We start from the raw sequence: 72089 nt of genomic DNA on the forward strand, positions 1-72089 counted from the left end.
ATCCCTCCTTGGACATTATGAACCTCAACGCAGGCTAAAAACTTAAGTTAAGGGTGGCTACTTCAGAAGTTTGCCTTGATTTTGATCCTGGTCCTCCCTAGGAGATCGTGCACCTTAACCCATACAGAGGGTGGTTACTATAAAGAAAAACAAGAAAGATAGGTTATGAAAAGAGTCATATGTAGAGAAAATAATGAGCTAAAATGTAGAAAGTGGTGTGACTAACCAAAAAGAAACAAAAGAATGAGAAATCTTGAATAAAGAGATGAAAAAAAGATTAAACATGCAAGAATATCAAGTCAAAGTCACAGTCGCGCTTAAATAAATCACAAGGAGAAGAGCAAAAAGTAAGATGGTGCCAGAATTGATTGTAAAAGAGGTAAAATAGCCAATGTAATGTCAAGGTGGACAGAAAAGTCACTTAATATCCAAATATACCACGTCTGAGCCTATGTTACTAGCTAAAAAAGTATTATAGTGATCCTAAGTAACCAGTTTGGAAAGTCAAAGCATAGAAAATAAGGTCAAGCATGTGGTATTGATCACAAACTGTATTTGAACTCACTTCTGAGTATGAGTGTATACTGAGTCCCTAACTAAAAAGTCAAACTTTGTGTGAAAAAATGATTTCCTTGTAGTAAGGGCACAAGTTACATTGTTGAAGAGTTGGTATCTTGGTGATTGTTGTCTATGTATGTGAATGTGTCTATTGATATGTCTATGTCATGTTGATCGACATTAATTAACTTGTTGAGTCTGATAAAAGATTTGCACTGTGTTGAAAATAGATTAAGAGGGTGATTGTTTAGAAAATTAAATTTTATGTAATTGGAAAATTAAATTCTATGTAATTGCTTGAGTTTGTGGATTGGTTCTACATAAGTGTCATTTAGAGTATATTGCGTCACTTGAGGACAAGCAACAATTCTAAGCTGACGGTGTTGATGTACTGTAGCTTTACGGTATTTTTGATGCATTAAATTTAAAGTTTTGCATGAGTCTTAGGCATTTTGTTATTAGATGTGATAGTATGTTGGTCTTATTTTTAAGGAAATAGGTTTTAGAGTAGTTGATGATTAAAATATGAAACAACAGGAATTTGGTGACAAACGAGCTCGCCTACGAGCCATCGTTCCTTTGACGAGCCGTAGGTAGAAGTCCTGGGTGCAGTCATGAGAAAAATGAACGAAGTGTTGAACGATGAAGGCTAGTGACGAGCCGTGTGTTAACAAGCCGTATATAATTTGTCGATAACTTCAGAGAAGATGAATTCCAGTCCATGAACGATGATTTAACAGGATGGGTCGTCGATTCACTTATAGACCATAATTCAGCTTGCCAATGACACCCACTAGATATTGACCAACTACTAAACGGCGAAGGCACCTATGAGTCGTCGTTTCTTCGACGAGCAGTAGGTGACCTTCTGTTGGTGACACTGCCCAGAACTAGATTTTGTTAGGTTTCCTTTTCCTACTTGGTTTAGGACTTGTTTTCGATAAATATTAGTTGTAAATTTCGTTTTTGGATTCCTAGACTTTTTGTGATACTTTGTTTTAGCTTTGACAAGTATAGTGCAAACATTTTGAGCATTTAATTCTTAAAGTTTGGTTTATGAAATTTTCATTTGTTCTTAAATTCAAGATTCCAGATTTCCTCTATAATAAATGTAAGTTCATGATTTATATTATTAACCATATTATGAATTATGATAAGCATGAATAATAAAAATCCACAACTAGGGTTGTGGGAACCATGAGTAATTAACAACGTGAAACTAATAATTAAGTAATTCTGAAATTGTGTTTATCTCTTCAGTCTGTATGTATTGTTAATCTCTTCATTCTGTATGCTTTTTAATGGTGCGCAGTGTTAGAACTCACCTAATTTCTACATGCCCAATCAAGGAAGTAATGAATGATAACGAGATTGAACAATGGAGTTTTAGCGTGATAATCCAATATCTAATAGCCTACCCACCTACCACAAGGGATTATTTGGGGTTAAGGGTAAGGATTAGTAAAGCATACACCTGTAGACTGACCAAGTTATGTGGTGAAATTCCGTACTTGAATGACAAATAACTTAGGAGATACCTAACTTATTGCATGTTATCACAAGGAAAGAGTTACTATTATTAGGATTACAATGTTAACAACTTATGGGAAAAATATTTGCCCAAGTTTCATCTCATATTGATATTATAGATTGTGAATAATGCTTACTTCTTACTATAAATCAATCAGCTATTACTTTATCTACAAATCCCCCATTTTTACAGAAGTAAGTTTGACTAATAGTACAAGTAAATATAAATTATCCTAATTGTAGACCATATTCCTCGTGGGATCGATCCTAACCTCATTTAGGTTCTTTATTTGAAAATTTCCGCTTATACTTCTTTAGGGAGGTGTAATTTGGGCGTATCAAGAGCATATCCACGATGTCTCACCATGTTAAATCAAGCACTTATTAGGAGGAAACCAAAGTTTTAGTTGTTTTCAATAATATGTGTCACTTGTGAAGGATGAGCTGTAACACTCCGGAAAATGATAGGTTTAACAAGTCATATACTGTGGAAATGGGGACTATTGAGTTTACACCATGGGGCTAGTGCCAAGGCAAAGGGGCCAAGCCAAGGCCAAAGGCCAAGCCAACCCTTATTTAGGAGCACACTGCCCAACCCTCACGAGAGGGACCATGAGTCGTGATCCACACCATGGCTCGTGAAGAGGGGTGTGGGCTTGCCTTGGCCATGAAAATGTTGCCACCCGTTTCCCTAGCCACTTCCTCAACTTTACGGAAGGGACCACGGCTCGTGGAGCCCTCCGTGAAGGAGACTTGGGCATGAGGGCTTGAGGGAATGGTGAGAGGTAGCTACTGCCTCACCCTTTCATGGGCAAGACCAAGAGTCGTGGTCCACTTCATGGCCCGTGAAGGTGCCTTGGACAAAGGAGCCTTGTGCTCCAAATTGATGGTCACTGCCCCAACTCAACGAGAGGGGCCACGGGTGGTGTTCCACACCACGACTTGTGGATGTCGTCGTGAGACCTAGATATGGACCATTAAATAAGGACTTTTCAAGTCTATTCCTTTGTGATCCAATTAAAGTGGGGGTGTTTTAGGAATTTTAGGGGTAAAATATATATTAGTTTTAATTGAAAATTCACAAGACTTACTCATTAATTCACAGCACCCAGATATTTCCCCAAAACCCTCTCCTCTCAATATATATCTCTCTAGAGTTCCTCCATTGAAGAACACCAAGAACATGAATATTAGGGCTCACAAATCAATTTTCTCAACTCCAATTTGTGGGCAAAGCATCAATTAAGGCATGGGAACCTTGATTCATGGAACACTTTCCTCCATGAAGCCCTTCCAACTCTAATTTTGAAAATTGGGTATTGTTCAAAAACTAGGGTTTTCATTCTAGCCATGGGTTCTTCATAAAAATGATTTCATTATGTTATTTGATTTATATTATGGATGATTTGACATTTAATGGTTATTTTTATAGTGAAAGTCCCAATGAACCCATGTACTCCCCCATAACCCCAATATCATGAACTGTGATGGGTGTATTGATGAAAAATAATTACAATGAATTATGTCTATGTTAATCTAGTTATTGAATCTTGTTTTTTATTCATGCTTAAAGTAGTATTTTTAAGCGTGATTGAGAGACTTGGTTCATGACCCTTGAAGAGGGTAAATTGTGAAGGGTTGTTCATGATTGATGAAAGTTGTATGTGAACTTATGATTCACTTGAAAGGTAATGATCCTATGACTACTGTGTGAATTGAGGTATTGTTGAAAGGTAAATTCTCCTCTTACCCTTTACACATGTTTATATATGACTTGTCTAGGATGATGTTGATGTTATTGTGTTGATTGAAAGGCTATTTCTCATGAAAACACTAGGAACAAATATGTGAAAGGTTTACTCACATGTTAATGATGATTCTAAGGTTGAAAGTTAGTTCTCAACTAAATGAGTCTATGAGCTATTTTATAAGTTGTATTGGATGAAGGGTAGAGCACTCCTTCACACATGTAAATACAATTCAATGACTAATTTTGTATAATTTGGGAAATAATGCTTAGTACCGAGTGAATATGGAAAATCAGGTAAGGCCCTTCCGTCAATGCAATAGGTTGGGTCATCTAAGTGAACTCATGAGATGGAAGCTCCTCCGCCAATGCAAGAGGTCGGGTTTCTAGAAGCAATCTCCCTATCATATAACTATGTGCCAATATAGGACTTAGCTAATGGATCCACCTAAAAGTTAAACATGTTACTTCTACCTTAGGCAAGTAAGACACCTTCTTTCTGTGTGGGGTTACAGGACACCGGATTCCATGTAGCTCACATGGTGTATGTCGGTTATGGCTACTCTTCCCTAAATGATAAGATAATGAATGTGACATGAACTATACTATGATTTCTTGGTGAGTATTACTTAGTAGGAGTGGGGGTGTGCGACTTCACTTTTGCATTGCACAAGTAGGCTTAGTAGGATGTTATGGAATTATTCTTTTATGTTATGATGAGATATGGATGTATGCATGTATGTTGAATGGATAGTTTCTATGAATTACTTTCCTTATGTTCAAGTAATGTACACGACTAGTTCTTTATTAATGTCTAATGTTTTTGATGAGGTCTAATGATGATATGTATGACTAACGCAGCTTCAAGTGTTCCTTAGGGGTTGTTAAGGTATTGATGTTACTATGTTATGAGTACAAATGTGATTTTATCTTGTCTTTGATATTGAAAATGCATGTTGGTCTACAAACTTGATAAATGCTTTCTTTTCAACTAAAATGTCATTTTTATCATTTTTCAAGGATTTTATGCATGTTTCCATACATGGTACATATTTGTGCTAACCCCTTCTTCTCCTACATTTTGATAAGTGTAGGTTACGGCTAGGTGGCTTACATTCTCTTTTCTTGAAGACGACTTGGATTGCTTATCTCCAAATTGTGGTGAGCCCTCAAGTTTGAGGACAGATTATCCATTTCTTAGTTTATATTGTACTTCTCATGTTGAGACTTTTATTGATGTGAAGGGATAAGTCCCAAACTTTGTATTCCTATGATTTAGATGGTGTATGAGACAAAGTATAGATTTCTATGATTTTCCTTTATGAAAAATGAAGTTTGACTTCTATTGTAAAAGTTTTAAATTTTTTGCATATTTCTATGTCTTATGTTATGATGATGCTAGAGGCTTGTGTGAGACCCCTTCCGGGTCAAGTACGCCGTGTTACGTCGGTACTCCTGGGTCATGACAAACATGGTATCAGAGCATAAGGTTTTGGGAATAATATTTAAGCTGATGTCTCATGCACCACGTCAAGTAGAATCTTGTTCATGAGTGTGAAGCGCACCACACTTATGAATGAGAGGCTATAAGATGTTTAAGAACTTACACTTCTTCCATTACTCTTTACTCGTGATCCAGAGTCCTAACTCTATGAAGTCCTTCTTCGTAACCTCTCTCGCGTGATTATATTCAATAAATACAAGAAAAGGGAATGCAAGGAGGATGCAAGAGGAGAACGTCAATGAGGGAGTTTCTCCCCAAGCTCCTCAAGATCCTCAAGCTCCTAATGATGAAGGGTTCATGACTAATTTGGAAATAAGGGCAGCTTTCCAAACTTTGACTCAACTCATGACGGTTCAAACTCAAGTCGTCACCACTCAAGCCCAAGCTATAACAGCTCAAGCAAATAGGGTAGTTGGGCCCCGAGGGAATCCTAATGTGAGCACCATGGGTTCAAGGTTAAGAGACTTTACTCGAATGAACCCTCCTATGTTCTTTGGTTCTAATGTGAATGAAGACCCACAAGAGTTTTTAGAAGTGGTCTACAAGATAGTGGATGCTATGGGTGTAACTTCTATTGAGAAAGTCGAACTAGCCGGGTATCAATTGAAAGATGTGTCCCAAGTATGGTACACTCAATGGAAGTATAATAGGACAATCATAGCGGGTCCCATTAGTTGGAAAGTGTTCAAAAGGCATTCCTTGGTAGGTTCTTTCCATGGGAAAAAAGAGAAGCAAAGGTGGATGAATTTATCAACCTTTGACAAGCAAATATAAGTGTCCAAGAATACTCCTTGAAATTTACTATGTTGTCCAAATATGCCCCAGCTTTGGTGTCTAATCCTAGAGATGAGATGAGCCAATTTGTGATGGGTGTGTCTGATTCAATTGAGGAAAAATGTCGTGCGGCTATGCTTCATGACAATATGGACATTTCACGTCTAATGTTCTATGCTCAACAAGTTGAGGAATCAAGGCTAAGGAAGAAGAATAGAGAGATAAAGAGGGCAAGGTCTGATGATGGTAATTCTTCTAAGGGTAAGTTTGAGGGTCAAAGTGGACCAAGGTTCAAGAAGAGGTTTTCCAACCAAGGTTCCTCCTATGCTCCAAGACCCAACAAAGATAGGGTGTCTAATCCTAAGACTCAAGGAGGCATTAGGGGTGACTCTTCCATGAAGAGGTGTACATGTGCCAAATGTGGTAAAAAGCATGAGGGGGAGTGTCTTGCCGGTATGGGTGTGTTATGGATGTGGGGAAAGTGCACATCAATTGAAAGATTGTCCAACTCGTGCGTCCAAGGGAAGGGAGAATATTTAAGCCCCTCTAAGTGGCACAAATTTGGATGTTCCACTTTATATTTTGTTACACCCCTTTTTGCTATGAAATTTGATGTACTCCCCGACACCCTAATAGAGCCTTTTTCGGTTTCTACCCCGATTGGTTACTCAGTTGTAGCTAAAAGAGTATATAGGAGTTGTCCTATTTCTTTGTATCATAAAGTCACTTTGGTAGATTTGGTTGAATTAGACATGCTTGATTTTGATGTAATCTTGGGGAAGGATTGGTTACATGCTTGTTTTGATTCCATTGATTGTAGAACTCGGGTAATAAAAATTCATTTTCCAAGTGAGCCCATTTTGGAATGGAAGGGGGGAAATTCAATCCCTATAGATCGATTCATTTCATGTCTAAAATCTTGTAAAATGATTTCAAAGGGTTTTATCTATCATATTGTAGGAGTTAAGGACATTGAGTCTGAGGCTCCTCCTTTATAGTCGGTCCCTGTAGTAAGGGAATTTTCAAAATTCTTTGCCGATGACTTACGCGGTATTCCTCCCAAACGGGAAATAGACTTCAGCATTGATCTTTTGCCAGATACTCAACCCATATCCATTCCCCCTTATCGGATGGCTTCGGCCTAATTAAAGGAGTTAAAGGAAAAACTCAATGATTTGTTAGACAAGGGTTTTATTCAACCTAGCATATCTCCATGGGGTGCTCCAGTGTTATTTGTGCAGAAAAAAGATGGGTCCCTTAGGATGTGTATTGATTATCGGCAATTGAACAAGGTCACTATTGAGAATAAGTATCCACTTCCTAGAATTGATGATTTATTTGACCAACTCCAAGGGGCGAGTTACTTTTTGAAGATTGACCTAAGGTCGGGCTATCACCAACTTAGGGTGAGAGAGGTTGACATTTCTAAAACGGCCTTCTGAACAAGATATGGTCACTATGAGTTTCTAGTAATGTCTTTTGGTTTGACCAACCCCCCGGCGGCTTTCATGGACCTTATGAATAGGGTGTTTAGGCAAAACCTTGATTCGTTTGTGATCATTTTTATTGATGATATTTTGATCTACTTTAAGAGTGAGGGTGATCACATGAAGCATTTGAGGATAGTATTGCAAGTCCCTAAAGACCAACAATTGTTTGCTAAGTTTAGCAAGTGTGAGTTTTGGGTAAGGTCGATTGCTTTCCTTGGTCATATAGTGTGAAGCAGGGGCATAGAGGTTGATCCTAAGAAAATCGATGAGGTTAAGAGTTGGACTAGACCCCTAAGTCCCACCGACATTCAAAGTTTTTTGGGTTTATCCATGTATTATAGAACATTTGTTGAGGGCTTCTCATCTATCGCTTCTCCGTTAACAACCTCGACAATCCAAATTTGAGTGGTCGGAAGCATTTGAGAAGAGCATCCAAGTGTTGATGAATAAACTTACCAACTCTCCGGTGCTGACCTTACCGGAGGGTACCGATGGGCTTGTAGTATATTGTGATGCTTCTTGAGTGGGTTTGGGATGTGTCCTTATGCAACATGGTAAGGTGATTGCCTATGCTTCAAGGCAACTCAAAGTACTGAAAAGAATTATCCAACTCATGATCTCGAACTAGCAGCGGTGGTGTTTGCCTTGAAAATATGGAGACACTATCTTTATGGAGTGCATTTAGATGTGTTTACCGACCACAAGAGCCTTCAATATGTGTTTAGCAAAAAAGATTTGAATCTCCAACAAAGAAGGTGGTTAGAGCTTTTGAAAGATTATAACATGAGTGTCTTCTACCACCCCAGCAAAGTTATTGTAGTTACGGATGCCTTAAGTAAATTGTCCATGGGTAGTGTGGTTCATGTAGAAGATGAGAAGAAGGAATAGGTTCGTGATGTGCATAGGTTGGCCCGGTTATGTGTCCAACTGGTGGATTCCACCAAGGGTGGATTCATGGTCCATCATAGTTTCGAATCATCTTTTGTTGTTGATGTAAATTCCAAGCAACATCTTGATCCTATCTTAATGGAATTGAAAGAATCAGTTCTTAACAAGTCCGTTGACGCTATCTCCCAAGGCGGAGGTGGGGTGCTTAGGTACCAAGGTAAATTATCTGTTCCGGAAGTCGATGGCTTAAGAGAGCATATTTTAGAAGAGGCTCATGTTTAACGGTATTCTATTCATCCTGGAGCCACCAAGATGTACTTGTGACCTACGGGAAGTCTATTGGTGGAATGGCATGAGGAAGGATATAGCGGGTTTCGTAGCCAAGTGTTCGAATTGTCAACAAGTTAAGGCCAAACACTTGAGATCGGGAGGTTTGCTCCAAGATATAAATATTCCCACTAGGAAGTAGGAGGAGGCGAACATGGACTTTGAGGTGTGTTTGCCTCGTACTCGAAGGAAACATGATTCTATTTGTGTCATTGTTGATAGGATGACTAAATCAGCCCACTTCATTCCCATTAAGGTTTCCTTTTCGGCGGAAGACTATGGCAAATTGTACATCAAGGATATAGTGAAGTTGCATGGGGTTCCTCTATCTGTCATATCGCATCGGGGTACTCAATTTACTTCACATTTTTGGAAGGCGTTCCAACAAGGCTTGGTACCAATGTTAAACTTAGTATCATTTTCCACCCTCAAACTGATGGTCAAGCGGAAAGGACCATTCAAACCTTAGAGGACATGTTGAGGGCGTGTGATTGATTTCAAGGGTAATTGGGATGACCATCTACCGTTGATAGAATTTGCCTACAACAATAGTTACAACTCAAGTATTGCTCTGGCTCCATCTGAAGCACTTTATGGTAGGAGGTGTAGATCTCCGGTTGGGTGGTTAGAAGTAGGTGAGTTTTCCCAAATTAGTCCCGAACTAGTCTATGAGTCCATTGAAAAGGTTTGATTTATAAGAGATAGGTTGAAGATGGCCCAAAGTCGGCAAAACTCTTATGCCGATGTTAGAAGGAGGGATCTTGAATTTGAGGTTGGTAATTGGGTCTACTTGAAAATCTCACCTATGAAAGATGTGATGAGGTTTGGTAAGAAGGGGAATCTTAGTCCCTGGTATGTGGGCCCATACCAAATCATGAAACGTGTTGGGAAAGCTGCTTATGAATTTGACTTGCCAAGTAAGTTGTCTCCGATTTACCTGGTGTTTCATGTTTCCATGCTCAAGAAGTTCATTGGTGATCCGGTATCCATCTTTCCTTTAGAAGGTTTAGGGGTCGATGAGAATCTTTCCTATGAAGAGGTCCCGGTTGAGATTTTGGACCGGCAAGTGAAGAGGTCGAGAAATAAGGAAGTAGCCTCCATTAAGGTTTTATGGAGGAATCACTTAGTTGAGGGTGCTACTTGGGAGGCCGAGGACGATATGAAGTCCCGTTATCCTCATCTTTTTCCTTCTACTTCTATCCAAACTTGAGGTAAGTAATTCCTCTTGAGTTTTAAGTGTTTTGGGAGTCATGTGTATTGTATGAGTTTTCCATGATTTTCTTACGATGTGCATGTTCTTGTGATAATTCATTGTTTAGCATGTGTTGAGTTTTCATGATGTATGTGTTCCTGATATTGGTTTGCACTTTAGTATATTGATTGCATATTTCATTTCATTAGGTGAATTAATGAACATGTTTTGCTATACTTGTGATGATATGGCATATTGACTTTATGATGTTGTGTTGAGCTCAATCTAAGTTGGAGAAGGTAGTTCCTCCTATGATCATGGGAAATGATGAGTTGGTGCATAATGAGTTGTGGACTAAGTTCTTACTTTCTTATGAATGCATTGCTTATGTCTTGAGATGGAGTTGATGTATCCTCCTTTTTATTGTGTATTGTTTTGTGATGTTGGGCTGCTAGTCTTGAGTCTTTGTTTCCATAAGGTGTCTAGATCACCATTCAAGGACGAATATTCCTAAGGGGGGAGATAATGTAACACTCCGAAAAATAATAGATTTAACTAGAGCCTAAACGTAGGGTTAAAATTCTTAGAATGAATCTCCGAATGTTAACAAGTCATATATTGTGGAAATGGGGTCTATTGAGTTTAGACCAAGGGGATAGTGCCAAGGCAAAGAGGCCAAGACAAGGCCAAAGGCCAAGGCAGCCCCTATTTAAAAGCACACTGCCCAACCCTCACGAAAGGGACCATGAGTCGTGGTCCACACCACGGCTCGTGAGGAGGGGCGTGGTCTTGCCTTGGCCATGAAAAGGTGGCCACCCTTTTCCCTAGCCACTGCCTAACTTCATGGAAAGGGCCACGGCTAGTGGAGCCCTCCGTGAAGGAGACTTGGGCATGAGGGCTTGGGGCATGATGAGAGGTAGCTACTGCCACACCCTTTCACGGGAAAGACCACGAGTCGTGGTCTACTTCACGACCCGTGAAAGTGCCTTGGTCAAAGGAGCCTTGTGCTCTAAAGTGATGGTCATTGCCCCAACTCCACGAGGAGGAGCATGGGTCATGGTCCACACCACGGCTCATAGAGGTGGTGGTGAGACCTGGACGGGGACTATTAAATGAGGATTTTTTAAGTCTATTCATTTTTAGTGCAATTAGAGTGGGGTGTTATGGGTATTTTAAGGGTAAAATATATATTGGTTTTAAGGCAAAATTTACAAGACTTACTCATTAATTCACAACACCCAAATATTTCCCCAAAACCCTCTCCTCTCAATATTTCTCTCTCTAGGGGTCCTGCATTGAAGAACACCAAGAACATGAAGATTAGGGCTCAAGAATCAATATTCTCAACTCCAATTCATGGGCAAAGCTTCAATTAAGGTATGGGAACCTTGATTCATGGAACACTTTCCTCCATGAAGCCCTTCCAACTCTAATTTCAAAAATTGGGTATTGTTCAAAAACTAGGGTTTTCATTCTAGCCATGGGTCTTTCTTAAAAATGATTTCATTATGTTATTTGATTTATATAATTGATGATTTGACGTTCAATGGTGATTTTTATAGTGAAACTTCCATGAACCCATGTACTCCCCCATAACCCCAATTTTATGAATTGTGATGGATGTGTTGATGCAACATAATTACTATGAATTGTGTCTATGTTAATCTAATTATTGAATCTTGTTTTTTAGTCATGCTTAAAGTAGTATTTCTAAGTGTGATTGAGAGACTTGGTTCATGACTCTTGAAAGGGGTAAATTGTGAAGGGTTGTTCATGATTGATGAAACTTGTATGTGAACTTATGATTCACTTGAAAGGTAATAATCCTATGACTAATGTGTGAATTAAGGTATTGTAGAAAGGTCAATTCTCTTGTTACCCTTTACACATGTTCATATCTGACTTGTCTAGGATGATGTTGATGTTGTTGTGTTGATTGAAAGGCTGATTCTCATGAAAACACTATGAACAATAATGTGAAAGGTTTACTCACATGTTAATGATGATTCTAAGGTTGAAAGTTGGTTCTCACCAAAATGAGTCTATGAGCTATTTTATGAGTTGTATTGAATGAAGGGTAGAGCACTCCTTCACACAAGTAAATACAATTCGATGACTAATTATGCATAATTTGGGAAATAATGCTTAGTACCGAGTGGATATGGAAAATAAGGTAAGGCCCTTCCGTCAATGCAATAGGTTGGGTCATCTAAGTGAACTCATGAGATGGAAGCTCCTCCGCCAATGCAAGAGGTCGGGTTTCTAGAAGCAATCTCCCTCTCTCATAACTATGTGCCAACATAGGACTTAGCTAGTGGATCCACCTAAATACTAAACATGTTACTTCTACCTTAGGCAAGTAGGACACTTTCTTTCGGTATGGGGTTACATGACACCGAATTCTATATAGCTCTCATGGTCTATGTCTGTTATGGCTACTCTTCCCTAAATGATAACATAATCATGAGACACAAACTATACTACGATTTCTTTATGAGTCTTACTTAGTAGGAGTGGGGGTATGAGACTTCACTTTTACATTGCACAAGTAGGCTTAGTAGGATGTTATGGAATGGCTCATTTATGTTATGATGAGATATGGATGTATGCATGTATGTTGAATGGATAGTTGCTATAAATGACTTTCCTTATGTTCAAGTAATGTACATGACTAGTTCTTTATTGATGTGTATTGTTTATGATGAGGTCTAATGATGATATGTATGACTAAGGTAGCTTCAAGGAAGTACATAGTGTGGTTGGTATTATGGGATACCAACCATACATTTCACAAGTGTTCCGTAGGGGTTGCTAAGGTATTGATGTTACTATGTTATGAGAACAAATGTGATTTTAGCTTGTCTTTGACTACGAAAATGTATGTTGGTCTCCAAAATGAGTAATGCATTCTTTTCAACTAAAATGTCCTTTTTTTTATCATATTTCAAGGATTTTATGCATGTTTCCATACCTAGTACATATTTGTGCTAACCCCTTCTTCTCCTACATTTTGATAAGTGTAGGTTACGACTAGGTGGCTTACATTCTCTTTTCTTGAAGAAGTCTTGGATTGCTTATCTCCAAGTTGTGGTGAGTCCTCAAGTTCGAGGACGGATTATCCATTTCTTAGTTTATATTGTACTTCTCGTGTTGAAACTTTTATTGATGTAAAGCGCTAAGTCCCAAACTTTGTATTCCTATGTTTTAGATGGTGTATGATACAAAGTCTAGATTCCTATGATTTTCCTTTATGAAAAATGAAATTTGACTTCTATTGTAAAAGTTTTAAATTTTCCACATTATTTCTATGTCTTTTGTTATGATTATGCTAGAGGCTTGTATAAGACCTCTTTGAGGTCAAGTACGCCGTGTTACGTCTAGGGGGTACTCCTGTGTCGTGACATGTGTTGAAGACGTGGCCAATGTAGATCTCAAGTCGGTGATTCACCAAAGCTTCTAGGTGATGCTCCAATAATTTTGCTCATTGGGCAGCTTAACTTTGCAGACGTACAGTCATATTGTTTTAGGTGCAACCCTATTTGGTGATCTGTCGATTATGTTAGGTGAACCCGACATAGTTCACCCATTGAGCTACCCAATTTAGGGAGTGCATTATCAACTTTATTGATGCCTTGGATATATTGGTGATTCGCCCTCTTTCTTTGGGCGATTAGTCTTCACTTCGCCAAGTGCAACGATAATTTTACATGCGCTACAAGCATGGTCGGTGATTCATCCGCTTTCGGTGATCTGCTAACCTAGTCGGTGATCTCAGAATTCTCTTTCTGAATCAGGGAGTCTCTTAGCCTAAGCTCTTTTATGTCTCATCTTGCATTGAGGACAGTTCAATTTTATTTTGGTAGGGTGAGGACTTACATGCAAATATTCCCCTTTATTTGGATAATTGTAGTATTTTGTTTTGGTTTATATCATATTGTTTCAATTGGTTTATCTCACGTTGTCATTTTTGTTTTGTCTCAAATTTGCAATTACCCCATGTGATTTTAAAATCGTGAAATGCTTGAGGTTTCATTGATAATAATTTGAGGATTGATTATGTTCAATATTGATATCTTGAATAGTACTCATGATGAGCATGGTGTATAGTGTTTGTGTTGCAGGAAAGAAATCGATGTGGTTGTAGTGATCTTTTTTAATTTTGTGTTGACTAGTTGCATTTTATGGGAGTCTTGCAATCAACATCGTAAGTAAACTTTTGATCTTTTTAGGTTGTGATAAATGATTGTATCTGAAATGTCATGTGCGGTGAGGTTGTACTTGAAAGCATGTTTGTGGAATCCTAGAAATTGTATTGTTAGTCTAGTTGTAGCCTTGGTAAGTGTAAGGAATGATCTTGGGTAGAAATTGTGAGAGTGAACCCTAATTTCCCTATCCTTGTGTGACTACCTTGTAAGGATTTGCATCCATTTTGGCACCATTTAAGCCTAAATCATTTATTGACAACCATATTAAAACCTCTTGAGCCAAATTGTCCCTAACTTCTCACCCAAAATCCTTTTTGAAGCATTGGAATGTTTGAAAAGCCTATGTTTCGGGTGTGGAATGAAAGAAGGAATGAAACCCAAGTTAAAGGAAAAGGAATATGAGATGAGACTAAACTTTGAAGTTGTTACAAAAAGAAGGAACCCCTCCTTATATAAAGAGAGAGAGAGAGAGAGATAAGCGGTATTGTGATGAACAACATTGAAAATTGAAATGAAATAGAAAGTTTGGTGAAATAAAAAACAAAGTTTGTGAAAGGAAAAAGGGTTCCAATAAAATGAGTGACGAATCGAAGTTAGAGTAAAAGAAATGAAAAGAAATTGAGAAGAGATGAAGATGATTACAACAACGCTTTGAAAAGGTGAAGTCATTGTGCCAAATTAACAATAACTTGACCCTCAGCCCCATTACTAGCCTAAAAACCCTTGAGATCATGCATGAACTAGGTTGTGTGATGATTGGAAAATATGGGAAAACCTATGGAGTGAAGCTTGCATATATTTCTCTTTTGGGAAAATGAGATTTGTATTAATTCCATACTTCATTATTTGACTTTCTTTGTGAGAGCATGGGATCGTTCTAGATGTAAGTACACTTGAATGCATTTATTGAAGCTATAGTGAGCTTGAGCCTGATTTGATAATGCCTAGTCATCTTTTGAAGCTTTTTGACCATATCTGAGTGTAACTTGTTGTTGAGAGTAGTTTTGTAATGGAACTTGAATGTTATCTCTTATCAGAAATGTTGTAGACACCCTTGTTCAACTAATTGTGTTGATTTACTTTAGCACAAGCAAAAGTTTAAGTTGGGGTTGTTGATGAGTGGTAGATTTGTACTCATTTGAGACCTATTTAGTTCAACAATTAGTGTCCTCAATGCCTAATTATGTTTTATGTGAATGATATTTTGATGATTTGCAGCTATGAAGGCTAATGGACAGGGCAAAGATGAATATTTCAAATAGTGGATAAAAATATAAAAAGAAGTGTCACCTCCACATTGTTGATCGCCTAACGGGAAGGGTGGATTTCCCAATGGGTACAACCTTGCCCAGGTTAACAGTGCAATAATTGAATTAATTGAGGCAGGTCGTCAAAACTTAAAGAGAAATACTGACTCCCTGAATGTGAAGGGCCAACGAGGTGACTGCTGAAGGTAACAGTACTTGGAAAAAAATTGAAGGCTTAATAGGCGAACAAAGGTGGTGATCGGCAATGCGCCAAATATGAAAGGCAGACTTGAATGAGATCGTCAACCGAGGTTCAAATACCTGAAGCCTGAAGCTAGAGAAGGGCAAGCTAAGGAGAGATTGGCAATTCACCGAATGTGATCGGCGAGGCCAACTAACATTGCTGAATAGGTTACGCATTGAGTTTTGGGACAAATTTTGAAAACTATAGGTCAAAGGAGAGAGAAAAATGGGGTCCAAAAATTGTGACACATTTCTGAATATTTTAGAGAGAGAAACACATTCTACTTTGTGAAAAACACTTTTAGTCTTTGGGGTTTTTCAACTTTGCTAGTAAATTTGATATATTGAAGTTGAATTCAAAGGGGATTTGCTAGTAATTTCTTAATTTCATGTTACCCATGGTTGCTTTCATACAAGGTATAATTTCATTAAAGTTTGTGATGGGTGACTAAAACCCCATCTCTTGGGGTTTAATTATGGGGTTGGGTATTGATTTAACTTAATGGGTATCTTGAAATGCTCTATTTTATAGGTTTTAATCATGGATTTGAACTATTAACATGTGGTTAATTTAGGGATTAAGGTGGCCAACATGATCTTAGCTTAGATCTCAAATTGGTGCTTGAAAGAGACCAATATGATTTGGTAATTAGTTCAATCTTTGTGATTTAGTAGGTAGAATTGAAAATCACATAAATGAGACCGAAAGGAGATTTTATGAACTAGTGTTATATGATTGAAAGAATATTAACATTATTGAAGATGACCCAACCTATATATGATTAGTTAGCTTTACTGAGATATGGAGTTTTACCCCTTTGCAATGTTTAATCCCCACATCCCTATAGTTAAATCGTACAGTAAAATTCTCGCTTGCTTAAGGATTGGGTTTAGTTTGTGAACTTGAAATCGGTTGATTAAATTTGGTGGAATCATCAACTCATTTTCCTTGTTTGCTACATTGAAATTAGTTGTATCTTAATTCTTCCATTGAATCCTTAAACCCACACCACTCTCTGTGGGATTCGACCCAGATCTTTGTTGAGTATTTTTTATTGAAAATGAAAACTTACTTTTTTGATTAGTTTTGAAGAGTTGTTTGAACGTTATAATCAGCCAGCAGATGTTGATGATGATGTTGAGAATGAGGTAGCTGAGGAGAGGGATGAGGATGACTTCCTGAGAGCCAATGAATAGGTGATAGAGGAGTCGTTAGTGCACGCGACAATGGAGAGATCCTGTGGGGAGACTTCTATAGTTGGTACTGGTGGGGTTTGTTCTTCATACTTCACTATTCCTCCCACTAATGTGTTGGGCACTGATGCCCTAGTTTATGCTACTGTGTTTCATGTTGTTTCAGTATTTTTTGGGAACTGATACCCGAGATGATGTTATCCCCTCCGATTCTCAGGATCATAGTTTTTAACAAAAATAGCCTATCAAGGGGACCTTTTTTCTCATTCTTCTCTTATATATACTTTTTAATACCATTAAGGACATTGCTAGATATTTTGGTGGGGTGAGGGCACATGTACCTATATTCCTTATGTTGGATTGGATTTAATTATTTTGAGATATTGTAATATTTTTGTTTTGTTTATGATATTTTAGTTTTTGGCCTCGTTTTATCTCTCTATGCAATGCCCTTTGATTTTTGGGTTGTGAAATGATTAAAGATTCTTGTATTTTTATTGTTGATATTCGAGCATCAGTTTTGTCAAATATCAATTTTTTGGATTGTCTCGTGGTGAGAGATGTGTCTTGTGTGGATGTTACAAGAGAAAATCAGTATTTCTTTACTTTCGAATGTTCTTTTTGATGCTTGTGTTGACTAGTTGTGTATTGATGTGAGTTTTACAATGAACATCACACGTGAGTTTCTTGATTTTGTAGAGTTGTATTATATGATTGTGTTTGAAGTACCATGTATGGTGAGGTCCTACTTGAAAACATGCTTGTTAATTCCTAAAATTTGCCTTGTTAGTTTAATTCTTTAACCTTGGTGAATATAAGAAATTATCTTGGGCGCAGATTTTGAGAGAAAACCCAAACTTCATACCTTTTGTGACTACCTTGTGAGGGTGTGCAACCATCTTGGAACCATTTGAGCCTAAACCATTTGTTGTCAACCTTGTTGAAACCTCTTGAACCAAATATGTCCCTAATTTATCACTCATAAATCCTTTTTCCAATCATTGGATTGTTTAAATAGCAAACTTAGGCTAAAAGCCAAAGTTGGGGTGTGGAAACAAAGATGGAGAGAAAGCCAAGCAAAAGTTAGGAAAGAAAAGTGAGACTCGACCTTGAAGTTTGTTGCAAATAGAAGGAACTCTTTCTAATAAAAAATGAGTGAGAAAAAGCTTGAAAATGAAACGAAAAAGAAGGTTGTGATGAAATATAAGGGTTATCCAATAAATTAAGTGAAAAATTATGGTTTGAATCTCCAAGTGAAAAGAATGAAAAGAACATTAGAAGAGGTGAAGATGAGTATAACAATGCTTTGAAAAGGGGAAGTCACTGAGAATAATTGACCATACCTTTACCCTCAGCCCCATTACAAGCCCAAAATATCCCTTAGATCTTGCTTAAACTAGGTTTGATGATTGGAAAATATTGGAAAATTTGTGGGATGAAGCTTGAATGTATTTCTCTTTTGTTGTATTGATTCCTAACTTCTTTATTGATATGCTTTGTAAGAGCATGGAATCATCTTTGATGTGAGGGCACTTAAATGCTTTTGTTGAATCATGGTTTTGCATTATTAGAGAGAATGAGTGAGCTTGAGCTTCTATTGCTACCGGCTAATCATCATTTGAAGCTACTTGAGCATCATTAACTTATTGCATATACTTGTTAGTAGTCTTATAGTGACACTTGCATGTTAACTCACATTGATAAATGTTTAAACACCCTTGTTGAACTATTTGTGTTTTTGATTTACTTGAGGACAAGAAAAAGTTTAAGTTTGGGGTGTTGATGAGTGATAGATTTCCACTCATTTGAGGCTTTTTAGTTAAAAACTAGTGTGTTCAATGCCTATTTATGTCATATTCTAATGATATTTTGATATTTTGCAAATATGAAGGCTAAAGGACAAGGCAAGAATGGATATATGAAAAAAAGGCCAAAACATTGAAAGGAGTACAAACTCCAAACTGGTAGTCACCTAACCAAAAGAGAAGATTTCCCTATTAGCCAAACCTCGTTAAAGTTGACATTGTTCACAACTAAAAATATTAAGGCAAGTCAGTGGACTAAAGTTGAAATGGTGATTCTCCAAAGTCAATTGGGTGAGCTAGAAGTTCTATCGCCGAAGGTGACAAACTTTTGAGTAAAAATGAAATGTAAATGGGCGAACAAGGTGGTAATCAGTGTTACGCCGAATGTGAAAAGCTAGCTTGATCGAATTCGCCAACTGAGGTTCAAACACCTGAAGCCTGAAGCAAAAGAAGAGCGAGCTAAAGATCAAAAGGGGATGCACCGAATGTGTTAGGAGAGCCCAACTAATGTCGCCGAATAGGTCACACATGGAATTTTGGGCTAATTATGGAGAAACTATAATTATCCCAAAAGAGAAAGAAAATTTAGGTTTGAATATCATGTTTTTTGGAATACAAAAAAATAACTTAGATACTGAATTAAGTCTTTGTTTTGAGAAATGGACTTCTTAGTTTTATGGTTTTCAAAAAATCTGACAATTGAGGATTGAAATTGAAGTGGGTGGTGAAGATTCTTGCTTAATGTCAACACACTAATCGTTGGTAACATTATAGGTATAATTTTTTCCTTTTTATGATGTGTGGCTAAAACCTCAAATCTAGGGGTGTGATTATGGAGTTGGATGTTGATTTAATCTAGTGGATTTTGTGTTTTTCTCTGTTTTATTATTGTTCATCCACAGATTTATGCTATATAGCTTTGGTTAATTTATTGGTTAAGGTTGCAAACTTAATCCTAGTCTAGATATTCAATTGATTGTCGAAAGAGATCAATTGAAGTGGGTAAATAACTTGATGCATGCAATTTAGGTTTGATTTCTGTGGTTTGCTCGAAAGAGAAATTGTGGCTCACTTCTAGTTAACAAATCTGCTCGAAAGAGATATTTCTGTAAGGTAATAGGTTGATTTGTGATTCACATAGATGAGACCGAAAGGAGATTCTATGATATGATGCTTTGAGATTGAAAGAAGATTGGTGTCATTGATGATTACCCATCTATCCATGTTTGTCTAGCACTATTGGGCAAGCACTTGTATCCTTATTTGACATCATTACCAATCCACACACCCCTAGATAGTCTCTTACTTGTGAAACCCCTCTTTTTAGTTCAATGGTGATGATTGTTACCAAAACTTTGTTTGTAAATTTAGTGGAATCATCCACCCGATTAGTCTTATTACTACAAAGAATCAGTTTACATTTTTCAGTTTCTAGTTGAATTCTTATCACTGAATCACTCCTTGTAGAATTCGACTCCAACTATTTGTTGGATATTTTTAGTGTTGACGGTCGCTTACTCTTCTAATTGTTGTTAGGATAATTTGAGTGTTATCATATCTCACCAAACATGAAACTTCAAATATAATCATTTTACACAATTCTACAAAATTAAAAAACTTGTGTATGGTGTTCATTGCAAGGCTCAAATCAATACTATGCTAGTCAACACAAGATTCTAAAAGATCATTTAAAAGTAAATCAACATAGATTTCATCTTGCTAAACCAACAGAAAGCACATTTCTAAGCAACAGAAATATCCAAGATATCGATATTTAACAAAATCAATCGTTAAATATCATTAATGAAAACACAAGAAATCTCAGCCATTTCAAAATTATGGGGCAATTGATAGAGAGACAAAAACGAAACCAATACCAACCAAATATATTAAAACCAAAATGTTAAAACATCATACTACAACTGAAATAAACAAAATAAAATCAAAAGGGGAATGTAGGCACATCTGCGCTCACCCCATAAAAAATAGCATGAAATGTCCTCAATAATATAAAAAAATATAAGTGTCGGAGGAAGATAAGTAAAAAGTCCCCTTGCCTGTAAAGAACACTAATCTTGAGACTCGGAAGAAATGGCTTCAACTCAAGCATTAGTAACTGGAACATCTGAAGTAGTAGGCAGTAGTGTAGCCTCAATCGAGAAATTATTGCTCGGCATATTGGAAGGAGGAATAGTAGACTCTGAAAGACAGATTCCTCTAGTCCCAATTGCGGATGTTTTAAGATGAGATCTCTCCAACATAGCTTGCACTATGACTCCTCTAAACTCCGCAGCTCAGCTAAGGCCTCCGCACTAACCTGCTCATTATCTCACACGAACTCCTCCTCATCAGTCTCAGTGGCTGATTAATCATCAGCCTCATCTTCAACCTTCTCAAACTCATCACCAGTTAGCCGCTCAGCCACCCAGTAGGTCTATCTCCTCTAAGCTTAGTTGGAGGTAAAACTACAGGCATCTCGGGGAAAGGGAACCTCACCCCATAGCAACGAAATATATGTGGACCTCATTACGTCCACATCTACCTAAGAGAAGCTATATCGCTCTTCAACTTAATCAACTCGGTAGAGCTACCGTCTCACCGCTCACGGTCCTCTACTCTAGCGGTAAGGTTGTCTAACCTCTCCCCATATGAAGCTAAAGGACATCTATGTCTAACAACTTCAGCCCGTACTAAAATAAAACAGCCTCAATCATCGCGGTAATTATCTCATGCATCTCTTTCTCAAGTCAAGATGCCCTAACATCCGAAAAATGGGAAAGGTTGTCCATCTGATAGATAAAAGATTGATGCAATGGAGTGCAAGATGTAGGGGAAGTGCATTTGAGAGAGCAGAGGATCCAAAAGGCTTAGTGGAAGGGCGAAGGGTACCTAATGGCTCCAAAAGACATAGTACCATTTTTCAAAATTCTTGGCTAAGAAGGCGAACATGAAGCTGTCCTCCTAACAACCTCAGTGGATCGCCGAATGGGTATTTGCATCACATATTATGTCTTTTTCAATTTTTGACTTCATTTCTACCTGCACTTACAACACATTTTAATAAAAGCAATAAAATAAACTTGGGTTGCCTCTCAAGAAGCACCTTATTTAACATCGTGGAATGACATAAGTTTCACTAATAAACATCATCCTTGTGATTGGGGTTGGTATCACTAGGAAAAAAATCCTTTTTGCCTTGGATTTAAATGAGTGGAGATTTGACACATCTGAGTTTACAACTACTTAATTTACACATCGTGGGAAGTATCCGTTTGTGTCAAAGTGGAGAAATCACTTTCAAGTCTTTAAAGACTTTGTCGGATCCTTTAGCTTTGTTAAAGGTCCTAGTCAACATATCATCGGTTTGAGTCCCTTCTAGTCCAACTTGCTCTTTTGGCTTGGGACGATCATGAGGTGGTATGTATCTATCTTTATCAGCTTAACGATCTCTCTAAATACCTCCTCTATCTTGCCAATCTCTCAAGCCATTATCTATTTACTTAGTGCAATCTTGGTTCTCACCCGTTCTACGATAGTTCGGATGAGAACCCCCCATTTGGTTCCCCGTATATGACACTTTTTCATTGTATAATGCCTCAAATTTGGAATAATCTGGGAACTGCCCACTTCTTGTTTCAACTGCGTTTACCGATTCGAATCAACCCACTAACAAGTTTGGATAACAAATCATGTTGGGTCATCATCTTGGTCATATTTTCATCATGCTGATTGATCTTCTCCATTTTTTCCTTGCTCATACCTAAATGTAGAGAAGATGGTTGATCCTCACTAGTATACGTTGCTCGGTTTATCTTGGTCATATCATCAAGCAACGTTGTTGCTACATCAAACAGTTGTCTCATCAGCCCTCCTTGAATGAATTGGTCAGCCAACCCTTTGTTGACCATATCAAGGTTACGATAAAACTATTGCAACAACAAACTATTCGTAACACCATGTGTTGGGAATTATAGCAACTAACTTTTGAAATTGCAACCAAGTCTCGTAGAGAGGTTCACTTCCACTCTTTTGATGTTCTGGATGCCATGTTAAGTTTCACCATTTTCGAGGGAAAAAAATGTTTCAAGGAACGGTTCTTTCAATTCCTCGCACAAAGTTATAGTCATTTAGTAGTTCGGTCAGCCATTTGGTTGCTTCTCCTGATGAGAAAAAAGGAAACAACCTCAAACGTATGGATTCTTGTGAGATGTTACTAAAGACGAAAGGCTCACAAATATCCACAAAATTTCAGAGATTTTCACGGAGTCTTCATGAGTAAGACCCCAAAACATTTCTCTCATATGGAGCAATTGCACCATAGTTTCGGTTACAGGAAACATAGCTCTCCTAATAGTAGGAGGTAGCCGGATTGCTCCTGGACTTTTGACGACATTAATATGCATGTCATTCATATCTCTCATGTTATAATTTTTACCATAGTGACTAGCGTCGTCACTTCCACTCTCACTCATGTTTCAACCTACAAGTGGAGCACAACAACAACAACACCAAACAACAATATATTCTACTATAAACAAACAAGTTTACAAATTAACTTCACAAATTGAATTCTTAGCTACCACTGGCAGCCACACCATTTTTTATAACTCCCAAATTGCCCACTAAAATAATTAAATGGGTAAGCAATCACTAGTAATATAAATACCCAAAGAAAGAGTCGGAATCAAATCTTACCGGGAGTGATCTAAATGTAAGAATTCAATGAGAAAATCAAAAGTGCAAACCAGGGGTGATAGAATGAGTAATTTATATGAGTATCCACTCATATTTTACCCATTTTAAATAGGTTGGGTACTCATTTAAAAAATAGGTAAAAATTAGGGTTGATAGAATGAGTAATTTATATGAGTATCCACTCATATTTTACCCATTTTAAATAGGTTGGGTACTCATTTAAAAATAGGTACAAATAAATAATCCCATATCTGTCATTTATAAGTGGGTAGTTAAATGGATAAAATGGGTAAAAGATGTTCATTCATAAAAGAAAGAAAAGTTGTAAGGAGTCGGGTGGTAAAAAAAGCTTTTCAATTCTATTTTTTTCTATAAATTTTTTTAATTTTTTTGGGATAGGGGGCGTGGGGGGGGGGGGGTGGTAAAAAAGACTTTTTACATTTAAAAAAATTGATTTTTTAAACATATTTTTGGGATGAGGGGATAGGAGGCGGGTTGGTAAAATAAATAAATTTTTTTTGTTAATATTATTTTGATAAAAAAAAATTAATTTTTTTTATAAAAAAAAACAAACTATTTTTGTTTAATTTTTTTAGGATAGGGGGCATGGGGCTAGTAGGAGTGGAGTTTAAAAAAAACTTTAAAAAGATTTTGTTTTTAAAGCTTTTACAAAATCTCTACTATAATATGGATATTCATATTTATACATATTATCAATTAGGTAACTTGTTTTTACCCATTTAAAATTTAAGTTGAGTTGAGTACTTTATCCATTTTTATTAAACTAATTTCGATCGACTCATATTCGACTTGCTCATTTGCCATTGCTAATGCAAACCAATTCATTGTAACAATTAGGACAAGTGGTGGAAACTCTATGGAATGGGGGGAAATATCAGTCCAGCTAACAGAGCATAAAGACGAAAGAAAAAGGCATAGCTAAAGTTGAAAAGTAGCACAAACAGCCACCACGATTGGCAGCAGCAGCATATCTTTCTTTACGTATCTCATTGAGGGAATGGTGGTGGCATTTTATCTTTCGTATTTCTTTTGCAAAGTTGGATTTACACTTTTTTGTATAGTGGGGTACATCAAAATATTTCACCTTTTTTATGCTCATTTATTGACAAAAAACGCCTACTTTCTTATTATATGAAAATAGAAAGGGAGAACGCACAAGTACTCCTCTAGATTATGACCTAAATTTCAGAGATACACGTTAACTAAACTAAGGTTTTATTATTTCTGAACTCTTTTTTTTTTGTAATATTTTACACCTTTTGGCTTATGTGGCACACCCCGTGCCTCCACGCAGTTGAGGCGCGTGAGAGATATTTGAATGTCACATAAGCAAAAAAAGTGTACAAAATTACAAAAAAAAGAGTTCAGTGATAATAGAACTTAGTTTAGTTAAGGTGTGTCTGAGATTTGAGTCATACTCTAGTGAGCTACTTTTCCCTTTTCCCAAAATAGAAATGGAGAATGGTTGTTTTTGATCTCTTTCAGATGTGTCATTCATTTTTTCTTTTTGTGTTTTCCCAAATTAAATGAAGTGTCTTCTTTCCATCAATTAAACGTGAATCTTGGTTATTTGAAATGGAAGAGCGTATGAGGAAGTATAGGCAGCTGAGTCCAGAGAGAGCCAAAGTGTGGACTGAGAAATCACCAAAATATGAACAACAACAGCCCAATCAAATTGATGGAAAAGTGCCAGTGGTATACTATCTTTGTAGAAATCAACAACTTGAGCATCCTCATTTCATGGAAGTAACCATGTCTTCCCCTGATGGTCTATACTTGAGAGGTAACACAAGCGGCTCTCATTATACATTTAGACATATATATATATATATGATGAATACGAATCTTGAATTTATATATCTTGTTGCAATCTTGAAGATGTAATCAAGAGGTTTAACGTTTTGAGAGGCAAGGGAATGGCTTCATCTTATTCTTGGTCCTGCAAGAGGTAAAGACTAAACAGTTGTATACTTTTGCTTTTAGTCAAACAAGATTTTATACAGTTTTTCTCATCTGTTATTAACACAGAAGCTACAAGAATAGATTTGTGTGGCATGATCTTTCTGAAGATGATCTAATTCTTCCTGCTCTTCCTACTGAATACGTTCTAAAAGGCTCGGAGCTTTGTGAAGAATTAAAGTCAGGTATCTACACTATCACTTTTTAGGAGAACAGATTGGCTGCAGTGTTTTTTTCCTGTTGGAAATTCCTTTTGTCAATAGGGACATAAGATTTCTGCTTTCAAAGAATCCACAGTTGTTGTAATTAGACCTCAATTGTTTCCTTTGTAGGTCGATCCAGTCCTGCAAAAAATGATAGCTTGTCAAATCAAAAAGTATTACCAGAACCTCCACTGTCAAGAAGCCAAGATGATTCCTCTCCATCTAACACGAATGAAAGATGTGCAAAGAATACTTGTGATGGTGAACAATCACTTCCTGCTGAAAAGGCAAACAGCGCTAATACGTATGATGGCCTGTCTGGTGCTTCCGTTCAGATTCATGAAAAGACAAACACGGCTAATACAACTCATGATGATATTTGTAGAAGAGGCATTTCAACGGATGATAGATCTTGTGCGGTTGAAAAAAATGAAATAAATCAGGTTCAGGTTAACAGAATGAATGAGTCAGCAGATATACGGGTGGAGTCAGACACACTTCCACCAGATACCTTAATATCTCTCATCAGATCAGATGTTAGAAAGCTCAGGAAACTTGATAGTGAAGTGTGTCGCGTTCCATCAAAGCTAAAGCCTCATAATATGCTTATGCAACTAATTTCTTGTGGATCAATTTCAGTAAAGGATCATAGATTTGGCTTTATACATACGTACAAACCAAGATTAAATTTAGGAAAACTTGATTGCATTACAAGGAATAAGAGTTTAATGGGTCTGAATTTGGAAGACGAGGAATATTTCTGTGCAAGCTGGACGGAGTCTAGTATCCCCAAGGAAAACCAGTCATCCTTCATCACTGCTGAGAGGTTCGTACTTTGGTTACACTTATTTGGAGTTTCATCTGTGTGGAATTTTTAACTTACTTTCAATTAGAAATTATTACGTCTTGAAAATCACGATTATGTCTTCCCTAGAAAAAAAATCTATGGTGCTAATGTTAAATACGTTAGCTGCCTATTGTGCTACTAGTAGATTCTGTGCTACTAGGTAACCCGTCCTTTTTTCTTTCTATATCGTAAAAATGAGTTGTACGATGCAGGACAAATAGAAAGCCTGAAGATTCAGTTCAAAGTAAAGAGGGGGCAAGTTCTAGATGCTCAAAGTGCGTTAGACATTCCACCACCAATGTGCCAAAAAAATGAGTCATGGAGATGATCCCATCTTTCAGAAGGAGAAACACGCAGTTTGCGAATCGTAAAACCTTTTTGGGCATAGAAACAGTCCACAAGAAATGCGAAAGAAAATGTGGTTAAAATTGAAGGAGGTCAAGTTCACTAATTTTCAGAATTGCTTAGATTATAATATATATGGTCGAAAAGCTCTTGTATTATTTGATTTAGCATAGGAAAACAGCATGTGGAAATATGAATATTTGTCTATAGGAATTGTTGGAGTGTTGTTTTGATCAGGATTAATACTACAGCAAGAGAAAAACTTGTGATTCTTCTACTGTTCCTTTGTTGCAACTGGTGTATACAGTATACCACATTTGTCCCAATTAAGGATGCTAAGTAGTTAACCCTGACACAACAAGTATATTTGGATGTTCGGATTGACTTAAAAGTTGATTAAATCTACTTTTAACTCAGTTTTTGACTTTTGGAAGTGTTTGAAAAATATAAAAAATTAACTTATTATGTGTGACATAATCCGAATGGGCTCTCGGATCTTGAACGGCAGGAGGGTGTAAATCCTGCCTTATTGGCGAGGTTAGGAACACCACTATGACACGATCGCCAAAAAAAGAAGCCATTGAGTTCTTGTCCAACACTTGTTCTTACTTTTTGAACTCAATAATTTCAATTATACATTAATAATTAATATTTGTACTAGTTGAAATAGTTTTTTCTTTCATTATGCTCTATCTTTAGCTAAACCTACAATGATACCCAACATTTGTATGTTGTTCGAGACTGCCTTAAGGACATCCCAATTTGAAAAACCGAGTTTGAAAATCTTTAAGAAAAAATCAACTATTTCCTTCGTTTAAAAAAAAAAGACCTAGTTTGACTTGGAACGAAGTTTAAGAAAAGAAATTTTTTTTTTAATCTTGTGGTTATAAATTAAAGTTATGTCAAATGTACCAAAATGTCATTTAATCTTGTGCATTAAACATGTCACGTAGAAAATTAAAGTTAAAGTGTTGTCAAAGAAGGAAATTAGTCATTCTTTTTCAAGCAGACTATAAAGGAAATTTAGTCTTTTTTTTTAAAACAGGGGAAGTACTATTTGTTTCTCGCTTTAACTAACACATTTGCCAAAAACTGCAACACTGAATTTTAAAACTTTGTTTTCCAAGAAAATATAAAATTACCACTAATTTTCTTAGTGGAAATTGAGAAAACAAGCCAAAAAATTATGCAATATATGCTTTTAGTAGGACCCAAGTCAAAGCAAGGCACTTTTTCGCAAAGAAACATTGTTGGGCTGTGTGATTTTCCTATTATTATACAAATAATACAAGAATCTGATTCTCCTATCATGTGCACTACTCAAAGTCACAAAAGCTGAGAAATATATAATTACCCATTGGGTTGGGTACATGATTTATTACCTGGATAAAATATGGATTTAAATTCATCTTTAATCTATAAAAATATGTATATTCATCCGTAAATTATGGGTAAGCTATGGCTAAAATACTAATTAGTCAAATGATTTAATTTCAATTTTTATTCACTCACAAAATTTATGATATGACTAAAACAATTGTAATTTTTCTTCCTTTTTATATTCTTGGTAAAACTAATTATTTCTCTCTATAATTGAAAAAGTTTGACCCTCCAAAAAATACTTATATTAAATGTATATTTCTTTTGTTAATTATAACTATATATTTTCTTTGTCTATGGATAACAAATAGTAGTGTAGTGTAAAATAAGTAAACATGTTGTAAGACCAAGGCAAAATAAGAAAAGAAATATAAAAGATGAAAGGAATATAAATAGGTAGACAAGATATGAGAGCTTTTCTAATTAGTCCAAATATTCAAGTGTGTACAATATGAACACGTATGCCTCTATTTATAGGGTAACATAGAGACATACAAATTAGTCATAAACATAAAATTAATCAACAATATAATGAAGGACGTTATGGAGGTGTAAGGTTACAAGAATATGGTCATAAAGGTGGAGGTTATCTTCATAATGTAGGGAAGTAATGTATGTGAGAGTAACTGTTTGTGTAGTGGACATCTATTTGTGTAGTGGACATCCATACTATATTGTGTAGTCGACAGCCATACTATATTATTTTATAACACTCTCCCTTGGATATCCATAAATAATATGCCTCTTTAAAACATTACTAGGAAAAACCTAGTGGAAAAAAATTCTAGTGAAGGAAAAAGAGTACACATATCTTTTAATACGCTCTAAAAGTTTCCTCATTAAAAACCTTACCAGGAAAAATAATTTGGGGAAAAATCATGTTTAAGAAAAAGAGTACAACGTCTATTTTCTCCCCTTGATAAAAACTTTACTTGATATCTCAGAGACGATGCAATCCAATCTTATAGCTCAACTTCTCAAATTTTGATGTTGACAATCCTTAGTGAATAAGTTTACAAGATTATCACTTGAACGAATTTTTGAACGTGTATCTCACCATTTTGTTGAAGAACATGTGTGAGAAAGAATTTTGGTGAAATATGTTTTGTCCAGTCTCTGATTATATCCTCCCTTCAATCGAGCTATATATTATTTTAGTATTATATGGTATATGGAATTTCCCTTTTCAAAGAAAAATCACATATTTTTGAATATGATAGGTCATCATTCCAACCAAACACACTCCCGACTAATTTCATAAATCAATATTATTTTTGCATGATCGAAGAAGTGATTACTAGTGTTTGATTCTTTCAATGCAAGAATATTACTGTATCTCCACATGTAAACAAATATCTCATTTACGATCGAGCTTTATGAGGATCAAATAAATATTTTGCATCTATATATTTAAATATTTTCTAATTCAGAGATTGATCGTTTCAATTTTATTGAAGCTCATCTTTTCTTCTAAAAAAAATCACACATCTTTTATGTGTTGAGTCACTTGGTTTGTTAGTTTCTTGGCATAACTTGAATGATAATATGACAACCCTTTCACCTAATTTTCTTTATGTAGATCAAATAATCTTCTAGAATTTGCATTACCAACAATCTGTAAGTGCACCAATTACACTTATGCATGATTTTTTAAAATCATTTCCATGATATCAAAATGATTCTTTCTATGTGTTAAGCAGTCTCAGAACCATTGGGTACTCAATGAAACTGCTTTAAAACCTTTTAAATCCTTCAAGGATTTTCATATAACATTTATCGTCCAGTTAGACATAATAATTATTTATTATACATATTCAATTATTTTATTTATTGCCAGACTGAAAGAAGTCTCATTTCATCCACCACTGAAAAATATATCTCAATTTAATAATGTCAGCATTTTTGCAAAAATCCATTATGCCCCGAGGCACAAACCACACTTTATATCTTACGGTTATATTTTAGCACATTGCACAATTATTCATTTGTACAACGCTGACATTATATTTTGACTTATGAAAAATAATTTCAAAAGCATCACTTTTCTAACTGAAACAAAATATACTTGAATAGTGCATTTTATTTGATCAATGATTTATCTGTCCACACTATATGACATATTTATATTTAAGATCCATGTAATCATTTATAGCATTATGTGCTACTTCATATCAAAGATATCGTTGATGGTCATTGACTAGATTCTAATATGACATAACTTATCGAGGTCTCTTTGTTTTTCATCATTTTCAGGTACCAAAACTTTTTCCAAGGTTTTATGAAGTGTTATGTCATTGTGCTTTTTTAAAGCACTTGTCTCATTATGATGATCATTTAAATAATTTGCTTATCTCCTTCCTCAAAGAGTTTCGCATTTGGAATCGACTATCATGCTTCTGGCGTACCATAGATGTTGTCTGTCACAACCCGAGCCTACACACTAAATGTTGCCAACACTTGAGAATCATTGGTAGTCCCCGTGTGAACCCTTTTCTTGGCTGACTACAAGCGGAAAACTAACTCAAGCAATAAAAGAATTAAAAACTGAAATAGTTTTGTTAAACTGAAATACTTAACTCAAAGTCTATACAATATCAATAGAAATACTTATAGTTTCTAAAATAACTCAAAATAAATTAAATACTTAAGGACTACTCAACTCTATCTATCTATGAAACCTCTACTATTACTGAACGATATCGGGAAAAGACCCACGACATCTCAAAACTAAAAACTGTAAGGTAAGGTGAAGTCCTCTGGAATATAAGAAGGCTCACCAAAGCTAACTAGAATGTCAAATGATATCAACTAAGAACCTGTTAATGATCCTACACACCTGTATCTGCATCACTATAAGATGCAAGTCGAATGTCATCAAGACATTGAATGTACGAACATGTAAAGGAAAAGTGGAACATACTTAACTGAACTGATAACATGGGAAGACAATACTCACCTCAACTCAACTCCAATATGAAAGCAATAACAAAAGATAAAAAATTTAAAGCTTCATAATAAACAAATACTAACTCAAGTATGTATATAAAAATACTCTAAACTCAAAAAGTAGATATCAACTCAAAATTTATAAAAATACAATAGCACACTCTTTACTCTTATTTGGGAGATTCTCTAACCGGCAACCATCACTATGCTCTTTATGATGATAGAGCGTCTCACCCACACTGCCAGAACTATCCTATATCTTGTTGGGGTATAGAACACCTCAACTAAGTGGATTCACTAAGCTATTCCCGAAGGCGACTAAGGATTCATCTAAAGAGTATGATCATTTACCCATGTTGGCTCATGATATTGGTGCTTATTACTACTCCCAATAATATATAATCATTCTCAAATGTATAAAACATACACTTTTTTGATTTGAGATAATTACTCAAACTATCCTCTTAAAAAAGGTAACTGCTCTAAAATATCTTTGAACTCATAATATCTTTTTAGAAATTAAAGTTTCTTTTCTCTCAATGTAAAAACAATACATTTGAGAATATATAGAGCCCTAAAACTTTACTAAAAATGCTCTTTAAACTTTCCTCAAAACTCAGTTTTAAGCACAAATTTGGATTCAAAGGGTTCTCACGATTTATAACTCAAAATAGAGTTCATGTTGAAACATAGATATGATCGAAGCAACTCAAGGATCTCAATGACAATATAGGAACTTAAAACTCAAAATTCAAGAACTCATAACTCAACGATACTAGTCATCTCAAGAATACTCAATTCACAGGGTTTATGTTGAAATATAGACATAAACGAATCAACTCAAGGACCTCAATGCGATACTTAGCTCCCTTATACTCTTTTCCAATCACTAATACAACCCATTTCATTCTTATATTTATTTTCTCAAGACTTAGTTCAAATCTATAGTTAATTGCAAAAGACTTCTCAAAATGACTGAAAAAGGACCTCTTGAACTTTTCTCTTAATTGTTCTTTAATTTGAAATGTAATTTAAGACATGTGATTAGGACATGAAGGATCTCTCAAGGATTAATGAAGACTTTAAGTGTTAATATCAAGAAGAGAACATAGACACGATTTGATAAAACATATACAGGACGAAGGACAAAAAAGAAAAGGGCCCGATATCCTGGCATATCAGTGGCGCGTCACGCTAGCCCCAATAGTGGTGGGGCTTTTTTAGGGCGCACTGCAGGTGCAGGGCGCCATCCCAAAAGCTAAATCCCCAGGACCTGGCACTTAAGGGGCGCGCTGCCCCACCCCTAACCCAAATTTTTGATGAATTTTGTTGTTCAATTTCGGGTCCTAACTCATCTAGATTAGATTGGTTTTTTCCAAGGTCTCTTTAATTCACAAACCCAACCCGAATTCATTGGAATTCCACACAAAATTTATCAAGAAACATTAGTCATTATTTGCAAGACCATCACCTCAAGAACTCAAAACATCCATTGTTAAAGAATGAATCTAAAACTCACAAACTACTCAAGAATCTTTGCACAAACGATATCAAGAACAAATTAATAGAAGAATCACATCAATGGCATGAGGAAGAAAGAGTCCATCACTATGGAAAACCTCACATACCTGGAAAGAACGATTGTTCTTGGCGAAACTCCACAACTCTTGATGGACGTTTGAAATTAGCCCTTTCTCTCTTCTTTAAACTTCGCCCCAAAATTCTAAGTGTTTAGTAATGTGAATAATAACTAAGTGTCTGATTAGACCCCAAAATTGGGTGAGAAAAACATGATCCAGCGTATTGGAATAAGAAAAAGACCAAAATACCCTTTCCTTAAACGGATGAAAAGTCTTAACAAGAGAGGACTCACACAAATAGGCATAACTTTTTACTCTGAACTTAAAATTAAGCAAACTAGGCGGCGTTGGTTCATGCCTCGAGGCTATCCCATTGACGTAAACACAAGACCTAGGATCATGAGTGACCCCAAGCTAACCCTATCTGGCATAACATAACCATACTGTCCTTATCTAAGAAAACAAGAACTAATGCGGAAGCTCAAATAATAGTTAACTGAATGTGGGGAATAACCAATACTAATCTGAATATTTATAAATAATATCTAAGAGTTTAGTGATAGTGAACAAGCACTCAAAACTAAAGTTGAGTCTAACACTATGTCTGAAAAAGCCTCTAACTGACTAGAGTTGTTGGGACATTCCCTCAGCTAACTCTAGCAAAACTAAAATTGAAATACAAGACTGAAATGGAAAACATATATATTGTCCTCAAAGTGTGAGGACTCATAACTAATACTGCTGAGTATGGATCGAGAATTGATCTATGCGTGATCTGGATGCTGAATACCTGAACCTACATCATGAAAGAATGTAGCGCAGAGTATGCATCAGTACTTGCAGTGTACTAAGCATGCAGGATATAGAGTATAACTAAATAAATACATAAACTGAACAAAGCATAATTAAGCAATGATACAATCCGAACAAGAGTATACATACTGAAACATAATTGAAATGTTTAGCTAAATCTAATGACCAAGTACTGATTATGAGCATACCATGATGAGACTGAATACTGAAGTATAAATTGAAAACCTGGTCAAATGCACTAGAGTCTGACTATGATAGCTACTATTAACCGACATATTACCACGTGAGCTAAACGCGGAGTCTGATATATACGCCTCATTGAGAGGACCCAATTTACCTTGTCAGGGGTATAAAGGCATTACTAGCGTGATCACTAAATCTGATACCCACAGAGGGGACTTATAAACCTACGCGGGCACGTAGTTCTCGAACTATACGAGTCCGCTGAACCCTAGTCCAACTCAGTGTTAAGTATACTCCGAACTGAAAATGTATATGACACATTATGAGTGAAATACTCAAATGCGGAATAGCTCAAAATACTGACATGAAAAATCTGAGAATGTAACAATTATATACTGATAATGTGACATTCGAAAACTGAAGCATGATTATCTCTTTTATTAATCTAGAAAGTGTGACTCATGAACTAAGGAAATCTACGTGACTAGGGTTCTGAGTTTCATGCAAAGAATTAAATAACTATTCAACAAAAACATGATAATTCGATTAGGAATACTGTAACAGCTAAATAACACCCAATCTCTACTGTTTTAGAAATCCTAGGTCTAAAAAAGATATACAAATCAAGAATCTAACTGAATTCTAAGGACCTAGTTGACGAAAGAAATCCACTAGTGAAATCCCACATACCTGGTGATGAATATCATGGAGAAATCCTTCGATTTCAGGGCTAGAACTAAAGAAAACCTATTGTGTTCTTGGAAGGGTTTGAGTCTCCTCTTTTCTCTTCTTTTCAATCTAAGCTTGGAGGGTTTTCGAGAATAATCATTCTGGGTAAGTTCTGACTAATTAGGCTTAAACTGCGTAAAACGACATAGTTTAGGGGTTAAACAATGTGGTTTAGGTGTCCAGTGCATAGGGAAAAAGACCAAAACGACCTTACTTAAAAACTAATGGGGGCCTTCCATGGACCCTATGATAGACCGTCAAAGGGACCATGGCCCGTCAAGGGGGTCGTGGTCATTGGCAAGTACCTACAGGTTTGGGTGGCCTAATGATTAACGTTTCAAAAATACTCCATTCAGTTCTAAGTGTCAACGATCATAAATCAGTATAAACCTAACTAAATGAGTTGGGGTCGAATCTCACAGGGAGTTGTACACGTTTAAGATTCAATTGGGAAGTATGAACATGGTCAAATCAGTCATAGGAATAAAAATTATCAGTTAAAGACATCATGCAAATTAAGGGGTGACACGAATATCAAATGGGGGTTTTAGTTTAAACTATCAACTACAAACAGTAATCACAATAACACGAAATAACAATAATTAGACAGGTTCTTAGGGTGTGATCTATTACAGGCTAATATAGACAAATGGGTAATTGAAACTATTAGTAAATAGCTATCAAGTAATTTCTCTCGACCATAAAAAAGCATGCAAAATAAGACCAGCCAACTCCTTAATCCATATACTCTCTCAAGCTAAATGTGTGGGATTGGGTTTAGGATTCACTCTCTCGAGCTGAACCCAGATCAACCCAATACTCACAAACCATCAATCAAAAACCTTGGTTCTAAAACCTCTCTCTCTCGCAAGCCAAGAACACAAAGCTAGAACTGCATTTGCAACTACAATTCCTAGATTGAACCATGATTAATGATTGAACTCACTCCTAAATAGCATTTAAACTAACAATTAGCAATACCATGAGATAAATCAGCCCATAATCACATAATCACACCCCAAGAATTGGGGTTTTAGTTAGACATCATAAAAAGGTAAAAACCATTACCAAATTGACTAACCATCAACTGGGTAAAAGTGATTTCGTCCTTACAATGCTCCAATTCGAAGATTCTCAAAGACCTCAAATTTATCAAAAGTGAATTTCTTCAATCCTTCAAAGCTTAGGAAAACCTAGAAAAAAACTATCTCCACATTGTTCTAAAGAGTAATTAATTGCAAAATTGATAAATTTGATACTAAGTTAAAATTTCAAAAATGTATTTATAGTCGCCAAAAAAGTGCTGCGAAGAGTCACTCGGTGAAGTAAGTCGGGCTCGCTGAACCACTCGGCAAGCCGCTCTTTGGTCAATTCCATCGCCCTTTTGACTTGGCATTCAGCATTCTTAAGGTTTGTAACTCTGGGCTATCTAGCACTGCATCGCGAAACTACTTGGGGATCCGCCGACTGCTCTTTTCTCTCGCCTACTTGGTTTCTTCGCGCAGGGCTTGGAACACTGAAACTTTAAGCGGTCAAATAGCCATTTGGCGATCACCATGCTGCCTTTCTTCATCCTTTCAGCCTGTTTTGTTCCTTTTTACTTGTTAGTGTCCTTGCTTTGTTTCTCAATCGATATACCTAAAAATGAAGGGTTTTACATAAGTTTTTGGCACAAATTAAGCATTTGCGGACACTAATTCTATATAAGCAAAGCTCTAAATGAGTCCAAATCTCGGACTCATCAACACCCCCAACTTAAATTTTTGCTTGTCATCAAGTTAAACTCAAGTTCAGTAGTTAAAAAAGGATGTCTTAGACAGTTCTACAAAAGATTGAATCATAAATGCACATAGCAAAACTCAACTTACTCATGCAAGGTTCAATTGTGCACTCAAAGATTCAAGTTGGGACTCACCATTATCAAAGATGCTCAAGTTCAAAATACTTGCTTCAAATGCAAGTTCAAGCTCAACAGAGGTAGTCAAATGCCCTCACAACAAAGATGATTCCATATTCACACACAATCTTTCAACATTTTATGGTTCCAGAATTTCACACAAATATCACACTAAAAAAGATGAACACATGCATGACTTCACCCATAGGTTTGCCCTTATTTTCCGATCAACATTCGTTTAAGATCACTTAATATCAAAAAGGTCTTTTCAAGGCTTGTAACATTGTTGAGTGTAAACGTATGGTAATTTAGGCTCAACGGCTGCTATCCTCATAAAATGTGGTAAGAACATCACTTTCCTTCCCTTTCTTGAGCATTTACACTCATGCTCAAAATTCGCCCCATTATTCACTTCCAATGGAATACCAGACAACCCATTTTTTTTTGCAACTTCCACAACTTAATTTCACAACTTTTTCATTCTTCTTTTCTTTCTCTCTTTCTTTGTATGGAGGGGTTTCATCTTTTTCAAAACCATGGCTCAAAGGGGAATTCTTCACATTTCTTGATTTACCTTCTCTTTTCACCACACCCCCAACTTAGGCTTTTGCCCTAAGTTTGCTATTCAAACAAACCACACTTCATGAGAATTATGGGTGAATGGATAAAGAGGGGTCTCAGTTGCTCAATTTTCCCCAAGAAAAGGATAAGGCTCAAAAGAGGGTTCAAGCAAGTTTCACACATCTCACAAGGTTGGCGACAAAAGAGGTATATTGTCAAATTGTTTCACTCGTCAAAATTGTTGCCTAAGATCATTTCAAGAACTTGCATCACTTAGTCAACCATACCAACGGGGAAAATTCTAGTTGTCATTACACAAGGTTCACAGTAAGCTCATCACACAAGGCATTGTCACCAATATCAAATGAGACTCCACACTTTCCCTAGCGTGCAATGTTCATCACAAGAGACTCATTCAATAATTGGCTAGTCACAACAAGATGCAAAAAGTTCACATATTGTCAATGCAAGTTCATTTGGCCTCATCGTAGTCGTGCATCATTTTTGTTCGATTAAGAGCACTATTCAAGTCATCGATATTGATCATAAGCGATACTCAAATTTGCACTGAATAGCCTATACAAACATAACAAGAGTGGGAAAAGTTTTTAGATGGGTCAAAAACCATTTTCATTCATATCAAGGAGCCATAAGCTCAAACATCCACAAAACAATATCAACATGCAGTTCAAAACACAAAATCCCAATAGTAAACACAAAAGATAGTCACAAGAGGTAGGTATGGAAATACCTCACCCCACCACAAACAAAAAGGCAGTTGTCCTCAAATGCAACAAAATAATAAATAGTAAATAAAAAAGGCAGAGATGGAGGTGAAGAAGGGTCCTATCTACACAGTCGCTTCATCTATCGGGGCATCAATGTGCGGGGTCACACCAGCATCTTGGGCATTCGTGCTTGGGGTAGCAGCAACACTGGCTCAACTAGAGCCTGCCATGGACGTTTCTGTCAGCGATGTCTGAATGACCAACTGTATAATTATCTCCCCTAAATTCGGCAGGTCTCCATAGATGGTCACCTCTTGAGTATCCAATTGTTCCTCATTCATCTCCACATTCTACTCATCAGCTGCCGCATCATCCACATGTACATCTCCGGTGGTAGCCGGAGGCATCTTAGAACTAGCCGGGTCATCCCGATCCTCAGTTGACTCAAATAGAGAGGTGAAGTCTGTGGACTTCAAATAGTCCACATCCTTTCTCAAATCTGCAAACTCGGCTTTCAAAGTTGTCATATCTAAAGTAGGCCCTTTTCGACTCTCACAAGTCACTACTCTCACTATGAGATCATCAATAGAAGTCTGGAGGGGTGTTAAACCAGCTAGGAGGGCCCATTTGATCATCCAAGGCACCTCGACCTCTAGCCGGGTAACCCGCACATCGGCCGAATGAGCTAAGTGCCCCATCTTCAGTATCATGGCCCGAGTAATCCTTGTGGGCTGGGAAGTAGTGGAAAAAGTAGAGATTGAGAGGAAGTGGAAGTACCTGTAGGCCCGGAGGCTAGAGTAGGCGACGATGCCTGTACATGTATTGAATCAACATCAACCTCTGGGGATGTATCCACCAGAGTTTCTCTCTTCCTATCATCCTCATCCCGAGTATACTCGGCCTCTGTGCGTCGGATATCCAGGACCAGGAAGGGAAGGGACGTCTACCACTATTTGGCCCTCATGGCCAATTCGTGCTCAATAATAAGTCCCAAGTCAATACTCCTTCGAGCTATGATTGACCTAAGACAGGTCGCCTTTGGATGACGGAGGATGAACTTATTTTGTGAAGGCATAATGGAGCTGCTAATGAATCCTAACGAGTACAACACAACTATATTCAAATCCTTCCTCTCAATCAGAGTTCCTACCTCAATCCACTGCGGGGTGGTGTCATAAACGAGGGGAGAAAGCCAACCCTTTAGATCATCCAAAGATGTCGTAGTGGTAGCCAAATTCGAGTTGTCAAAAACTGACCCACTATCAAATACAACGTTGATATAATCGCAGTTGCAACTCACTACTATTCCCTGGACCATGATGGACTCTACCGGTCAGAAGGCACTGGCCTTCTTCTTCCCCTGGGGAACTAGCTCTCCATATGCAACACAGAAATAACAAACCCAGGTGGGGATGTACAGGCCTTGGGGCCTAGTGAATATATCAAAGCAATGGTACCGAACTGTGTCCCTCACCCCAGAATGTGGTGAGGTGAGTGGCGTACACTCCCTTACCGTCGGAGCTGGTCTTCGGTAACTCAGGAACTAGTGCCTTTCATTTGCCTTTACCCTTCCCACCGGTAGTGGGATGTTTGGTTGCCTTTGCCTTGGATACAGTTGCATCCTCGTTGATTGTGAAACCATTTGCCCTCTTGCGGGGTGGCATGTCTCGACCTTCCTACTTTTGGTCTAGCCATATCTGCAGAGCACATTGGAAATAGTTAGAAACAACTAAAGAAAAATGCAGAAAATATGCTGCATAAAAACTCACCGAACCGATCGGTGAGTCATTGAGTCACTTTACCGGGCTAGATCGAACTCGCTGAAAGAATTGGCTCAAAACTTTCACAGAAAAATGGCATGTCGGCCATGAAAAGGGCTTTCAGCAGATCGCCGACATCATTCGGCGAAAACATATTAGCCCGCCAAAAGTTACAGTATGTTTTAGGGGTTGGGGGTGAAGAAAGGGCGATCAAAGGAGACTTTTGATCAGTCGCCGAGTGAACTCAATGAGCTCAGTCTTCTCACTGAAAGTTACCATATCAAAATCAACCAAAACATGAAATTAAAGGCGATCTAGGGGGATTTCGGTGAATCGCCAAGTGGTTTGGTGAGCTCGACCCAGCTCGCCAAATTGCCCAACGTGCCTATTTTCAACCTCAACTCCCAAAATAAAACCCGCAGCCCCCAAAAACAAAATCAAACCACATACAAACTCAATTAAGCTCAGACCAATATCACCCATGCCACCGGGGTACTCCGACGGTTTGGCCAAAATTGACCATTTGACGACTTTATCCCTTAAGAATGACGCCAAACACTCCATTATTGGGTAAATCATGTCATTTAGCACAATTTAAGGTTACTCAGACTTCTCCCGACTCGACTCAACAAAGATTTCACACAACCTACAAGATTACGATCAATATTAACGCACGAAAATCAGGGAATCAACATTTTAGGCAATTAAGGCACAATATCGAAATTAAAATAGGCAAACTAGCACATATTAATGATTTCAGAGAGGCCCAACACACATAAAAAACTATAAAAAATTGCAATTGAGTTCAACCGCTAATTAAGAGTTCAGCGTTCGAAAAAACCAACCTTTAATGCCGAATTATGATTTAAAATGCTAGGCGGCAAAGACTTCCAACTCCGAACACAAAAATGGTAAGCTACAAGTAATAAAATACAAAAATATTGGAAATTTAAAGAGCAGGTGTGATTGTATGAAGTTAAAAGTGAGGGAATGTGAAAGAGTTTGAAATTTTAAACCTTGGCCCTTTTCAAAACTATCCAGTTCGCGCCCTTTTGGCTATATTATTTTGCCTCACCGAACCACTCGGTGACATGAGAGTGGTTAATTCTCTCGCCGAGTTTTATAGGAACTCCAATTAATTTGGGGGTCCAAACGGCGGACAAAGTGAGGCTCGCCGACTCGTTCTTAGGCCCGCCGATTTTTATAGACTCCATCCTTGTAATTCCTTGAGTCCAACGACGGTCCAAGTTGGGCTTGCTGACCTCATTTGCGAGCCGTCAACTGGACTCTTTGCTCGCCAACCTGCATATTTCAAACGCATTCTACACTTCAACCTGCACAATCAACACACGTTATTCCAAATCAAAACAAAAATCAATTAAAACTTAGGTTGCCTCCCAAGAAGTGCCTTAGTTAACATCGTGGCATGACGCAAGTACTCACTCAAGCATCATTTTTGGGATTTTCCATAGTATCACTAGGCAATCCCCCTTGTTGTGTGGGATTAAGATGAGAAGAAATCTGACCCATTTGTGTCTCCAACTGTTTGATAGAGACGAAATGAGAAGTCACTGTCTGGTTGAGAGCCGATTCTTCTTCTTTCATTTCCTTCAAGACTTTATTAGATCTTTCAACCTTGTTGAGAATACGCGAGAGCATATCCTCCGTCCGGAAACCCTTAGAATCTTTGGGCTTTTGACTCTCGTGGGGAGGAACATACCTATCCTTCTCCCCATCTCTTTCCTTCCAAGTGGGTTTACGATCCCTCCACTCACTATCATGGTCTCTCCAGCCCTCTTCCCTGTTCCAACCTTTGTTACCACTCTACTTTGGGTAGTTTGTACGATAACCTCCTCTTTAGTTGGCTAGGAAGTTCACTTCCTCATTGTACAATGCTTCAAACTTTGCCTCATCGGGGTTTACACACCCGATACCCACAACATTTACACTTCTAGCACCAACACTTGTGACATTTTTGACTAAAATGTCAAGTTGGGTCATTATATTTGCCATGTTTTTGTCCTCTCTTGATCTTTTTCAAGCTGCTCCTTTGTCAATTTAAAAGTCAGAAGGGAAACCTGATCTTGACGGGTGTACCATGCCCGGTTAATTTTCGTCATACCATCCAAGAGCTGGGCTGCTATAATGTAAGGTTGTTGCATTAAACCTCCCAGAGAAAGTTGATCAGCCACTCCTTTGTTCACCAAATCAAGGCTTCGGTAAAAGTATTGTAGCAAAATGTTATCGAGCAATCCATTAGTTGGGCATTACAGCACCAACTTCTTAAATCTTAGCCATGTCTCATGGATTGGATCACCCTCCAAACGCTTGAAGCTTTGGATGCTATCCCGAAGAGTAAAAATCTTCGAAGGGGGAAAGAATCGCCCTTGGAATGCGGTAATGAACTCTTCCCAAGAAGTGATAGAATCTCTTGGCAACTCAGCCAACCACAAGCACGCTTCTCCCATTAGAGAAAATGGGAACAACCTCAGCTGGAGCGACTCTTGGGATATCTTCTTCAAGGAGAACGGTCCACAAACATCAACAAAATTCCTTATATGCTCATAGGGATCCTCATGAGCCAACCCACCAAACAAGCCTTTCAATTGTAAGAGATGCAACATGGTGCTTGTAATGTGGAACACAACGTTCCTTCAACTGGAGGCAAGCGAATGGCACCAACTCCACCTACAAGTTTTGGGTCATTGACATCATTGAGATTTCTGATGTCATCTTACTAGCCCACTTGGCTACCATTCCTTCCGTTGACACTCATTTCCTCTATTTTAACAACAACACACAAACCAAAACTAAAAATAAGTAGATTTAACTATGACTAAAGAACAAACTTCAACTTCACCAAAAGACATTTAAACAACACCACTAACCGACAACATTGCCATTTTGATTAACGTTTCAAAAACACTTCATCCAGTTCTAAGTGTCAACAATCGTAAATCAGTATAAGCCCAACTTAATGAGTTGGGGTCGAATCCCACAGGGAGCGGTATGTGTTTAATATTCAATTTGGGAAGTATGAACATGGTCAAATAAGTCATAAAAATAAAATTAGCGAATAAAGACATCATTAAAATTAAAGGGTGACACGAATGTCAAATGGGGGTTTTGGTTTAAACTATCAATGACAAACAGTAAACACAATAGCACGAAATAACAATAATAAGACGGTTTCTTGGGATGTGATCGCTTATAGGCTAATATAGACAAATGTGTAATAACAATTATTAGTAAATAGCAAGATATTAGTGAATAAGCTACGCTATTGTGTAGGTAAATTTTCTCTCTAACAATTTACCCCGTATCAAGTAATTTCCCTCGAACATCAACAAGCATGCAAAATAAGACCGACCCACACCTTAGTCCATTTACCCTCTCGAGATGAATGTGTGGGATTGGGTTTAGGATTCACTCTCTCGAGCTAAACCCAGGTCAACCCAACAGCCACAAACCATCAATCAAAAACCTTAGTTCTAAAACCTCTCTCTCGAGCAAACCAAGAACACAAAGCTAGAACTGCATTTGCAACTACAATTCTTAGATTGAACCACGATTAATGATTGAACTCATTCCTAAATACAATTTAAACCAACAATTAGCAATACCCATAAGCTAAATAAGCCCATAATCCCATAATCATACCCCAAGAATTGGGTGTTAGCTAGACATCATAAAAAGGTAAAAACCGTTACTAAATTGACTATCCATCAACTGGGTAAGAGTGATTTCATACTTACAATACTCCAATTTAAGGGTCTCAAAGACCACTTCCAATTTCTCAAAAGTGAATTTCTACAATCCTCCAAAGCTTAGGAAAAACTAGAGAAAACTATCTCCAAATTGTTCTAAAGAGTAATTGATTGCAAAATTGATAAATTTGATACTAAACTAAATATTCAAAAATGTATTTATAATCGCCAAAAATGTGTTACGAAGAGTCACTCGGCAAAGTAAGTCGGGCTCGCCGAACCACTCGGCGAGCTGCCCTTTGGTCTTTTCCATTGCCCTTCTACCTTGGCATTCAGCATCCTCAAAGCCTGTAACTTTGGTTGATCTAGCACTGCATCGCGAAATTACTCAGTGATCTGCCAACTGCTCCTTTCTCTTGCCTACTTGGTTTCTTCCTTCTGGGTTTGGCACACTGAAACTCTAAGTGGTCAAATAGCCATTTGGAGATCACCATGCTGCCTTTCTTCATCCTTTCAGCCTGGTTTGTTCTCTTTTACTTGTTAGTGTCCTTGCTTTGTTCCTCAATCCATATATCTAAAAATCAAGGATTTTACATTAGTTTTTGGCACAAATGAATCATCTAAGGACACTAATTTTATATAAATAAAGCCCTAAATAAGTCTAAATCTCAAACTCATCACCTAACCACGAGCCCTACCATAACCTTTATGAAGGACTACAGAACATGAAGGTGACTGTGGTTCTTCACCTTGGTTAAGGTCTAATGGCTCAGGTCCACAGATGCCACCATGACCCGTCATTATGACCACGGTCTATGAAGGGCTCTGTGGTTTGATGCCTGAGCCTGGTGAGTTTTTCCTGTCTTTCACGAGCCTTTCCACGGCTTGTGTGTTGGTCTACCACCCGTGAAGGGTCTCATGGTCAACCATTTCTAGATGATGTGAACCACCGGCAGGTCAACGGATAGTGGTTCCTTTCATGGTTCGTGAACCTATTGTGGTTCACCTATTTTTCTGTTGTTCTGGTTTGATAAATTCTAGGATGTTACAATATCTCCCTATTGGGAACATTTGTCCTCGAATGAACTCTAAACTAGTTGAGCATGGAGGAAAAAATCTACAAACCCTACCTCTAAGTACTAGAAACTGAAATATGAGTGAGCTAAGTTCTAAGAACATGCAAATATGCCGAAAATGCAAGAATTACTGAAGGAAAAATATACTAAGGATGAATTTTACGCAAGAGAAAACTGAGAGATTGTAGAGGAACTATTACCTGGAGCTGAAATAGAATCAAAAGGAAAGAGGTGAGGATACTTGGCCTTCATGGCTGCTTCTGCTTCCTATGTAGCTACCACTATAGACAGACTCCTCCACAAAACCTTCACTGAAGCGACTTCTTTATTTATTAACCTACGAACCTGACGGTCAAGAATCTCAACTGCCATCTCTTCATAAGTGAGACTATCCTTCACTGCCACACTCTCTAATGGTACTATGAATGCCGGATCACCCACACACTTCTTCCACAACAAAATATGAAAGACTGGATGAACCGCTTCTAGTTCTTCTGGTAACTCTAACTTATAAGCCACATTACCAATCTTTTTCCGGATTTTGTAAGGGCCTACATATCTAGGACTGAGCTTCTCTTTCTTGCCAAATCTCATCACCCCCTTCATAGGTGATACCTTCAGGAAAACCCAATCATCAATCTCAAACGCTAAGTCCCTTCTCCTTACATCTACATAGGATTTCTGATGACCTTAGGCTGTCTTTAGTCTATCCCTGATGAGCTGAAATTTTTTCATAGCTTCATGAGCCGAATCTGGCCCAATCAATGCTGCTTCACCTACTTCAAACAAACCAATTGGAAATCTGCATCTATGCCCATATAGTACCTTATAAGGGGCTATCGAAATACTGGAATGAAAGCTATTATTATAGGAAAACTGTATGATAGGTAGGTGATCCTCCCAATCGCCCTTGAAATCAATCACGCAAGCTCTCAACATGTCCTCTCAGTTCTGAATGGTACGTTGTACCTAACCATCCGTTTTTGTATGAAATGTTGTACTGAGACTTACCTGGGTACTAAGACCTTTCTGAAATTATTTCTAGAAATGAGAGGTAAATTGAGGACCTCTATCTGATATGATAGAAAAAAGAACCCCATGTAACCTGACTATCTCATTAATGTAGAGTTTAGTGTAGCTCTCCACTGAATCTGTAGTCTTGACAGCCAGGAAGGGAGCAGACTTTGTAACTTTATCTACTATTACTGAAATGGAGTCATGATGTCTGTGAGTATGAGGTAAACCCATAATGAAGTCCATGTTTATGACTTCCCACTTCCATGTAGGAATATTAATCTCCTAAGTCATACCTCTTGGTTTATGATGTTCTACCTAACCTGTTGACAATTGGGGCACTTAGCCACAAAATCTGCTATATCCATCTTCATGTCGTTCCACCAAAAGACTTCTCATTGGTCACGATACATCTTAGTGGCACCTGGATGAATAAATACCTATAGTTATGGGCTTCTGTAAGGATCTTCTTCCTCAATTCACCCACATTAGGAACGCATAAACGACCCTTCTAACAAAGCACACCATCTCCCCCTTGGGAGAAAACCTCAACTTTATGTTGATGAACTACACTTTTTAACTAAAGTAATATAGGATCACTATCATGTTTCTCCTTAACCCACTACCAATGAAGAATCTGACCCATTCTGAACAATCACACCACCATCTGACATGTCCGTAAGGCAAACTCTTAAGCAAGTAAGCCTGTGAACACATTTTGCTACTTCCTTCTTTACTTCCTCAACATGTGCTACACTACCCATAGATAATCTGCTAAGAGCATTAGCTACTACATTGGCCTTACGAGGATGGTAAAGCACATTAATGTCATAGTCTTTGAGGAATTTAAGCGATCTCCTCTGGCGAAGATTCAACTCTTTCTGGGTGAACACATACTGTAGGCTCTTATGATCTGTGAACACATCTATATGAACACCATAAAACTAATGTCTCCAAATCTTTAGGATAAAATACTACAGATGCAAACTCGAGGTCATGAGTCATATAGTTCTTCTCATGAACCTTAAGTTGTCTAGAAGCATAAGCTATAACCTTACCTCGCTACATCAACACACAACCCAGGCAGACTCTGGATGCATCACAATAGATCACATAACCATCTGAAACATCTACTAGAGTCAAAATGGGAGTTGTAGTCAACCTAGTTTTCGGTTTTGAGAAGATGTTTGCACACTCATCTGACCACTTAAACATGACCTTTTTTTGAGTCAACATGGTCAATGGGGAAGCTATGGTGAAAATCCTTCAACAAATCTTCTCTAATAACCGGCCAAACCCAAGAAACTTTTGATATCCGTTGGGGAGGTGGGTCTGGACCATTGCTTCACTACCTCTATATTTCTGAGAATCCACTCGGATTCCTTCACTAGATACCACATAACCAAAGAAAGAGACTGATGTAACCAAAACTCACATTTGCTAAACTTAGCGAATAACTGGCGATCTTTGAGAGTTTGCAAAACATTTCTCAGATGAGTTGCATGTTGCTCCTCATTACTAGAGTAAATGAGGATATTATTAATGAAGACGATAATGAACAAGTCCAAATACTCCTTCAACACCCTGTTCATTACATCCATGAAATCTGTAGGAGCATTTGTTAGTCCAAAACAAATAATTACCAATTCAAAGTGATCGTACCGAGTTCTGAAGGTTGTCTTCGAAATGTCACTATCTCTGACTCTGAGCTGATGATAGATGGATCACCCTGAAGTTGGTTTAACAAGCCATCAATCCTTGGGATGGGATACTTATTCTTGATTGTGACCTTATTCAACTGGAGTTCGTCGATACACATTCTGAGAGAAGTATCTTTCTTTCTAACAAACAATAGTGGAGCACCACATGGAGATATACTCGGTCTGATGAAGCCCTTATCTATAAGGTCTTTCAACTTCTCTTTCCATTCCTTATGCTCAACTGGAGCCATTCTCTAAGGAGGAATCAAAATAGGCTAGGTATCTGGAAGGAGATCCATTCCGAAGTCGCTTTCCCTTGTGGGAGGAACTCCAGGAAGTTCTTCTGGAAACACTTTGGGAAACTGATTTACTTCTGGAAACACTTCGGGAAGATCATCTTAACCCGAACAAGATGATAGTTACACCCTTTGGAAATCTTCTTTCTAGCCTTAAGTTAAGAGATAAATCGACCCATAGGCACTGAACTACTACCCTTCCATTCTAAGACTGACTCATCTAGAAACTAAAACCGAACGATTCTAGTTCGACAATTGAATAAGGCATAACAGGAATATAACCAATCCATGCCTAGAATGATATCAAAATCTACGATTTCTAACTCTACAAGGTCTGCTGAGATGACTTTCTGAGAGACAATGACAGGGCAATTTCTATATACTTGTCAAGATATAACAGGGTCACCAACTGGAGTAGAGACTGAGAAGGGTTCTGAGAGAGTTTCTGGACATGCACTAATACCACAAAATTCCTTCCACTCTGGTACCTAGTGTAGGCCACTCTCTTCAACTAATAGGCGGTCAAATCTACAGTCTTGACTTAGGTGATGCCCATAATGTTTGTTACCTTTTAGATGTCGTCGAGAAACTCTTGTAGATCTTATTCTAACTTAGACCCATTGTAACACCCCGTAGTTTAGTAGACCATCTAGGACTAAGTTGAAGGCTACAAGTCAAGGCCAAAAGGGCATGAACCAAGGAAAGATCCAAGGCTGCCCCATTCTTGCCATGGCACACTGCCCATGACCACGAGATCCTAGATGGCTCGTGGTGGCCACCACGGATCATGGTGCCAACCGTGGTGGTGAGGTAGTGTGCCTCTCAAGCCTACCCAAGATGGCCTCCTCCACACGAGTCACTTCACGGCTTCTGAAGGCTTAGACGGCTCGTGAGAGTGGTCGTGAAGTTGTCTCAATTGTTGGGGGCAAAGACCTTAAGTCATAGCCACTGGTCCATGGACCACGACTCGTGACCCATGTTGTGGTTCTTGGCACCATGGCTGCCTAGTGAGGGGTTTTTAGTAACTTCTATCCTTTTTATTTAGATTTAAATGGGGGTCATTTTGTATGGACTTTATACACCTAGATAAACTATTTTATGTCTTTAACCACCCCAATTATGCCATTAATTCCAAAACCCCAAAAGATCCCAAAGTTCTTCATCTCGAAAATTCTCTTTCTAGAAAACTCTAAGAAGAAGAATCCAAGCTAGATCAAATTCCTCCATTGTTGCAAGCATTATGAGGGCTTTATATTCAAGGTATGTTAGATTATTCGTCCATGGATTATTGATGAGTCCTCAGATTGGGCTCATTTAGGGCTTTATTTTAATAGAAATAGTGTCCTCAAATGCTTATTTTCTCTCAATATATGATGAAAACTCTCATGTTTTGGGTATTTGAAGTTTTAATGGAATCATGGACACTTAGGTGCAAAAAGGAACAAAAAGACTGAAGAGAACGAAGGAACTAAAGCCTGAGCATCGCTAAGCACACTTGGCGAATCGGTGATTGGACATACTTCGCCCTTTGTTCCAGTACGTGAAGCCCTGAATGAAGAGGATAAAAAAGGCGATGAAAGGAGCAGTCAGCGTATCGCCGATTAGTTCCACGAAGTACAAATATACCGCCCAATGGTCCAGGACGCAAAGATGTTGTAGGCAAGCACAGAAGGGTGATGAACCAGACGATGGGCAAATCACCGAGTCCATCGGCAATTCCCACTTACATCGCCGAACGCAGCACTATTTTCTGAAACTATAAATACTAGATCTTATTAGTTTTAAGTGGATCCAAACATTATTGTTATTTTTTAGACTTAGAATATTAGCTTTTGCATTTTTCTCTCAAGTTTGGAGAGGGCCTTTGGGAGACTTGAAAAGAGAAGGAGTTCATCTTCCCCAAATTGGAAGTGGGTCTTCTCCATTATTCTTCCTTTGCTTATATTAAGGTTTAATGTCTTATACCCATTTGATTTCTCTATCATTTTAGGTATAATTTCTTATTTCTTGATGTGTGGCTAAAAACCCCATTCTTGGGGTGTGATTTAGCAAATATGTGTTGATATCATTGTTGGGTTTTCCTTGCTGATAGGTTAGATGTATTTTAATGGTGATTTCACCTAGTAGTTGTGGTTTAATTTAATGGGTTTGTAGTTGCAAATACAAAACCACCCATGTGTTTTCGGCTTGCTCAAGTGATAGGTCGCGAAAAAAAGACCGCTAGACTGATGGCCTAAGGAGTGGGTCGACCTAAGGTTTAGCCCGAGAGGGTGAGCCCTAGTCCCATATCTTAACACTCAGTTTGAGAGAGTGAGTGTGTTAAGGCGTAGGCTGGCCTTCATGTGGAAAATGGGTGTCCGAGAGGAACCCATTTGAAATGGGGTAAGTTACCCGAGAGGGAGCTTATTTCCATCTAAAGTTTAGCCTAGTGATTATTATCTTGCAAATTTCCTATCGAAAGCATGTACCTAACAATTTATATTAATAGATATTGCAGTCACACCCCAAGAACTTCTCCCCATACTTAAACTTTCTCTTTATTTTTGTTGTTTTAGCTATACTTGTGACAAACCCCCATTGATATTTGACACTTTACTGTCACCCCACTTGAATTTACTTTGTTTTTATTCGATAATTTCTCAAACTACAGACAATTAGATTGATTTAACATTAAATTATGATGATATAATATGTTTTCCATGGTTAACTCTAGTCTAATTGATGAAATTGACATTATGTGAGTTTATGCCATGGAAGGTGAAATTGAAAGCTTAGAGATGATCTTTTGAAATTGATGATGTCTATAATAATTGTTCATTAATCAAAGCTTTTAGACATGAATTGAATTAGATTATAGTATATATGATGGATCATGACTATTAAAGTTTGAAGTTCAACGTTTATGATGAATTATGACTAGAATCACCTAATAATGAAGAATGTGATTAGAATGCCTTGAAATCTTTGTATGAAAGATGACTGTTAGAAGTAAAGCTTTGGGAGTAAGGCTTGTAGTCATGAATGATTATCACTAGGGCTTGGAGAGTAAAGCTAATATAATGAACTATGGATGCTAAGGCTTTGAGAGTAAAATCTATATAGGCTAATGAATAGATTCTGATGAAAGATCTTTACCTGGCTAATCAACCTTATGAATGATAGATGGTAGGAAGTGATAGAATCACTTGAGTCATGCTCATATCCATGTCTAATATAGAATTCTAGATATGGTGTTAAGAATGAATATGATATGTTCTCTCACATAGAATGATTCTAGGTTGAACGACTATTCACTAAAATGAAGCTAAGTCCAAGGACTATGAAGTGTGATGAGGTTGTGGTGATTTCCCTAAAAGACCTTTACATGGAGGGAATGTGAGGTGAGTTCCTTAATTCCTAATTATTTAAACTTGAGGTGATTACCCATGTCATGATATGAGGAGTATGAGTTGATTATCCTTTATGTATGTATGACTCCCAAGGCAAGTAATGATTACCCATTAGCATTTATGTTTATCATGGAGGCGATTACCTATGATCCTTATTAATGGATATGGAGGCGAAGACCCATAGCTTATTAAAATGAACATGGAAGTGAATACCTATGACTCATTGATATACATGACTAGAGGTGATTTCCCTTATCTTTATGATTCCATGATATGCATGACTAGAGGTGATTCCCCTTGTCTTTATGATTCCATGATATGTATGAATTGAGATGATTACCCTTGTTATCTATGATGAGCCTAACATGTATGACTTGAAGTGATTCCCCTTTTTCCTTGTGATGAGCTTAATATGAGATCAAAGAGATTATCAAAATGCATGACAACCTAATGTGGTACTTAGGATGGGTAGGATTATGGAGTTTTATCCATGCAATGCACAAAGTATGACTTGAAGCAAATTATGAGGTGTTGCTCTTATATGTTGTATGCTTAGATTGGATTGTTGCCATAGTTGCCTTCCATGCTATGATTGACTAAAGGTGAGAGATTCCCTTGTCTATGAGAAGTAAGCTAATGGATAAGATCAAATATGATAAAGAGGTATGATGGCCTAAAAGTGTTACTTAGCCTTGATGGGATTATGGGGTCTCATCTATGCATTGCACAAGTATAATTTGAAGGTCTCAAATATGATAAAGAGGTATGATGGCCTAAAAGTGTTACTTAGCCTTTTGTTGACTTATGTTCATAATATGCCTATGTTGGAGATTATGCTTATGATTATGTTATTGTCTCTTATGCTTATGACTTTTGTCTTAGATTGTCTAATACTTTTGTTATGCTCTCATGATGTTATGATATCTAATATATTTAGTACATTTTTGTTCTAACACATACTCTTGCCTTCATTTTTATCAAATGTAGGGTTTGGTGATTTTGAGTTCCATTCTTGAGGATAGGTTTCTAAGAGTGCAAGGAGTTGAGAACTTGGTGAGTCCTCATAGCATTGAGGATAAATCCACCATTTCCTATATGTCTTTTATTTTCATGTCATGAGACTATTGTATGGGTTGTGTCCCAAAGGTTTTATTCAAAGTTGAGTTTATATAGTTTGAGATAAAGTGTAGTAAGACTTCCGCTTGCTTTTATAAAAGACTTCGATTTGTATGGATAAAGTTTTTAAAGTTTTCGTACTTTTCTATTATCTTATGTTATGATATGCTAAGGGCTTATATGAGACCCCTTCAGGGTCAAGTATGCCATGTTACTTCTAGGGTGTACCCCTGGGTCGTGACAAACTTGGTAATCAGAGCACAAGGCGTAGAATGGTTCTAGGATTATCTTAAACAACATCTCGTATAGTCTTGTTCATAAATGTAAAGCGCACCACATTTATGAATATGAGGTTATTGGATGTTTTGGAAACTTCACTTTTTCATTCTCTATGTCATGCCATAGAGTTTAACATTATTAGGTCCTTCTCCTAATCCGTGCCCTACGATTTTCAGGGTATGGCTAATATGACGGCAAATGCTAGGAGAAATGAGGAAGAAAATGTGGATCATGAGGTTCCTCTTCAAGCTCCTCTTCAATCTCTGGTTGATCCTCTAGTGGAGAATGTTAGTCATGCGGAGTTTAGGTCTACTATCCAAATATTGTCTCAAGCCATGGTGGCACAGTTCAATAGGGAAGTGGTTGCTTCGGTGAATCCTAATATGAATTCTGCGGCTTCAAGAGTGAGGGAGTTTATTAAGATGAAACCCCCAAAGTTTTATGGGTCCAAAGTGGAAGAGGACCCTAAGGAGTTTATATATGAGGTTTATAACACTACACCATTTTGGGCCTACGGCCACCCCAGTAAAGTGTAGCCTAAACTAGCAAAAAGTGTGGCCTTTGATAAAAGGCTACACTTTTGTACTTTAAGCAACACTTTTCTAGGGGTGCCCGAAAGTAGCGTTACCTAGAGTTTAGGCAACACTTTTCAACTGTTGCCTTATCAGCTACGCTTAAAAGCGTAGCCTAAAAGGCAAAATGGCAACGCTTTTATGTACCTCAAATAACAACATTTCTATCTCATACAACTACACTTTTTAAGTGTGGCCTTAGCTTCCTTATTGCCCACGATTTGTAAGCGTTGCCTTTTCTATCTAATGTATGACAACACTTTGAAGTGTAGTCCTTGCCCATGTGCGTACCACAATTTACAGTCCTATGGCTACACTTTTAAGTGTGGCCATATGATTTTGGCAATAAAATATTTGTATGCCACAATTTCTAATTAAAAAACACCAATATTATTTTGCAATAAATAATCTCAAGCATTAGATTGGCTCATAAGTAATTCAAATATATAGATTTGCAATAAACTTCAAAAGATAGTACGTCTTGTACGTACTTACACATACTTATACAACAATATTCTAAATATGTGTACACAATTGTTCAAAAAGTACCCTTACAATAGTTCAATATATTCTAGCAAAGAATATATTTCACAAAATCAAACATAATGTAGTCAAACTTTTACAATAGTTCAAAAACTCTTTCCACTTCAATGAGATCAAATTGACTTGTAGCGACCCTTCAAATTTGATCACCTCCATTTCCCTACACATTTAGAATTTACGACAAATCAGATTGCAACAATTATAGAAGAGGCAAAGAGTTCCACATTGCACAACAGTTCTGGATTTTAAATTTTTACGGAAAGATGTGGTCCAATTTGTGAAGCTGCACTATTTTTCCAACAACACCCTCATAATCACATAGTTATCAAAAAACAGAGGAGCTGTTAATATTGTTATTACATTTAATGGGTGGTGATTTCCTTGTATTTCAACTCTCCTTTGACATGTATGCTCACACTCAACATTAGCATCTTATTTCCACTCTCCTGTTTTCTATTCCCCAATCCTAGTTTTTAAAAGTTTTAGTCATTCCTAGTTGAATTTACCAAAAACATATCATGCACACATGCCGTATGCCTCCTTTGCTAATTTCTCTAAGATATAAACTTCAATTTGCTTGATGATGGCCTAATAGATCTTCATGTTATGAGGAGAGAATAGATGATACTAAGACCAAAGTTTCAGGGAATGCATATCCATTAACTTACTAGAAATCTGGAAGTTACAACTTAGAAAAACCTTTTTGGGTTATTTATTATTTCCTTTCGGAAAATAATGCTTTGGAAGGGACACAAAATGAGTCAGCTCCTTGTTGAGTTGATTTGTAAAAGACATCAAAAGTAGATGTTTAGCTATATGAATCCTAGATGTTAAAGATAGGCATGAAACCTTATAAAACAACAACTATACATCAATTCAAAACTAGTTGCTTTAGCTATATGAATCCTTAATATTCATATTCATTTCCAAACCTGATCGATTTCCAGATTCCAAATTTCCAGATTTTTAGATTCCAAATTTCCAGATTTCCAGATTTCCAGATTTCCAAATTTCCAGATTTCCAGATTTCAGATTCCAGATTCCAGATTCCAAATTTCCAGATTTCCAGATTTCTAGATATCCAGATTTCCATATTTCCAGATTCCAGATTCCAGATTCTAGATTCTAGATTCCAGATTTCTAGTGTGCAGCTTTAACAGAAAACGTGTGAACTTTAACAGAAAACTGTCTATCAAACTGCACCTCCGGATCTTGTCCCGACCATTGTTACGACTCAAATTCACTGCCAGCCCATGATTTCTAATCAACCAATCTAGAAACCCAACACAAATGTAGAATTCACATGCTCATCTACTTGGGATCAGATTAGAGAGAAAAGAAACAAGCTCACAATTTTGGTCAACAACATTTGAAGTGTTTCTGCTGCTATAAACCAGTAAAAGACACCATTGATCACAATTTTTTGGCAGGGCACTTTGCTAGAAATATCTAAAATATTTATGTTGATTCTCTAGTGATTGACAGTGATTATAAACCTCTTAGAAATATGATTATGAGATGGTGGACTACTATCCAATCATTTGCTACTCGACTAAGACAAAATCAGGCTAACAATGATATCACTACCAAGCAAGGACCGTCGACTGGAGCCACAACTACACATACAAATCAGCAATCAAATCAGGAGGTAAGACACTCAACTCTACTATTTCTACTCATACTAACTATCATGATCTTGTTGTGCAAGATCAAACCAACAGCCAACAAGAACAACTAGACAAAGTTGAGGAAAATACAATTGAGAGGTTCCAGAAGAGAGAAAAAGAGAGAAAAGCCTTAAGGAACCAGCAAAATACCTTTTGAAGAACCGAATCATGAGTTGACCCCGAAGAATGTGGAATATTTTGGCCTCTTACAGCTTGTGCGCTACTTGCATCAACAGGTGAAACAAGGTTAGATCCAACAACCCCTGGTATATCTTGAACATTCAATGCAGGGTTGTTTTGCAGCAATTGACTAAAAAAATGTCGCATTTCTACTCTTATTTCATTCATTTCTTCCTTCAGAGAACTGATTTCATTAGCATGCTTTTGTTTTAGCTTGTTAGTTTCTTCATCTTCTTTCAGAGAACTTGTTGTCACTGATCTGCCATAGCACCTAAGTCGGTCAGGCTGCTCCTTTCCAAACACTGCCCTAAAGGCATCATCAGTTGTTTCCCCAGAATTTTGACGATTCTGAAGTTCAGTCTGTTGAATAAAATTAACATCCATAGTTAACTGTAAGAATTATTTACTTTATGGCTAAAAGCAATTTATGATTTATTTGTTAACTTTAATTTACCTTCCTTCTGGCAAAGAATTCAAAATAAAATATATTTAATATGTCCTCATACTTGCACAAGAAGAAGAAGAAGAATAAGACGACATACTTAATATAATTCAATGGAGTCACTCTCCACAATATATAATTTTTTAGTCTGAATTAAATTCACCAATAATCCTCTTCAAAAAAACATACTATTGCAACTTGGGTATCGGCCTGAATTTCCTTTTCCGTCTCTGTACGAGTTGCAATAAACATTTTAGGTTGCGATGGTTCCTCGTTTTGTTTTGTTGCACTCTACAAATTATATCAAAAGAAATTTAAAAAATTCAACATCTTCTAATAAAGTATGAAAAAATGAAATTCATATGTCTGCTAAGTATTACCAATGCCACGCGTATTCTTGCAAAATTAATTGGCCGCATTTGATGCCTCCACCGTTGTTGTTTCCTGTTTTTAGAATTTCACCTCAGATATGGCCTGTAATTAAATTGAATAAAAAAAGATGTTTGTATCGATAAATCAAAAAGAATAGAATAGATATGATGCAAAATATGTCAAAGAATAGAAATGCACTATTTTAGCTTTACTTGAACAGTTGGGTGTTTCCAATACTCGATCAACTGGCAGAATCGAGCTTCTGGAATGTCATCAGGACGTTTCGCTAGCATATCCTCAACATCACTATTTTTATCAAAACATCTCTCTTTAATTTTTTTTTGTGTCGCCTCCAAGCATCACGAAGAGCAGTCATCACCCACTTATTTCCTTCTACTGGAATTAGGAATTTGGACTATGCAAAATAAAATATATTTATCTTCATTAGTAAAAAAAAACAATAAAAAATGCAATCTCAAAATTGATTGTTCTTACATTGATATATTCCCACATGCGCTTTTTAATATCTTTTGGCACCGCATGCCAACTAGTGTACATCAAGTTTATGAATCTAGGATTTCTTGCAATTGTTCCGATAAAATTGGTTAATTCCGACACTACTTATCGGTTGGTCCCACTGCTTGTCCTTTATCAAATGTCACCTCCTCCCTTTCTTCAAAATTTCTTGCATGAATATTCTTACAAGTTGTTTTTCCTCGAACTTGTTTTTGCTTCGATATCCCTAGATTGATGTAACAGCCAGGAAATAAGAAATTTCTTTTATAATGAGTAATAAATCTTACAAGATTTAAGACATACCTTTTGTACTACAATTAATGTCAACTTCCTCGTCTATGGCACACTCATCCTCGCCGATTTCTTCTTGATCCTCAAGAGCATCCAATCCTTTATTATGTTCATGAATAGAAGGAGCAGGCATATACTTGACATCAACTACTGTATGGTTAATCTGTTTTCTTTCATCACCTATGATTATCCCTTATTGCTTCTTAAACTGATCAAGACTAGTAGCTGGTATGAGTGACTTCTTCTTTACCTATTTCTTGTTTGGTAGATCATGATCAATATCATGTTCTTTGCGTATCTCTTGTTTTTTCAGAAACTAATCAACACTAGTGGCTGGTACGACCAACTTCTTCTTCACCTGTTTGAAGCTTAGTAGATCCTGAATATCATGTTGTTCCTCTCCATTACATAGTGACATCCAATCACATATACAGAAGAAGTAACACCTTCCTTGGACGACGTTTGGAACCTGAAGTGGTGCATATAAGGTTTAAATCCTTTCTCTTGAATGGACTCTCCAGATTGAAATAACCTCGGTTTATTTTGTCCTTTCCCTACAATCATATGTGAAGTAATAAGTTCTTCCCTAGAAGATGATTGAATCACTGATTTGTGGCCAACCAATTTACTTTTTCATTGTTGTGGAATGAAATCCTTTGAATTTTTTCTTTTAAGCGCTATTGGTACATGCTCTTTCTTAGCTTTATTAGTGCGTTCGTTCACAACATGTTCTCTCTTAATCTTAAATGTGTTGACCAATTCAGCACTTGAGCGGTATTGCATATCAACATCCAGATTCTTCAATGGACTTTGAGCTTTGTTTGGATTTGAACCCTTTTTCTTTAGTACTGCTGATTGATTCATTCATGTCGCTTTGTTTTAATCTTTTTGATATATTTTCTTGTAGTAAGTAAACCTACAAAATAATAATCAGAAAAATTAGCTAGCCAGAATTTTCTATGTGCAGGCAGTAATAGAAGAGCTCAACTCTTACCAGAATTTCAAGCACTGTATTACGGTAGATTGCAACAACTAAGTTTAGTGCAAACTATAACCTACTATATGTACTGTAAATTGATTATACAACATGTACACTAACAGGAGAATAAGAAATGTTAAAATGCAGAGCATTCAGTCACAAAGATGCTAGTGAAGAGTGTTCTGTTTCAAATACAAACATATTGGTCCCAAATGTTCCTGTTACCAAAGAAGATCATTACTATGGTTACAACAGTGAGTAGAACTTTCTCATGGAAGGGAGCAATGACTATAAGCCCAAGACAGCAGGGGGTCTGAATGTGATTGATATACCTACATGGAACAAGGCAGCAAGGGGTCTGAATGTGATTGATATACCTACTAGTGATGCCACAACACCCTAAAGTCATATGGAGTAAATTGTTGCTAGTTCAAGGTTAGATCCCAAGGCAGTAGTTCATATTATGGTTGGCTTTACATAGAAAACTGTCAATAGTGGATAGAGTACAGAAATGGAGAAATAATAGGTTGTGAGTCATTCATTTGCTTATTTACAAATAGCATCAACAAAAATGTTTAAGACACAACTAGAATTTAAATATATATTTTGGACAAGTAGCTTGAACATAGAACATTGATTGCAGCCCCATGTTTCTAGCCTAGATGCATATGCTTAATTTAACTTGCATCTGGAACTAGTTTTTCCTCAATACATACAGGACAAACATTTTTCATCACTGTAGCCATTGCTAAGGGCACATCTATGATGAAATTAGTAAGCAAGTAGTATTAGTGATATATTTGATAGTAAATATAGTAAATGATACCTCATTCGTCTTCGAGTCAGTAGCAATGTAACCTTCAGATATAGATAAGCCAACAAAGTTCTGAAATGCAGGAATACTTTTATCAGAAGCAAAGGATATTCAACCATAATAATGTTCTATCTTATTCTACTGTCTTTATCCCACACCAATCACTCAACAACAAACCACTGCACTTTACTAGCACCATACACACCTCCTCTAACTCTCAGCACCAAAAAGAGAGGCCAACAAGAAACAACAATAACTAATACAACATCTTTTCCAAGTTAATATCAATAACAACAGAAAACTAACTTGACAACACAAAGTAGTTTGATAACTGTACCAAAAATACTACAGAGCTCACTATTCTGCCTCTAATGTCCACTACCTGATAATAACAGGAAGCAAATAATTATATAAATACCAACAACAATTCATATTTACATGTCATAAATTAGTTTGATAACTATACCAGTAATAGTGCAGAGATTACTAACAAATAAAACAATAGTAAGCTAGAAGTACAGGTTCCTCAAAATAATAATCATATAAGAAGCCAACATAAATTACTTTACCAAACAACAATTTGGCGCATGAAAAAAGCCAACAGAATACTTAAAGATTGTAGCGATCTAATCTTCAATTCCACATATTAGATGTCTTAATGTGTTTGTACCAAAAGAACAATTAAATAACAAAACAATAAGTGAGCACTATATGATCATCACAAAAATAATGAAACTCATGGTGCGTCCTCTTCAAACTCTTCTTCAGACTCATCTTCAAGCTCATTTTCATACTCATTTTTAAGCTCATCTTTATACTCATTTTCAGTCTCATCTTCAAACTCATCTGCAGACTCATCTTCCAATTCCTCTTCATAATCGACTTCAAGTTGTTGAGTAACAAATTCTTCCGAAGGCACATCAATAATTGTTTCTGGTACATCAGTCCTTGTTAAGAGAACTTCACCATTATCTTTTGGTATAGATGGTCCCATCAAATGTTCAGATGGCTCATTTTCATAACTTTGTGGGAGATTATATTTAACTTGATCACTAATGTTAAACAAGTCTCTCGGAACAGTCTTTATAACATAATGTCTATCTTGATCATATGGATCTTGCACATAGAAGCATTGGTGTACTTGAGATCCAAGCATAAAAGGCTCTTCCTGAGAGCATCTCTTGTTAAATTAGACATAAGTAAGGCCATAACTATCATTTTCAACCTCATACCAATCTCACTTAAATAGAACAACCTTAAAATGGCCGTAATAGTCTAACTCAACAATATCAACTATTCTACCATAATAAGTCAAATCTGCAGCAATCGGATTTTTATCCTTCGAGCTTGCAAAACCTGTAGCTGAGGCAACTAGTCTAATACCACTATTTTGTGTTTTACGCCTTGCATCATGCTGCCTAACATGAAATCTATATCCATTGATGAGATACCCAAAATATCTTTTTGCAATAGAATTTGGTCCTCTAGACAATTATTTTATTAAATCAGGCACATCCTCTTGCAAAGCACGAGTTTCAAACCATTGAGAGAAGTTTTGACAATGACTCCTGGCCTTGCTCCATTTAGATCTTCGTGGCTGATTATTAACCTTTTGCTCATGCTCTCTACACAACATGTACTTTTTTTGTTAAAGCAATAAATAAAATAATTTAAAAATTAATTATACAAAAATAATATTATATTCAAATTAAGGTACCTAATATATTCTTGAACCTCATCACAATTTCCCAATAAGTATGCATGTCCCTAACTTAGTGACTTGTTATCTAAAATGAGTGGATCTGTTTTCTTTACTCCTAAAGGAACTCCTTTGTTAGGAAACAAACTCACAATTTTTGCATCACTTGGGTCACATTCACCCTTATTTTGGGCTCTTTTGTTAATTCTGATATGCACACCCCGATGTAGATATTTGGAGAATAAATTCATACAATCTATTCACACTCGTGTCTGCCATGCAACCTTCTGGATAACGTCTATATCAGATGTATGATTTGAATGTACCCATTTCTCTTTCTGTGGAATACATCCATCGATTTTGAACTGGACCTCCTAATCTCACTTCATTCGCCAAATGAATCATTATATAAAAAAATGTAGGAGGAAAAATTCACTCCAAGTGATTTATTGTTTCTATGATCTCCACTTCTAAGCAATCTAGTTCCTCCAATGTGATTAGTTTTTGACACAACCGACGAAAGAAGGAACTAACACGAATCAACGAAATAGCCACATGATCAGGAAAAATGCTTTTAATTGGTATTGGAAGCAAGTAATGTAACATGAAATAAGCATCATGGGTTTTATAACAAGACAATTTTCTTTCATCCAATTGCACACACCAGGATATATTGGAGGCACTACCATCAGGTAGCTTGGCTGTCTTTAAAACTCCACAAAAAACTGATTTCTCTCCATTTGTCATTGAGAAGCACGCTTTTGCAAACTTTGTTCTCTTATTATCTTCTGTATCTTTTGGATGAAGGTTTTTTCTAATTCCCATATCTTTCAAATCATACCGGGCTTTTGCATGATCCTTTGTTTTGCCTGAAATATCCAAAAGAGTTCCAAGTATGCTATCAACTATGTTCTTCTCTATGTGCATTACATCAAGGTTGTGGCGTAAGAAGTTGTGCTTCCAATAAGGTAATTCGAAAAAGATTGACCTTTTTTTCCATGGGACATCATTTGATCTCTTTCTCTTCTTTCCAAATACATTTTCAAAATCTTGTAAGCTATTAAACACATCAGTACCCTTTAATAAAGGTGGAGGAGGCCTAAATTCAGTTTTTCCATTGAAAGATCTTTTGTTAGATCTCCATGGATGATCCATGGGTAGAAAAACACGATGATCCATATAGCACATTTTTCGACTATGTTTAAGATAGCGAGAATTAGTGCCATAGTTACAACAAGGGCAAGCAAACTTACCTTTTGTACTCCTTCCAGATAACATAGCATATGCAGGAAAGTCATTGATTGTCCACATAAGAGCTGCCCGCATTTGAAAAGTTTGATTTCTTGAAGCATCATATGTTTCAACCCCAGAATCCCATAATAATTTTAACTCATCTATCAATGGTTGCAAGTAAATATCAATGTCATTTTCAGGAGATCACGGACCAGGTATAATTAAAGAAAGTATACAATACTCAGATTTCATGCACATCCAAGGCGGCAGATTATACACCATCAACATAACTGGCCAGGTGCTATGTGATATACTCATAGTCCGAAATGGATTGAACCCATCACTTGACAAGCCAAGTCTCACATTGCGAGAATCTAGTGCGAAATCTAGATGCAACCTATCAAAATCTTTCCATACTAGACCATCAGCGGGATGCCTTAACTTTCCATCTTTAGAACGCTCCTCATCATGCCACCTCAAAGAATCTGCCGTCTTTGAGCACATAAATAGCCTTTTGAGTCGAGGAATTAATGGAAAATGTCTCAATGTCTTTGCTGAAACTTGATGTTGTTTTTTTGAAGGCTCAAGCTCACTATCAACTTCAGGAGATTTAATATATCGTGAAGCTCCACAAGTATGACAAAACTCATCATCCTTATGATCATTCCTGAACAATATGCAATCATTGGGACATGCATCAATTTTCTCATAATCAAGACCAAGATTCTGAATCATAGACTTGGTTTTATTATAAGACGGAGGAATGTTCAACTCGGGCATCACCTCTTTTAATAACTCTAAAAGAGAAGTGAATGATTCATTGCTCCATCCATGTAGACACTTCAATAAATATAAACGAAGTGTGAATGATAATTTAGAGAATCCTGTACAACCAGGATATAATTCTTGGCTTGCCTCATCAACTAAGTTATAGAATTTCTTGGCATCTTCATTTGGACCATCATAAACTCCTTCAACCTGTGCAACATCTCTAAATTGATCATTCAACAACCCATCAATATCATCACGCGAGTAATCCATATTATCGTCAACATTCAACTTGATATCCCATTCCCTGTGATTTATCCATCTAGTATAACCTTTAACAAATCCATAGCATATTAGATGATCATACACTACATTCCTTCGAGTCCAGTGAATATTACAACATTTTGCACATGGACACTGAATTTCCTCTCCTATTGGATCTCCATAAGAGTAAGCAAAATCTAGGAATGATTCAACACCATCAATATACTCTTTACTATACTTTGCTAAATTCATCCAATCCTTTGATGGGATATTTGAATTCCTAGACAATCAAGATATTAATATTTAATATTTCAATAACAATCATTAAATCATTAACTACTTCACAAACACGTTTTAAAAGTCACGAGTAAGTTATCAAAATCATGTGTTATGAGATGATAAAAGTTTCTTACCTAGTCATGGCTCTTGTGCTATGCCAAATCAAACCTTGAATCCTCCACAAATGATTTTGAATGTTGATTATACTTCCAAGAAAAAATAAGTACAATTAATAGGATAGACACAATTAAGAAAGAAAGTAAATAAATGGAATTCAAATGATTAAAAGTTAAAGCTTTATTAGTGAATTTAAATACTCATCACCAAATTCATTTTGCACGGTTTACATAGGAAACTCATCAGTTATACACTTTAGTGAAATGAATGCTCAAAACTTCAATTTCTTTAATTTTGTAGCTCATGCTACTTTCCTTTATTTAATTTACTTCCAAGTGTTAGCTAACCACATAAAATTAACAACCTTAGTCAAGTAGAAGTTTTAGCAAAATTAAAAAAGGTTGACAATCAAACCATCCTAAGAATAGTACGAATCATAGGGAATTCTACATATTTAAGAAAAACAGAACATAGTCCTATGAATGGTCAAGCTTTAGCTGACTTTCACCGTCTCTCTAACTCTAAGGAATTTAAATGAACTAATCGAGATTAAGAAATTCTATCCAGAAGCAGGTTCAAGTTGTAATCAAGCTTTGCAAATTGTAGATTTTTGGATTTGCAGATTGCAGATTTGCAGATTTGCAGATTGCAGATTTGCAGATTTATAGATTTACAGATTTGCAGATTGGAGATTACAGATTTATAGTAGATTGTAGATTAATAGATTTATTGCAGATTGTAGATTTGCAGATTTATAGCAGATTGCAGTTGCCATATCTAACTCCAAGTCCACTTCAGGCCAAAGAACAGGGGCAATAGGAGAAATATGCAAAGATACTCTAATGCAGACATGTAAATCAAGATATCAGTTGCACCAAACAAAGCATGGAAAAAGAGGAAACTCAACTCCAACAACACCAAGACACTCTACTGCAGACATGTAAGTCTCATAACTATGCTTCTAGTGAAGTTGGTAACACTAATTCTGAAACTCAGGTTGTAAATAAGCAAGTCAGCCAAAATGCTTCACAAAGCAATATGAGAAATTCTCAAGTGAAGCTCATGTGATAATCAACCCATTTATACTTATTTAGTGATTAGTTCTACATACATATATCCATCATCCTAACCTTTTAACATAAATGTTTTAGCAAACACGAGTAGTAAAAATGTAAATAAAACTTAAGAGTAAGCGAGTTCCATAAGAGGCTGTTTCATAATCAACGAAGTCTAAACTTCCAGGAGACACTTCCTAACTTCTTTCTCCTTCAGCTTATCCTAATTGACATACACCCCATCTGTAAGAGTTACCCATTACCCTCTAGAATTAGTCGAGATACACACTAGCTAGCCCAGACTCCACGACTATCAAGAAAAGGACCCTTTGACATTTCCTCTAATAAAAGTACTCATACACAGATCCCTAATACCAAAACTAGAGAAAAATAGCATAATATAAACAAATTAAGATTCCCAAAAATTAACAAAAATCGTATCAACAACACAAGAATATCTAAACCCTAAGCCAAAATTTAGACTTTCAAAGATACACAAGAATATCAAAACCCTAAAGTTAAAATTTAGAATTTCAAAGATAGAATTTCATACCTGATAAACCCTATTCCAACAACTCTGAAGCTTAAAGATGTGAGGCGTGTTCATCTGTGAAGCATTTTGTTCATCTGTGAAATCTGACGGAAAAGCTATTTAACAAGGAATCTATAAGGAAAATCTTAAACAAGGAATCTGTGTATGAGTACGTACTTCAGATTTTTAACAGGTCTTCAGCACTTCAATCTTCAACAAGGAATCTGTGATCAAGTTTGCCAAAAATCTGTGAGGAAAATCGTATTGTTCTTCAGTTCTGATTCTGGTTCTTCAAGCAGTGTGAAAAAGGAACAATTTCATTCTTATAATGACTCATTTCACAACAGTTTTTGCATAAATGATTCATTTTTTCCAAGCAACCTCAAGTCATTTACCTACAATAACTGAGAAATGCAACTAGGAACTTATGAGCTGATAGTCTTCTTGGCGAAAGAGGTTTTGGTTACGTCTTTAAAGAATGGATAGATGAGAATACTCGTAAACCAAGAAGTGGTATGGTTGTAGCTGTCAAGAAACATAAGCCTGGAAGCTTCCAAGGGCATAGAGAATGGCTTGTATATCGTAAAGAACATAAATTGTAACTGTCCAGGTCTAATTGCCAAGGTATTGTCTTCTTTGGACCTAACTGAAAGTTGAATTCCTAACTCCACCTTTTATGATCACTAAACTTACCCTCACACTTTCTTCTTCCTATAGAACTCTACAGTAGAACATGATTTGTCAACTGGTCTACTTATGTTCATTCCCTTTCTCATTTGCAATACAGAAACTACAATCTTAAACAAAATTAATAGTACGACATAATTTTCAAAAGCAAAAACGTTTGCATCATTTGTAAGTGCACTGAAATGAGGTATAAAAGAAATCATCACAAAGGTGATAAATTTGAGGCTTTCTTTGACCATAATCACAATATCCAATCAAGGCCGTAGCCACATTAATCGCATGGTGATCACTCAAACACCCTTAGAAAATAATATTGTGTATATAGGTCAAAACAACTTTTCAGATATATATCATGAAGTTTTGAACACCCTTAAGAAAAAGTGTTAGCTTAGACATTGTATCCAACAGTTGCAAGCACATATTACCTTAAAAAGGAAGTCAATTGAGTCTAAAACTACAATAAGAAAGTAAAATATGGAACATCTAATAGATCAAGAAACCAAATGCCCATAAGATCTACTACAAACTACATCTCAAATTCCCAAAGTAATCCAGCAAAACACCAGATATAGATACTCACATTGTGCAAACCAATCATTCAGATAAGGACTTTGGAATTCTAGAAACATAAAGCACGCTTCATTCAAAAATCTAAATACATATACTCACTATAAAATTCCCAAAAAATACACCACATCAGATAAGAATGACTTACCAAAACAAAAACACATTGATTCAAATATAAACAGCCCATTCTTGACAAGTTTCAACTATACTTTCAATGAAAACAGTAAACAAAACTTCAGCCGAGATAGAAAAGTTTCAGCTAAACAACCATTGATTCTACCTAATTCTAGCATGAAAAACGTTGAGATATAACTAAGAATGTTTAATCAGTAAGCACAGAACAACAATGCTATGTTCAGAGTTAGCTTGGAGAGAAAATCGTGTTCTTCAAAATGACAGAAATTCTCAAGTGAAGAATCAGCCCTAATCAGCCCATTTATACTTATTTAGTGATTAATTCTCATGGTAATACAACTACAAGCTAAACACCCAATAGTCAACGAAAATCGAATCAACAACACAAGAATATCAAAACCCTAACCTAAAATTTAGACTTTCAAAGATACACAAGAATATCAAAACCCTAAAGCTAAAATTTAAACTTTCAAAGATAGAATTTCTTACTTGATAAACCTATTCCAACAACCCTAAAGATTTAAGACGTGAGGCTTGCTCATCTGTGAAGCATTTTGTTCAATTTTCAACAATAAAATCTGACGGAACAACTCTTCAATAAGGAATCTGTGAGGAAAATGTGTTCTTTAGCTCTTCAATCTTCAACAAGGAATCTGTGAGGGAAATCTATCATTCTTCAATTTTTTACACTTGAAGAAAATCGTATTGTGTTTATGTGTTGCAAAGTGCAATTTTTTTTGATTTGGGGAAAACAAGTTTTAATGATTTACGAATTATTATTTTTGCCCAATAAATATTGAAGGGAGAACAAGTTTTAATGTTAAAAATGTTGGAGGGAATATAATACTTGTGAAAATATTAAGGCCACAATTGTAATGTGTTGTTTTTACAATTATAAAAATAGGACACTTTAAAAGTGTGGCCATATATGTAAATAGTTGTTGCCAATTATATCATACAGTAACAACGCTTATAAAGTGTAGCTTATACCATTAAAGAGTACACTTTACAAGTGTTGCCAATATTATCGTAGCTAAAAGTTAAAAACTTGGGCTACGCTTTAAAAGCGTCACCCAAAAGTATTTTAGGCAACACTTTGAAAGCGTTGTCCGGAATTAGTGTGGCCGTAGGCCTAAAATGTTGTAGTGTAAGGTTCTTGATATCATGGGGGTGACTTTGGTAGAGAAAGCGAAGTTAGCTGCTTACCAATTTAGAGGGGTAGCACAAATATGGTATGGTCAATAGAAAGAGAGTAGCCTGGTAGAAGTGGGTCTCATTGAGTGGGAGGAGTTTAAGAAGACATTCCTTGATAGGTTCTTTCCTATAGAGTTGAGGGAGGCTAAAATCCAAGAGTTTATTAACCTTAAGCAAGGTAGTATGAGTGATCAAGACTATTCTCTAAAATTTACTCAACTCTCCAAGTATGCTCCAACTCTAGTCGAGAATTTAAAGGCTAGGATGAATAAGTTCATGATGGGAGTGTCTGATTTAGTAGAAAAAACATGTTGTATGGCAATGCCTGTTGATGATATGGATATCTCACGTCTTATGGTTTTTTCCCAACAAATTGAGGAGTCAAAACTGAAAGAAGAATCTAGGGAGAAAAGTGGTCTAGATTGGATGATGATAACCCCTTTGATGATGAGTCCGATGGACATGGTCGCCCTAGGTTTAGGGAAAGTTTCTTGGGCAAAGTCCCTCAAACACTCAAGAAGATGGTAGTGAGATTCTATTGCTTTGATGTAGTAAGTAAGATAGAAGGTAGAAGGGTGAATGCCTAGCAGCTTCTAATGTTTGCATTAAGTGTGGTGATTTGGGCCACAAGATAAGGCATTGCCCTAAAGTTGCTGGAAATGAAGGAGATACTCGTCGTAGGTCCCAACCCTACCCTTCCTCCAGTCCAATTGGTTTGGGAGGGAGTGCTCCAAAGAAGAATATATCTTAAGCTCTCCAATCTAGAGGCGAACAAAAGTGACCTCCTTACGTTGCTACCCATATGTGTTTTAAGCTTTATCTAGATTCCGGTGTTGCTTGTATTTTCTGACTTGATAGGTTTGATATGATAAACTTTGATGTTGTCTTTAATATGAATGAGCTTCATTGTTTCTTTCATGTCATAGATGAAGTTTAGAAAAGTTTGTGTAGGCTTACTCCTAAGGGGGAGATGATGGGCCTAAATAGTGAGGCCATTGTGTGCTTATGTGTGGACATGATTTCTTTTATGCATGTTCATGAAAAGTTTAGGTCTTGATAGAAATTACTTATATGCATAGTTTTAGCTCATGTTGTAGTGCATTGAGTAGAGTTTCTTATAGAATTTCATGAAATGAATTAATGAGCATGCCTTAGTTTGGAGTTTAAAGATTCCTCCTTGAATAAATGCTTTTTGAGAGTAAATCGAATTTATGCTCCATTAGTGTATGTTGAGCATGTCTTATCTAGGAGATGGTAGTTCCTCCTTAAATATGAGTAGATATAGAATTTCATGCATTTTGGGTTGTTAGATGTAGTTCCAACTCCCTTGTGTTGCATTGCATATAATTAGCTTGGAACTGAAGTTTTCCTCCTTAGGCAGTGTGTATTTAGATGTGTTGTATTCATGATGGGCTGCTAGTCGAGAGTCGTTCCTTTAATAAGTGTTTAGAAATATCATTCGAGGATGAATTTCCCCAAGGGGGAGATAATGTAACGCCTCGTAGTTTAATATACCATCTAGGGCTAACTTAAAGACTACAAGTCAAGGCCAAGAGGGCATGATCCAAGGTAAAGGGGAATGGGCCAAGGCAAGAGCCAAGACTGCACAATGCTTGTCATGGCACTGCCCATGACCACGAGAGCCTAGACGGCCCGTGGTGGTGATGCAGTGTACCCATAAAGCATGCCCAAGTTGGCCTCCTTCACACTACCCACTTCACGGGTCTTGAAGGCCTAGATAGCTCGTGGGAGTGGCCATGGAGTTGCCATCAATTATTGGGGGTAAAGACCTCAAGTCATAGCCACTGGTCCATGGACCATGGTCAGTTCCATGACTAGTGGTCTTGACTACGGCTCGTGAGCCCTGTCATGGTGCCTAGCACCATGGCTGCATAGTGAGGGGTCTTTTAGTAAATTCATTTTTAGTTAATTTTATGTAGGGGTCGTTTTGTGAGGAATTTATAAACCTATATAAAAAACTATTTTAAGTCTTTAACCACCCCAATTAAGTCATTAATTCAAAAACCCCAAAAGATCCCAAAGTTCTTCATCTAAAAAATACTCTCTCAAGAAAACTCCAAGAAGAAGAAGAATCTAAGCTAGCTCAAATTCCTCCATTGTTGCAAGAATTATGAGGGCTTTATAATCAAGGTATGTGTCACGCTCCAAGCCTACACCCTGTACGTGGCCGGCACTCGAGAGCCATTGATTGGACTAAGCAAACCCTTTGCCTCGCTTACTTACTCAGCGGAAGACTTTACTCAAGATAAATACTTTTAAAACAAGTAAACTGAACTGCTCAAAATATAACTTAGAATGTATTATAATAACATTCACTGCCAAAGTGGCAACTCAAGTCTCAACTTAACTGAAAAGGAAAAGTAAAGACTCAGGAACTAACATCACTAACTCTGTCTATGAAGCTTCTAAACAATTGTGATGGAAGTTGGGACAATACCCATGACATCCTAATGAACTAAAATACTGAAAGCGATAAAAATAATCCTCCGAAAAGCTAGGAGGCTCATCAACTGACTCTGAGTGCTCAACTCGATCAACAAGGCACTGAATGCTAATCCTGATTACCTGCGTCTACATCATAAGATGATTTAGGCCAAGTGGCATCAATATATTGAATGTACGAGTATGCGAGTTAGAAGGCTAAACATAACTTAAGCTTGAAAAGAATCTGAAAGAAAAAACTTACCTTGGCTTTACTCAATTCTTGAATAACTTAACTCAATATAAAGAAATAAAACACATGTAATATATAGAAAGCTTGTAAACTGTAGAAAACAAGTTAGTTTGTTAAAGAAATGCGATAACAAACTCAATTTTACTCATATAATAAAGTAATATAGTTTATGTGGGAGATTCTCTAACCGACAACCACCACTCTGAGCCTAAGTTGTGATACATCTTGCCCACGCTTCTAGAACTATCCTATACTTTGTCGTCATATAGAATGCAACTATGTGGATCTACTTGTAACACCCCAGAAAATTTTCGAACTAAGACCCGAACCTTTCTTTGTAGTGGGTGAGATTTTTGCAAGAAATTAAAAATTTCTTAAGTGTTAAGGTCATTAGATGTAGCACTTTGAATTCCAAAAAGAATTAAATTGGAAATAGCAAAATCTGAAATTTTGCAAGTTAAACTAAGTATGAGTTTTGGGTCGACTTCAAACGACCATAACTTATAGCTCAGGATGATTTAGTTGTACTACCATATACCGTAGGGAAGATATTTGAATTATCTTTCCAACGCCGCCAAGTTTGCTAAGTTTCGAGGTCGGATGAGTGAGATATGGCCTTTTGAAGTTAGGCTGTCCATTTAAGGAAAGTCAAAATCGGGTTTTAGAGGGGTATTTTGGTCTTTTCCTTATCCAAACAGATTCAATTCATTTTTAGTAATATTTTAGGGGTCTAATCTGATTAGGTTCAGTTTTATAATTCTAAAATACACCTAGGGTTTTAGTTGAGAGTTCAAGAAGAGAAAAGAGGAGAAAAGAGGAGAGGATCAAGCGTTCGTCGAGATTCTTGCATCTTGTTGCGGATTTTCGCAATGGGTTTAATCCCTAAGAGGTATGTAAGCTTCCATAGTGTTGGGTTCTTTCATCCACACTCCAATCATGATTTATTCAGCGTAATTTCGTTCTTGAAATTTATGGATTTAAGTTCTTGATGAGTTCTTGAAGTTTATTAAGTTTTAAAGTAAGATTCTGCTTAGGTCAACTTTAAACGAGCATATCTCTTAGAATATTAAGAGTTACATGAGCCATAACCTATCCAATTAAAGGTAATTGAATCTACTTTTCAACCCCACCAATTTCACGTCAACCAATATCTGAGTAAAAAGTTATGACTATTTTAGTAACATATACAGTGCTGTTACGAATTAGCCGACGGGAAAATGTTGAAAATAATCGGTTTTTTGGTCTTTTTACCTCCAAGAAAACCATCAACGAATTTCTTGACTAATAAAAAGCTCAAAACAATCAGATTTTCATCTTCACTCATGAAAATCATAATTTTTGGCTATAGAGATTTTAAGAAACTAACTCGAGAATCTCAAGAAAGGTCTTCTTGATTGTTTACCTTCAAGCTAGGGTTTCAAGGCTTCTAATCAAGTTCTTCTTCAAGATTCTTAAAGATTCTTCAAGATTCTTCAATAATCTTGTTCTTCTAGGTATGTAAGGCTATCATAGTGTTGGACTAGTTCGTCCTCACACCCTACATCTACTTTCAGATCAGTAAAAGAGTAATCTAGGAAACTTTCCCTAGATTTGAGTATTCTTGAGATAAGTTGATTTTGAGTTCTTGAATTCACGTTTCTTTTAAAAGTTATATTCCTAATTATCGAATAGCTATATTGTTATTGAGATCCTTCATATCATGAATCATAACTCTTGAATTCATAATTCAAATTCAAGAGAGAGTTAAGAGTAGAGTTCAAGGAAGCCTTTGAGTTCAATTGTGAATCCTTTGAGATCAACTATCGATTTGAACTAAGTTTTGAGGAAGTAAGTCAGAGAATGAGAAGAGTCACATACATGAGTTTCATAATGTTATGTAGACCTACGAGTCAAGTCGTTCATGCCCATAAATTCCGCATGAACTCCAGAAGTTGAGTATCTTTGAGAGGAGTAGTATCTTCAAGTTCTAAGTCTTGAGTATTGAGTTCCTAATCCCCTTTGAGATTATATTTCTAAGCATGGGACTATTACATGTTACCCATAAAGTCTTTGAGTTGAATTGTTCATGCCCATAATTCCGCATGAATCCTATAAGTCGAGCAGTCTTGAGAAGAGAAGTATCTTTGAGTCTTTGAGTTGAGTCGTTCATGCTTATAATTCCGCACGAACCCTCTGAGTTGAGCATTCTTGAAATTAGTAATATCATTGAAGTTCTTGAGTTCCAAGTATTTGAGTTCTATCTATGGTTATTGAAAACCTTGCATTGAGTAGTTCATGTCCATAATTCGGTATGAACCATATTTTAAGAAGTCTTTTACAAACGTTTTAACTTTGTTTTAAGACTTAAGTTTTGAGTTCAGTAAAGAGTAAAGAGTAAAGTTTGAAGTCTTTTTCTTCAAAAGTATATGGGGACTAAGTATTCCCAAAGAGTTTATAAATGTTTTCACATTTAAATAAGAACGGAAACTGAGATTTCCAAAGGGCCTTCGGGCTAGTTTTCAGAAAAGAGTAATAGCTTTCTAAATGAAGCAAGCAGGGAAACTGAGATTTCCAAGATAGC

The 72089-nt window shown here is 36.7% G+C and overlaps 2 protein-coding genes across 3 annotated transcripts; one reads left to right on the forward strand and one right to left on the reverse strand.

The window, feature by feature from the left end:
- Positions 1–24913: 24913 nt before the first annotated feature.
- Positions 24914–27054, forward strand: LOC125874737 (protein SOSEKI 3-like). Of its 2 annotated transcripts, none has more exons than XM_049555750.1 (5): positions 24914–25203; positions 25299–25368; positions 25452–25564; positions 25712–26408; positions 26642–27054. In XM_049555750.1, exons 1-5 carry the CDS (start codon positions 24996–24998, stop codon positions 26742–26744), a joined length of 1191 nt encoding a protein of 396 aa, XP_049411707.1. In that variant the 5' UTR covers positions 24914–24995; the 3' UTR covers positions 26745–27054. The 2 variants fall into 2 exon arrangements, with proteins under 2 accessions (XP_049411707.1, XP_049411706.1); XM_049555749.1 differs by having other exon boundaries at positions 25449–25564; positions 26642–27051.
- A 26086-nt stretch (positions 27055–53140) lies between these two features.
- LOC125873799 (uncharacterized) lies at positions 53141–56644 on the reverse strand. The gene is made up of 5 exons (XM_049554651.1): positions 56524–56644; positions 55713–55789; positions 55522–55623; positions 54861–55250; positions 53141–53203 (listed from the first exon to the last, which is right to left on the reverse strand). Exons 1-5 carry the CDS (start codon positions 56642–56644, stop codon positions 53180–53182), a joined length of 714 nt encoding a protein of 237 aa, XP_049410608.1. The 3' UTR covers positions 53141–53179.
- Between the last annotated feature and the right edge of the window lie 15445 nt (positions 56645–72089).

The sequence above is a fragment of the Solanum stenotomum genome, chromosome 8, assembly GCF_019186545.1.
Source record: "Solanum stenotomum isolate F172 chromosome 8, ASM1918654v1, whole genome shotgun sequence".
NCBI lineage: Eukaryota > Viridiplantae > Streptophyta > Magnoliopsida > Solanales > Solanaceae > Solanum > Solanum stenotomum.

Bases quoted from the DNA above. Each gene is read 5' to 3' on its own strand.
- LOC125874737 (XM_049555749.1), top strand. From the start codon at position 24,996: ATGGAAGAGCGTATGAGGAAGTATAGGCAGCTGAGTCCAGAGAGAGCC. The intron at 25,204-25,298 runs GTAACACAAGCG...GCAATCTTGAAG, and splicing joins TGATGGTCTATACTTGAGAG to ATGTAATCAAGAGGTTTAAC. The intron at 25,565-25,711 runs GTATCTACACTA...TTTCCTTTGTAG, and splicing joins TTGTGAAGAATTAAAGTCAG to GTCGATCCAGTCCTGCAAAA.
- LOC125873799 (XM_049554651.1), bottom strand. From the start codon at position 56,644: ATGCCTGCTCCTTCTATTCATGAACATAATAAAGGATTGGATGCTCTT. The intron at 55,251-55,521 runs GTATGTTTTTTT...TTTATTCAACAG, and splicing joins CCGATACCCAAGTTGCAATA to ACTGAACTTCAGAATCGTCA. The intron at 53,204-54,860 runs GTATTTTGCTGG...CTAAATGTGTAG, and splicing joins ATGATTCGGTTCTTCAAAAG to GGAAATGGAGGTGATCAAAT.